A 67,280-nucleotide genomic window follows, 5' to 3' on the forward strand; every position below is an offset into this window, starting at 1 on the left:
AAAATTGAATATTAAAATAAATTTCTCATTTACTATAACTATCTAAATAAAACTTTATTTTATTTTCTCATAATTTATTATATATAGAGCATTTAAGTGCTCTATATAATTGAAATATAAAATGTATATTAAAATAAATAAATAAAAACAAATAACATTAAAGTAAATTATAAATATATAAAAAGGAGAGAGGGATAATTTTTAAGTACTCCATGTGACTACTTTTTATAATATAATTATAAATTATTGTATTAATTTTAAGATATATAATTATTAAATTTTTACAATTAAATGGAATATTAACAAATTGAGAAAAATAAATAAGAAATTTAATTAAATAAATATTAATTAATATAACTAATATTTCAATTATTTAGTCATAAAAGTTGAGTTAAAGATACTTAAAAAAAAATAAAAAAGGAAATTAAATGAAAACAAGAGTAAAGTACTTAGAATAAAATATAACAATTACCATATTTATAAAATATAATAATTTTTATATAGCAATGTCACACGATAACACTATAAAAAAATTTATTAACACAAAAACATTAAAAAAAAACCTCACCTACTTTATATAGATAGATAGATAAATATATTAATATTTATATTCTTTAAAATAGTAAATTTAATATTCCATTTATCGCATAAAAGATAGACTTTTTTTTAATCTTTTACATTATATGTCATTTTCCTTTTTAAAATAATAGTTTATTTATTAGCTTACTAAAATATCTCTATTTAATATATACTGGTAAGTAAAATCTATTAATTCTAAAATAAAATATGAGGGGAAAGTATATTAAGAAAAAAAATTAAATATAATTTATTATTTTAACTACATTAACACACAATTTATCTCACTCTATATATATATATATATATATATATATATATATATATATATATATATATATATATGCTAATTGATGTAAAACTAAAAACATGTCTATGTTTGGTGAATGTAATCATAAAAGAGAATAAATGTTAAATTTGAATAATTTCTGAAAGTTCATACTATATTTAGACGGGAGAAAAAATAAAAATAAAAAAGAAAAGCAGTTAATGTTACCGTGGATTTCATAAATATTGGATCTGATTGAATTGAGGATCTACTGAAAATTAAAGAATAAGTAAGAGTCGGTGGCGGTTAACAACCACCTTAATATAATTGAATATTTAATATAATGGAAATGAGTGTGTTCTAAGTATGTTTTGTTTGCATATTTATTTTTAAAGATTTAACTTATTTATATAATAATTTAGACGATAACTGTATGCAATATTGGCTAGATCTTTGTCAATTCTCTATTTAAGTTATAACAATGATCATTCTAAAATTATGCCAAAAATTAAATAAGATTAGTGGTGTGATCTTTATTTGATCCGAACGTAATGAGTGCCAATCTCTTTGATTTGTCGATTTAGCAAAATAGGTCAAAACACTTTCAAAGATCGCCTTTAAGCTCAGATCCTTTAAGTGTCCGGACCAGAGTTTGTATAGGCAAATTCTATCTAAATCAGTTTTATTGGTCTTTCCTATTAGTATTAGAAAAGAAAATATATATTTTTTTATGTTCGGATATAGGAAAAATATTAAAAAGAAAGTTATTTTTAATAATAAAATTACTATTTTATCCTTAAATATTGATAAAAATTTAAAAAACATTGAAATATTTCTTTAACGTTTTGAAAGTTATAATTGTATTTATTTTGATTATATTATTATTCATATTTTATGTTTAAATATTTATTTATTTTTTTGTTTATGTGAATTAAAAATATAAGTGGTGAAGGAAAAAAAATAAAAATTACAATAATAATTATAAAGTTTATTAAAATTAATGAAAATATTAAAATTATAATTAAAAAATAAAAAAAAAAATAGTTAACATTAATAATAAATAAAAAAATAAATTATTTATGAATTTAATTATAAAATAATTAAATTTATTATTAAAATTGAAAATATTGAAAATATTTATTATCAAATGATAAAATTAAAAGTTTTGGAAAGAAAGACGCATCATTGACCATCACCATATACATCACTACCCTACATCGGCCTTCTCTCTAACCAACGAACGGTCACGATCTCACCTGAAGGGTACACTTTCAACCACCGAAAGACCCAAAGAAAAACTCTCTTGATGGCGGCGTATTCCTCGCGTGCACAAAAGCAAGCCGATAGAGAACTTAACCCAAGTCGCAACTCACACCCACACTTACGCACCCCTGGCGCACTTTAGCACCATTGGCGCCCGAATCTTTCTCGTCCTCCTCTTCCCATCCCCCGTCTCTCTCTCTTCGGCTCTTCCGCTGCGTAACGCCGCCCCCTTCCACGCAGAGAAAACAAAGTAAAACACCTTTACACGCATATATATCTATAAATCCAACCATTTTGCTCTGAATTTCTTCTCCGGAGATTATGGGCAGTACCTTCCTCTCTCCTCCATCGAAACGCCCTATACAGTACACTACTATGCCCGACCCCTCTTTCGTCCATGGATCTTCCAATAAGCGATCCAAACCCCCTCCACCTCCCTTGCCGGTCCCTCCGGGTCACGTCTCCTTCCGCCTCCTCTGCCACGCCTCGCGCATCGGCGGTGTTATTGGGAAGTCTGGCAACATAATCAAGCAGCTTCAGCAGTTGACTGGGGCTAAGATACGTATTGAGGATGCCCCTGCTGATTCACCTGACCGGGTTATTACCATTATTGCCCAGAATGCGATTGTTTTGAAACTGTCGGTGTCTAGCGAGAATGGTGGGAGTGGTGGTAGGGCTAGTGATGGGACTTTTGGTGAGCAGGAGGAGCTTGATGTGTCCAAGGCGCAGGAGGCTTTGGTTAGGGTTTTTGAGAGGATTTTGGAGGTGGCGGCGGAGAGTGATGGGATTCGTGTGGCGGGTGGGGTGGTTTCGTGTAGACTGTTGGCTGAGGCTAAACAGATGGGGTCGGTTATTGGGAAAGGAGGGAAGGTTGTTGAGAAGATAAGGAAAGATTATGGGGTCAAAATTAGGGTTTTGATCGATAAGTTGCCTGTCTGTGCTGGGCCAACGGAGGAGATGGTAGAGGTAAGAAAATGTTGAATTGAAGTCTCTATTTGGTGGAGTAAAGTTTGACTTTGGAATAATGGCTTCGATTTGTGTGCGTGTGTGTGTCAATGGACCTACATTGTTGGCTGGATTACAGAGTTTTGGTCTTGTAGACCAAGTATTGGACTGTTGAATTTGGTTTTTCTCAAATAAAATAGTCAATTGGTAAAATTCAGGTTTTACTTCTGTAGGGCAAATTTTGAGCTATAAATTGTGTTAAAGATCAGCATTGTTGATTGAAGTTTATGGGTTGTCGAATTAGATTTTTGGTTCTGTTGCATAAGTTTCTTTTACGATCCTAGTAAATTTGATGTTTAATTATTGGTATTATGTTGTGAATCACTAACTTGAATTGTTGAATTGAACGTTTGTTTCTGTGAATATCGTTGGTCTCTAAATGGTAGGACTTTTGCATGCGTAATGACTGCATTTTTTGTGTACGACCATTTGGTTATTGGATTCAGGTTTGACTGATGTAGAGTAGATATAGGTGTTTGGACCTTAGGTTCAACTATTGAAGAGTTGCTATTGGTGTTTGAACCTTTCATTTGAAACATAATTGCATGTGTTACCACTGATTGTACCTGTTGTAATTTAAATGTCATGTGCTAACTGCTTCAGCTTATGCCACAATTCCATATCAATTTGTGGTTTTTAGTTTTCGGATTCCTGGGATTGTTTAGATTCTGTATTGCTGTTGTAGAGCAAGTTTTTTGAATTTTTTGTTGAATTTTAGAGTTTGATTATTTCCCCCAGTGTAAGTTGCAAAAATTAAACATTGCATCGTGCACTGCAAAGCAATGCCAATTTAAATCACTCTTTGTTTGGCAAAAAAAATGCTTATTTTATAATACTAAAGCTTGAAAGTTAATTTAAGGGAAACATGGTAATGGTTTTCACAATTTAATTTTCTGATGGGGTTCCAAAAACCAATTATAAGAAAGGAACTAAAAGAGTGGTTCACATCTTCAAAATATGGTGTTGCAATGGCTTATCAATCACTTGGCAGTTATTTTCTTTACTCATCAGTTGGGCTATCTACTGGAGGTAGATCTTTTGACAATATTTGTTTCTTTAGCTTTGGATGGCGGAGATAATTATTCAGTCATTTTTTTCTCAAGTGTTTTTAAGGTGTTCTCTGGATTTCAGTCACATATTATGTTGTCAAGTGTCTTAGGGGGTTCTCAGTGTTCAAAATCATTTTCCAAAATTTTGAATCCATTGTGACATTAGTTGATGGAAAATTAATTCTTTGGTCCCTTTTTTTTTTTGGGGGGGGTTGGGGTGGGGGGGAGAGAGGAATTAATGCATTTACTGAAAAGGTTTATACGTGGAAAGTAGTTTTACAACCATTGATTTTGCCTTGCATTCTCATTCAGTGTTCATGCTTCATGATATTGTATTTATATTTCATTGGGAAAACAATTTTATTTTTATTTTTCTTGTGACATGTTTTGATATTTTCAGATTGAGGGAGATGTTTTGGCTGTAAAGAAAGCACTTGTAGTGGTTTCTCGCTGCCTTCAAGATTGTCAACCAGTTGATAAAACAAGGATGAGCGGCAGTAAACCTGCTGAGGCAGTTCCTGAAGAACCTGCACCTGGAGTACATGTGAATTTTATTTCACAGCGTAATTTGAGGTTACCTACCATGCCAAGTAGCACTACTTCTTATGCTTCAGGGGCTCATTCTTTGTCATTAGAGTCTGACCTAGTGCCCTCCCTGGATGCAAACTCACTACAAGAGGAAGTGGTTTTTAGAATTCTTTGTTCCAATGATAGGGTTGGAGGAGTTATTGGAAAGGGAGGCACCATTATCAAGGCCCTCCACAATGAAACAGGTGCTTCTATTACTATTGGGGCCACTGTAGCCGAGTGTGATGAACGGCTGATCACTGTTTCTGCATCAGAGGTTGGGCTTGCTATTTACTTTTTTTCCGTATTTCTATTTGTGCTTAGGTTATGGTGTATGGGTGTTAATATGTATTGCTGTTTCTTTTGTGTCTTCTCCTGCAGAATCCAGAGTCTCGGTACTCAGCAGCACAAAAGACTGTTGTTCTTGTTTTCTCAAGGTCTGTGGAGGCTGGTATTGAGAAGGGCCTAGATTCAAGCTCTGGTAAGGGGTGCCCTGTTACTGCAAGACTTGTAGTGCCATCAAACCATGTTGGTTGTTTGTTGGGAAAAGGAGGCACGATAATATCTGAAATGCGTAAGACAACCGGTACTGGCATAAAAGTTTTAGGAGTAGATCAGGTCCCTAAGTGTGTGGCAGAGAATGATCAAGTGGTGCAGGTATGATAGTGTCTCATTGATTTATTTTTCAATAGTTAATTGCTAACATATTGAGGATATCCTTTTACATGTGGTGAATGAAAAAGTAAATTGATTTGAATTTGAAGCTATTTTTTATTACTGATTACATTTACTGTTTCGTAAACAAGTACAATTGTCAGTTGAGCTCGGGAGGGTGTTGGTGTGATTTTGGGAATGTATTTAATTATATCATTGAATAGTTAGGAATCATCGTAATTGAGTTCTCCTTCTCTCCTTCCTTTAATGGAAGTGAGTCCATCACAATTGCTGGACATGGATGTACCTCAACTAGTGTGCTGGACACCAATTTTTCCCAACAGAGATTGTAGGATATGGTTTTCTGATATTGATATCTTTTTGGAGCCAAAAAAACTGACAACTGATCTCAAGATTTGATCTAGGTGTTGCATTCATATGATTTTACGTATCAGTTGCTATTGGTATCATTGCATAGATAGATTCTTTGGCATACTATTGTTGGAATTGATGAGATTTTCCTTAGTTCATAGATATGATTATTAGAAAATCATATGCTTGATTAGCAGAATCATTGGCTTGATTAATGCTTGTATTAAGGAGTGATTTATCGGATGTCATACTCATATCTTTTATTTTCCATTATAAATATGGATTCTTATGTATTATGCTAATGCACAAGTGAATAAAATGTAACCCGTCGAGGTTTTGTGTCCGTGGATGTAGCTCTTAGTAGCTGAACCATGTAAATCTTTCTCTTGTTATTTTCTCCAATCTTTTCTACTATTCTAAACTGCTACAACTCTAAAGGTCTGATAGTACTTGTTTTGTGAAGTATGCAACATTTCATGGCATATGCTGTTAGGAATCTTAGGATATCATTATTCCTTGTGGCTTTTTTTCCCTAATTTATTTGTCGATTTGTATGTTTAACAGATTTCAGGAGAGTTTATGAATGTGAAGGATGCTATATACCATATAACTGGCAGACTCCGAGATAACCTTTTCTCTAGTACATTGAGTACTCCTGGCATGAAGAGCACTTCTGTAATAACTGAGGCTAGTCCCCATGGAAGACTGAGGGAGCCGCTGAGAGATACAGTAAGGGATGGATTGAGGGATCCATTTAGGGATGTGTTAAGGGATCCAATTAGAGATACCTTTGGGGATACCTTGAGGGATCCATCAAGGGATATGTTGAGGGATCCATTAAGGGACACTTTGAGGGACACGTTGAGGGATCCGTTAAGGGATATGTTGAGGGATCCGTTAAGGGATACATCGAGTGATCCATTAAGGGATCCGTTGAGGGATACATTGCAGGAGAAGCTGAGGCATCCTGCCCCCGTTAATTTGCATTCGTCCGTTGGTCTTTCTCATACTCTAAGTCGACACACTAACCTTGCACAGAGTATGGATCATCTTGGACGTTCCCATAGTTTTGATCGTCCTCCTTCACCTAGGCTATGGCCATCACAGGTAAGAAAATCTCTCTCTCTCTCTCTCTCTCTCTCTCTCTCCCCTCCTAACAAAAATAATTGAGCTTCTAATGCTTATCTGTTTCTGATGGCTTTGGTTGATTTCAGACAATAGCTGGAGTAAATTCAAGGGCCATCACAGATGCCAATAGAGGATCGGCTTCTTTTAAAGGTGGCTTAGAACTTGGCAGGTCAGTGACATGCACCAGTTAAAAATATGAGAATGGGCTCTGATATTAGTGGGATCTACACTAGAACTTCATTAAGTGCTGAAATTATGACCAGGTGGTATGAGAACCATCAAAATTAAGTGTATCATAATTGAGTATTAGAATTTGTTGCTATTGTTGTTTAATCAGTGAAGCATGGAAAATGGGGCTATGGCTGGGGGTCAAAGTGGGTTGGATTTTCCTTAATCTGTTCGTCCCTCATTTATTGGTTCTGATATCCATTCAATAAAGGTTAATGCTAATCCTAAACATTGGCACATTTGACATTGTATTTATTAATCAAATAACTAACTGAACCCAGCTGTACCCAACTAAACTTGTCTTGATATATTCATTTAACTACTAATTTAGATTAATGGGGATCAATTGGCTGAAGGAATATTGAAATAATTAACAAAAGAATGTCATGCATGGGTGCACTTGGATGATGTTGAGCGCTGCAGGTAGACGCAAGAAAAATTTTACGCATCTTTTGATGACCCCCTATCTGCTAGAACAGATAATTCCAAATTTAAGAGGTAACTTTTATGTTGTAAATAGAGTTTTACAACAATATGTTCCCTCCTTCATGAGGCATCAGGCAGGACCAACTCTCTTGCATATTCTCCTACCCACTTTTCATGTTTGCTCTCTCCCTCCCTTATTCTCTCTCCCCCTATGTCCAAATCTATGCCAATTTCTCTAGCAATTGTTTAGCAGTTACGAATTTCTCCATAGTTTGAGGTAATTTTAAAAAAGCGTAAGGACAATCATTACCAATTTTAAAATTCTGTTTCTGATTTTTTATGTTTGATCATAAGTTTGTGTGGTTCCGTCTTTTCAGATTTTGTGTGAAGCTGCTTTATAGTTCTCAATTTTTTGTATGATTTTAGAAACTTAAATACATCAAAGATGGGATTGGTGAACATATTGATGTCTCTCTTTTGGTACAAATAGAAATAGTAATTTTCTTTGCTGTTAAACATTGTTGAGTGTAATAAGTGCTCAAAAGGAGAAAGAAATCTTGGTTCCTAAAATTTAAGACTGCCACCCAAATTTTACAGTAAAAGCAAGCTGCAAAGTCATTTCTAGCATTTTGAGTGTACTTAAAATATTCTCTCCTAGTGTCATTTGAAACAGCTGGTCACTTGAATTGTATAATGCGATGACTTACTCTCTTGTCTGTCTGTGTAGTGGAACCAAGTCTGCTTTTGTGACAAATACAACTATGGAGATTGTAGTTCCTGAAAATGTTATTGGTGCTGTATATGGGGAGAATGGTAGCAATCTGGCTCGTTTACGGCAGGTACCTACTTGCTTCTGATTTTGTCGTGTAGTTTTGCTTCTATTTTAATTGTGCTGACCAAAATAGTTCGACAAGTTAATCAATATGAACTCATGCAATTATTTGACATCCCATAGCTACTGATAATTCTGCGGTTAGTATCTGACACTTTTTTTTGCTTAACCTATATTTGCTTAATCTGATACAAACAATTTCACAAATGAATCATTGATAGTTTGTAAAAGTTGTGGTGCTTATTCTTTTAAAGGCGAATAAAGCATTTTGGTCAATTGAGGCTCGAGTCATTCAAATGTAAAATAAATTGAGAAACAGCTGAAAATTTTTGTTGTCACTTATCAGACTGTTTCTCATTCATTTTGGCCTTACTTTTCTGGTCAAGGAAACAAAAACTTATCTCTAGCAAGCTTGCATGCTTGAAGTCCGAGTTTCCTTTATCAGAATTCCTCTTTCTTTTTTTCTCCTTTAAATGCTAACCCTTTATGTTTTGGTATTTGGTTGTAAGTTACATTTTACACGCGAGCACACACACACACACACACACACACACACACACACACACAAAATAAAAGAGTTGTTTCTCAAATTTTAGAACTTTGCAATTCTTGTGAATTTAGACTTTGTAGTTTCGTCTATGATTATAGCATGAATTGTGAAAAGAAATCTTTGAGATTTTTTTTTTTTTTCCTTTGATAGCATGAATAACTGGATATGTGTACTATTTTAACAGTTAAATCAGAAAACAAAGACATGGTCAATGTAATAACTTGGGAGGAAAATCATTCACAGCCCTTATCAATTTTGATATATAAAGATTTCCACATTTAAAATAAATGAAAAATGCAACTTCGAAAAAAACTTGAATCATATTTACTGTCAAGAAAATACAAATCATTTTTCCATTACTTATGGCCATATTGTGAAGCGAGAAGAGAAACAATAATACAATCCATCTGACAGCCTTTCTAAATCCAAATCCATTAGAACTTATTAACTTCATGGCCAACTACAAGTGTAGAACAGCTGCAATTCAACTGTATGTATATCAAACAAACCTCATACCTAGAAATCAATTGAAAATCCTTCAAAAACAGGCCCAGTGAAACTGTTAAGCACGTTATGTGTCTGCATATATAATTGGAAATATATAAAGTAAAAATAGAAATATTAGTGGAAGACTTGCAATTCTATTTGAAAATTGTCATATAAAAAGCAAAATTGAACCACACGTTAGGAACTTTTATCCTAATGTTATTTATAGTAGTCTCATCAAGAAACATGAAATTAAAATATTCTGCAACTGATTAGCCTATATGGGAAATATTTGAGCACTAGAAATAAGTTTTGTCCTCCTGATGGCAAGATGTGCATATGTTTTATTTAATTTATTCCGGAATCTTCTTTTCAATAATAATTAAGGCTAATTTATTCAGAACTGTTTCACACCTTAAGCCATTTTAACAATATATATTTTAAAGTCAACTTCAGCTTATCATCTGGTATTCCTTAATCAGATCTCAGGTGCCAAGGTTATATTGCATGAACCTCGTCTAGGAACAAGTGACAGGATTGTTGTTATATCTGGGACACCTGATGAAACCCAAGCTGCTCAAAGTCTCCTTCAAGCGTTTATCCTCACTGGACAATAAAACGCATGCTTGGTTATGACTTGTTTAGTTTCACAAACGAGAAGAAAATTTCCATTTAGTGTTTCAGTTGGTTTTGTTTTCACAAAATAGTGTACGCTAATTATTTATCCTAATCCTGTCCTTTCCAACATAACATCTCTGGTTTCTGCTACTTGATGGAACTTTTCATAACCATTTACTGTATCCTACCATGGTTCTGGCCAACTATAATTTCCCTGGTTTGACAAATGCTGCAGTGCTAAGAATGTGCTTCTGTCCATGATCTTTCTGCACATTTCATTGAGAATACATTAAATTCAAGTAGATTTACACATGAAATGGAAGGTGAAGCACTGACTTACTTGAGACAAAATGAACAAATACTACAATTCTACAGACTGTCAATAATATCAACACACCACTTTGTTTCATCGATAGTGGAAATGTTCTGAGTCCCACACAGGTAATATAATCCATTGTTTCTTCAATAGCGGAAATACTACAATTCTTGTTCCTGCTTCTTGCTAGTGATGTCTTGAGAGTGATTTCTTGGAGCATTAGCTTGTCACTGCTCTTAGTGCTCCTACCGGAGCTTCAAATAGGTTCTACTTCTACATCTTAGGTTGCAAGCCAAATGCTTGTGACTGAGAGATACAAAACAAAACCTTTTGTTCTATATATATATATAACTGTTTCACATGAAGAAATCTTGTCAGCATTGGGGATTCAACAGAAACAAATAGGCAGACAAGGTAGATCACCTCAGAGTTTCCCGAACACATTTTCCTATCTCGAGTTTCATTTGGTCATAGCAGTGAAGTTCCTCAAAGTATTGTTAGGAATTTCCTAGTGCAACAAATGTATAGAACGCTCAACTGTTTTAGTAGTGGTCAAACGTGTAATCCTGTGGAACTTTCAAATATCCAAAGAAGTGCTAGATTAGAAGACATTTAGTTGGATTACCATATAATTTATCTGGTTCGAGTTAAGCATCTTTTAGTGTTGATAAGGCATATGGAGCAAAAGACTAAAGAAGCAATCTCCATTAAATTTAAAATGTCTTTATCCATCTCTGAAGCAATCTCTATTTTGTTAATGATGGACAAGGAACTATGTATCAAGTGAGCATAATTTGCTGGACACATCAAATATGTTTATTGCCTTCACTTCTTGATTAAACAATTGAAGTTTAAAACTACACGAGGATTTGAAGATCCAAAGGGGTCACCAAGCATTATAGGTACAAGAGATGTCAAGCAAAGAGGGATTCTGAGACAACTGTCTTTTACAATATAAACATTTTCTTCAATTGACTGCTAACTGATGAATTATAGAAAGCTCATTTTATGGCAAAACCAAATAAGCGCAAATATAATGGGCAAGAAATAATGACACACTAGAAAGCACAGCAAGTGAAATAAATGTCAACCCACTTTTAATAGGGAATTCTGAAACTTAATGATGAATGAACAAGTCATCACCTTTATCCTAAAGAAACATCTTGAAGGCTTGAATGATAAATTATGAAATCTACATGATCTGTATACAGAAAATTTCCTCTTCATAAAAATAGAAACAAAAGTAGCGTTGGCAATGAAAGAAAGGATCACTATCATTAAATGGCTTTTAGATGGCATTATTCTTACGCTTACAGCATGTTTGATTTGTCTTGAAAATGGGTGTCTAGTTTTCAAGAATTAAATTCCATATTTAATTTTTAAATAATTAAATAAAATTTAATGTCAAGTGTTAAAAATCATAATTGAAAGTGGATATTATTGCAACTTATAATTCAAATTATACAAATAAAAAAATATCATAATGAAAAAGAATTAGATTTCAAGAATTTTATTCAATTCCTAATTCCCTAATCAACCAAAAATTATTGTTATTGGGATTCCCAACAATATTTGTTTTAATTTTTAAAATGATCATAATGTCCTTTCTCAGTAACGCCTTCCTCTCAGAAGAATCTATTCCTTGAATATTTTGCAACTTCTGCTTTCATTCGATAGAGCCTGCTACTCTTTCCCTTCCTTGCATTACTTTTATTGTTTCTCTTATGCCCTTTCGTTTTTTAGGAAGGTCCCATAGGGAAAGTAGGAAAGAGAGAAACAAGTGATCTTTGGAGTTTTTAATGGATTGATGGTGAGGATTTTCATGGGAATCGGGTTTCAATGAAGGACAATCGGATAGGGAGAATATGATAAGAGTTTTATTTTGGCATTTTCAATTCAGAGAAAACAAATTGAGAAAGGAGATTAAGGCACTTAGTTTTTCACTACTATTTAAGATCAGAGTATTCATGAGATTGTTCCTGTTTATATTGAAAATGTTGAGAAGGGGAGCCAAAGACGAAAGAGAATAGTCTTCCTACCATATCTCGCAAACATTTGAGGTATTTCAGAATGCCATCTATCTGTTATGGAGAGACGAGGAAAGAGAACTCCAATGTTAGCTTTTGTGTATAAATGGTATTGGGTATTAAAGAATGTGAATTTTTTTCATATAAAATGAGATTTTTTTTTTCCTGCAGTTTTATCTTGAAGGGTTTTCCCATTAGGTGGTGACTTGTGAGGATGTAGAACGGTTAAAAGGATCATTTCAAACATAAAAGGCGTGTTATGTTGTGACATCTATCGCTTAATTAATGAAGCTTAGGCAGCTCAATCTTCTTGGGGCGTGACATTTTGATGCATCAAGTTTCTTTGGTGATTGAATATGTACCTAGAATTGCCTTTGATGTCAAAATACTGAAAACTCAAAAAGAAGAGAGGCAAAAAATTTGAAGAAAGAAGCAAACATGTATATGTAGGTGCTATTCACCAAGATCTCTCTCGTCTTTATCATGTAGAAACTCAACAGAGACAAACCAAGATACAAAAGTAAGAAAGTTTCTTGTCACAAAGAACATTAATTATATATTATCATTAACTGCATCTGATGGCAGAACAAGCATTGCTGGCAGGAAATCCAGATTTCATTAATTCTTCACAACCGCCGGCTGAGGTGATGGCCTGAGTGTGATTTCCACATTGTCATGAGTTCCCTGTAGCAATAGCTCACCATCATATGAAACAACTTTATGCTTCTTTGCAGCCCTTAGTGCTCCAACCATTGCTTCAAATATGTTTGCGCATCTGTCATAATTAAATAGCACACCAAAAGTGACCTGTAAAACAGAAGACAAAACTTCAATTCCTTTACTATAGGAACAGAAAATATCAATCTCAATAAAGTTTCAGTCAATAAGCAATGGCTGAAACAAGACTTGGACATTGTTAACATCATCAAATTCAACAGAACTTTCTCTGATTTTCCAAAGACTGTTAAGCAAACATGACATGCTACCTTGTTTTCTAGTTGATTTGCTTTGTCTGGTCAAAGTGCATTATGCTTATGCAGATTTTCACTCTCTTAAACTTCTTAGTTCTAGTTACTTTCCATTGGTTAGAACTTGAAGTGTAAACTTAAAAGATCTCAAAGTGCTCAAATTCAACACCCGCTAAAATTGTGGCAAGACAGCAGGTGGAAGGATATCCTCCCGAAGGTGCCAACAAAGCCTTCAAGAATCCATAAGAAGGCGCAAAATCACAAAATATGAATTGTTCTCTGATTTTTCACGTCTCAAATTCTTGGAGGATTATGGTAGAGAGAGATTTATTGACCTTGTTTGGGCTAAATATGGCTCAGATGACTTTGGGAGGATGACTGAGAAGTGAGAAGAATAGTGAAGCAAATTGCTCAAAGGAAGAATAGTGAAGCAAATTGCTCAAAGGTTATGGATATTTAGTAGAAATGAGTGGAAGGTTTCTTCTTTTCATGTGTGTGAGGGTAATGGTGATTCTCTTCTTCTTTTGTTGTGACTTGAGTGGTCTTTCCTCTAAGACTGCCTTCCTAGCCTGTTTGTACCAGCAACCAGGGAAGCTCTGATGAGTCCTTGTTTGCAGTGATCTTTGAGAAGGTTGATTTGTGATCATACCACATGTGAAGGAATCCCAATATGGGCAGGTGGATGTCTTTTTCTTCTTTTCTTGATCTTTTGAAGAGATAATGAGGGTCAGGTTAAGCGGAGAAATTTTAGGTCAATTTAACATGAATTGCCAATCTAGATTATTGTTAGAGACTAATTGTGAAGGGGGCTAGAGAGAAGTAAAGGAGGATGCTTGTACCTTCCGAACATATATTTTGCCAATGGCCTACCCAGAAAGGATTTTGATAATCAACAAGTTTCAAAAAGGAGGAGAAAACCCTTGAAAAAAGTGATGCTGAAACAGATATCGCTTTCTGCTACAATGTGGCTTTTTTAGTTATAGAAAGCTTCCCAAGCAGTAACAGGCTCAATACAGGTAGAGATTTGTGGTTGGAGGAGAACAGCAGGCTCAGTACTTTTGAAGTCTCTATACTCTTACTGATAGCTAGTTTAAGAACAAAGTTTTTGCTACAATGGACATTTTTCCATTGATACTACTGATGTAAATTTTTTTTATTCATCCTGTAAATAATGTGCGTTTGTGTACAACCATTGGACCCTTTTTGTGATATATATATATATATATATATATATATATATATATATATATATATATTTTCTGGATGTATGTTCTTGGCCAAATCAAATATGAAATGGGATATGAAGCAACATAGAAGTGACAATTAAGTACCTTTTCAAGTCAGAATTACTTATGGTTTGATGATAAAAAGTATTTAAAATTCTGTCATCATCTTTCTAGGGAAAGGAAAAGGTAATTGGGGTTTAGACTTTTTACTCTTGCATGATAAAACTCGACTTCATTGCCTGAGGCACTGCTTGATCAGTTAATATATGAAGTTCTATTTTAATTCGTCCATGAAATGCGAAAGAATTAGGGAAGTTGTTCCCTTCTACACATAGGGGCTTAGCTCTTACCCTGTTGGCTGGGTATAGGTCGTGTGCTTAAGTGTCTGAGGCTAGTTGATTTGATAGGTGAGTTGTTACACGCTCATTAGTGGATTTTGATACCTTGCCCAGTGTATTTGCATGTCTGCCATCGCGTCGGCACAGGCACAGCTTCACGAATGACATTAATCCACTTGTGATGCCACCAGCAAAGAATGGTATCCTATGCGGTGGTTTATTTGAAGACGAGCTGAACTAACCTGGATTCTGAAAAGCATCCATTGGAAGCAGGAATCATCAATTATAGTTTCATTGATTGGTTGTGTAAAGAAGACCATGGAGCTCTGTTTGGTAACTTCATTACCACAAAAAGGCAATTAATCTTTTATATAAGGTATGTGACTTACAAGGAAGTTGTAGGTGTGGCCGGGATGAAAATGGAAAGATTACAAGACTAACAAAATTAGCAAGTCCCACTAATGGCAGAAAACCCACAAGGGAAGTATGTTGGGGTTTTCCATTGTGGCCTTCCTCAATTTAAGTTCAACTTCCAATTTATGGCAATTCTTGCTTACCCAAATTCAATTCCTAATCCAGAATTGCCATTTGAATCAAACATTACCTAAAGCAGACACAGAAAATGGATAAATGGGACAAGTGCCCATATGGTAAATGAGAAATACTTGTCCCATGTCCTATTCGATTATAGTGAGCGATTGATTCACCTTTTGATGCGTTTAATAGCCGATAAATACTCAAATAAATAAATTAAAATATTTGATAAATTTTTTAAAAAATAAGTAATAGCTAATAAGTAATTGATTTTATAGTTGTTTCTTATTAACTAGCTGATTATTAATTATAAAATTTATGTTTTTAAATAATTTTTATGTATTCAATGATTAGACTAAATAACCAACTATAGTACATATCCTTTATTTACGAGACATTATGGTTTTGACGTCAGCACACATTCTTACATAAAAATTCCAAGAACACTCCAAAAGTCCATGCTTGCCCAAATCAGCATTGACCTTTATCTTAGAACTCTGAAACTCCCAGACAAAAACAATTAAACATGGGCCAAAGAATCCTCAATTAAAGGAAAAAAGCAACATATAATTAATCTAGATCCCATTTTCTCAAATATCCCAAAATCAAGATCCACCATTAATGGATTTGGCAGTAAATCAAGACCCAGATGAGATCAACCCAGATATAGTAATCCCTTCAAATTCTTTTTGTTTTTAAATGAAAAAAATAAGGATTCTCCAGATATGACGATTATAGCTCCCTTAAGGGGTTACTGATTGACGTTCTCGATTTAACTCAACTCCAAATAAAAGGACCTATCATCAAACTCAAACTCGAGGTGGTAACCTGCAGTCAACTCTCATTGCATTCTTAGACAGACACAATATTTAATCATCATGCTCAATACTACTATGAGAAGTTAAAATTAGGATTGGATAAGACCATCTTACCAGATTAACCACTAGACTACCACATTCAATGGTGCCCTTCAAATTATGTCTATATCACATAGATATATACATATTTTGTTAATCGAAATGAAAATTTTACCTTATAGGAACCATCAGGTTGGATCTTGCAAAGTCTGTGGATCTCTTCTGAGTCGCTTGAACTTTTCTTCTACATTCATGGTTGCCTTCTCAAACAATATCTTTCTCCCTGCGATTTCTTATCATTTGGCTTTCTCTGTCACACTTTCCATGTTAATCAAACTTTTTTGTATTTTCCAGTGGTCCTCTTTATGTAAGAAAAATTTTAGTAAACAGTACCCTATTTTTAATACAATCTCTAATTTTAGTTGATTTTAAATTATTTTTTAATATTCTTTAGTTAATATATTTTTAAAATTTATTTTTTTATAAAAATTTTAATAATAATAATACTAAATAGATTCATAATTACTTAATATAAATATAGTTGCATTAATGATAACATATAAGTTGAACATGATATTAACAAATATTAAGCAATGACTATCAGAAAAATATGAATATTTGGAACTTAGTAACCTGTGTGGTATTATTGTTATAATTATTGTTGAGAAAATTTATTTTTTAAATATATTAATTAAAAAATATTAAAAATAATTTAAAATTAAATTTAATAAATTTTAATTATAAAAATATTAAAATAATTTTTTAAATTACTGCTGCAATAATTTTGATCTTAAATCAGATAATAAGAAATTTCCTGCTGCAATAAGCATTTATAAAAATAAATAAATAAATACAGATATTATTTTAGCAATATTTGGAGTATGACCAATCATATCTTGCCACGCGTCACAGGAGATCCAATGAAACCTCAAAGAAGGAAGGTCCCAATGGTAATTTTAAGAAATTCTACCTTTGTCGCCTGAAATTACACCACTCGTGAATCGCGTCCCTTGTTGCAGTGGCGTGGCAATAGGAAGTGGCAGCCAATCCCGTGGCACAATCCGTAATTAATACACATTTCCAGGGCCCATTTCCCAACCCTCTTCGTTCTTCTTTTCACCGCCGCTTCCTTCCTATTTCCTCTCTTTTGACCCATCATAGACATCCCTTTCTCTTCCCAAATTTAGGTCTCTCTCTCCCTTTTAATCTCTTCATGTTTCACACTGAAGAAACAGGAAAAATTAAATTGTCATCTTCTGTTTGACATTTGTTATTATTAATTTAATTGTAATTAATCATCTTCTGTTGATCTTTTTTATTGGGTTGTAATTTTTTTTTTAGGTTTTCGCTTTCTTTCCCTCTTTTCTTTTCTGGGATTTTTGTTTTCTGTTTCCTAAGCTGAAAAAGTTTTGAGCTTTTGATTTTGAGGGCATTTTAAAGGTTTTTTCTTTGTTAATGCTGTTATAAGATTTTAGTTTCTTTGTTTTTGGATATTTTTGGGGTAGTTTTAGCGTTTTTTTTTTTTTGTTATTGGGATTTTGTTATACTATGTCAATAGAGCTGTTAGTATAATGAAAAATGCCCAATTCAAATACACAACTACCAATATACACTGCAGAACCAATGAACACGCAGACCCAGTTGGAAGGAGAAGATGAAGATATAGCTGGAGGTGGTGAGGAATCCATAGACAACCCTAACATCCACTATGAAAACGTCACTGGAAACGGAGGTGGTGTAGATGATGTCCCCCCTAGTGTTATTCGCGTTACTGGTGGACCAGATTATCCCTTGGTCCCTGTAAATGGTGGCGATGCTGACCAGCTCACCCTGTCTTTTCAGGGTGAGGTATATGTGTTTGATGCTGTTTCCCCAGATAAGGTAAGTGTGGTGTTGGTTGAATTGTGCTTTTTTTTTATTATTATTATTATGTTTATGCTGCTGAATTTTGCTTCTGGGTTTTGGTTAATTAATTGTATGAATTCTGCCGCGTTTTTGTTCTTAATTACTGGTTGAGCCTAAATATGTTTCATTTTTTCATTCATGCTTAGTGAAAGAAAGTTGGCTTTTGAATTTAGGATTGGATTGAGTTGCCTTACTAAACAATGTTTTGTCCAATTGTTTTATTTTTGGTGGTAGACAGTTTTGGTTAGCATTTTGAATCATACCTGTACTTGTTCACCTGAAACTGAACGTGTTTGACTTTTCCTTCTTCTTTGTGAGTTGTATTCTCAACGGGTGTTTGTAATTCGATGACATTTCTGAAGAGTTCTAGTATTCCCACCTGGGTTTTGGTTCAAGATCTGAGGTGGGCATTGTTCTTAATTTGTCATATTTCAGTAATTTTTTGTGAGACAAATTTTAGTACTTGATGCTGTTTAACCATATGACTTTCGGTTGCTTATTCAAATTATTAATGTTTCCTCGGTTTCATGCATAACTACCAGACAGTTGAGTTTTCACCATTTTCTTTCATTCTGGCTAATTGTTTCAACTAAAAATGATTTTTTTTTCTCAATTTCTAATAATTTTATGTGTAATTTAGCATTTCTCTTCTTCAAGAACCTCCTATTAGTTGTAAAAATTCATGTTCATGTTAGTGACTAGTGAGTTTTGAAGGAGTTGTACGAATGTTGGATAATCATGAGTATGAAGGTGTTGGTTTTATGTTTTCAATAAGTGTGTTTTAGTGTTTAAATTTGTTATGTTGCATTTCAATCTTGTGATTGCAGAATGAGAGTAGTTTTTGTTTCCAAAATCTCTGTTCTTTTTATTTCAAGTGGGTTTGTTATTCTAATTAAATTTGAGTTTTTTGTATTATGGTTTTGGCAGGTGCAGGCAGTGCTGTTACTTCTAGGTGGATATGAAATCCCTTCTGGCATTCCCACCACTGGGACAGCCCCTCACAACTTTAGGGTATTTGATCATTCTAGTAATGCAAACTTTCTTACAATGATATCTTTTAGGCATTATTCCTATCTTAGTACATTTACTTGCTATGATTAATTTCTCCTAGGGTCCAAGTGACTTGTGTGAAAGGTCATTTCAGCCTCAGAGGGCAGCTTCTTTACGTCGGTTCAGGGAGAAGAGAAAGGAGCGTTGTTTTGATAAGAAAATCCGTTACACTGTCCGGAAAGAAGTTGCACTTAGGTATTCTAAAAATTCATTTACTTTTGTATTTCCTTTTGCATGGATGTGAGAGGATTGCTTGTTCTAAACAGAATTTATGGTTGCTGGAAGTTGAAATTACATGGTTCGATAAAATATGTTATGCCTCAACTTTCTGTTACTATCCTTTTTTGCAAAGTTAAATATCATTGCACTTTTTCTTTTCTCTTTTCCTTTCTTCTCCTAAAGGCAAATTTTAGATTAGAGAAGTTAATATTCTAGTTTGATAGGTGATTAGAATTCTAGTGCTTCAATCATCCTTTTCTTAAGTATTTTATAATTTGAGATCAATGTGGTGTGTCTTCTGGGAAGCATCATTTGATAGTTGCAGAAAAGAAGTTTGGACGGGATGGTTTAATTAATGATTAGTCCTTCTCAAAAGCTATCCTGTCAAATGTACTCCATTATGGTTAAATTAAATACTCACTATAGCTGTTGTAAAATTAGCAACTTTCTTAATCCTTGTTGCTTTTTCCTTTAATAGTTGCATATGTTATAAGCAAAAATTGCCATATATCCTTTTGAACACAGAAAGAGCAAATGGTGTGAGTTTAGGATGATAATAGTACTCTTTCCCATGATTTTCTTCAATTTCTGACAAATATAACCACATTTGGGTTACTTTAGCCATTTATTAAGGGTCCTAGCCGTGTTAATTTTGAGATTTTTAAACTGTGGATGAGTTGGGCATTTTTTCATGAATATCTTTAATTAATTGTTTAGGTAGAAAGAAAGTTTTCAACTCATGAAGAGAAATTGCTAACCTTTTTTTTTTCTTCTTTCTAGAGATGATTTATATCTAGTACGTGTGGATTGGTGTACAAGTTATTGATCAGACAGCATATTAGCTTGAAGATACCAATAAAAGCTGCCATATTTTTTTCTTAATTTCTATTCCTTCATTTACTAACCTAGTGTGCTTTTCCCAACTGCCTGTCAATATGTTTATATTTTGACATATCCTTTGCTACTATTTTCAGGATGCAGCGTAAGAAGGGACAATTTACTTCATCCAAGGCTAGTTCTGACGAAGCAGGCTCAGCTTCTTCTGGCTGGAGTGCAACTCAGGGTTCTGGACAAGATGACAACATGCTAGAAACTTCGTGAGTGTTAATTTGTTCCTTCAAATTCCAATCTCCATCTATTTCTGTTTCATAACGGTGATATGATAGTAGTTTATGCTTGCCTTTTGAGCAGCTACTATATCTCGGTTGAAAACATTAATTGCAAGCCTGTATCACAGAACTACCTATTTTGTCTTTTCAACAGGGAGTGGGGCTATTTGCAACCCATATGTCAAATGCCACAGCCTCATAAATGTTGTTACACTGAGTCGTCAAAATTGCTCTCATCAAATATCACTTTTTTTTTCCCATTGTTTGAATTGTTTGCCCCATCCTCTCTCTCTCTCTCTCTCTCTCTCTCTCTCTCTGAGTCTTACTGTTGCTGCCTTGTTTTGAACAAAAAAATCTTTATCTATTTGCTTTTTTATTTTACAAAAAAAAAAAAAAAAATCATACATCAGCCTGCAATAAGCAATGTAAAACTAGTGGATGCAAAAGAAAACTAAATTTGAAATCAAGTGATTCTTAGGAGAAAAAAAAAAAACACTAAAATAGCCACATCCTTGAACTGGAATGGTGAATATCCTTCCTTATAAGACTTCTGGTGGTTTGTGCAGATGCACTCATTGTGGAACCAGTTCAAAGTCAACTCCATTGATGCGTCGTGGGCCAGCAGGTCCAAGAACCCTTTGTAATGCGTGTGGGCTCAAGTGGGCTAACAAGGTTGGTAGAATTATGAATTTGGTAGTAACTTCTGTTCTAATCTAATGAAATAATTGGTTGAACTTATTTAAGTCATCTCATTAGGAATGATTGCATGTTGCAGGGAATCTTGAGAGACCTTTCCAAGGTGTCAAGCTTAGCTATTCAAGGTCCTCCTGCAAAGCCAACTGAACAGGTACATACCTTGTGAGAATAACAATTTTATTCTTTTTTTATTGAATTATATTGTGCTCCCTTAATGTTCACAAATGTAATTAGTAGATATTCAGGCTTTGGAGTTTTATTTGCATTAAAATATTAGGCCGTTTTTAATTGCGGATTAGGAAGTTAGGTGGAAGACTCAAATGTGACAGGTGCACATTTGCAGTTGAACAACAAAGTATCCCACTTGCCCTAAATCTGATAATGTTAGTGGATCTCTCACTTTACCCACAAAGCAACCTATCCATCTGAACAGATTCACTGTCAAGCTCTTGCCTTTTCTCTCTTATCTTCTTTTCCTGTGTCATTTCGTTTCACTCTCTTCATTGTCTTTTGCAATTTTCTTTAAATATAAATGTTAATATTTAAATCAGACAGTGATCTTCCTTCATATGGCTGTGAATCCAACTGTCTTAGAATCTTTCAAACAGACAAAATGACAGAAGCAGAGCAATTTGTACATAGTCTAAATCAAATAAAATCCTAATCACTATCCTGTTAACATTTGCTGTCATCCATGGCCCCTTGCTAACATTTACAGCTTTTATCCCAATTTTGGGGAATTTAAGTTTTCATTAAATAAATAACTTAGATGAAGATAGATGGAGTTTGAGAGAAAATTTGTAGTTAGAAGTTTTGACCATGGTGGACTCACCATGGACCTAAAGAGTTGTAATGGGCATGTATTTGTCGGGTAGTTCATTGAGAGAGATCCGTATGCAAGGATTTTGTTGGTATAGGAGGGGATGGTGGCTTGAGTGGATGGTTATGGATAAGCAGGTAGGCCATCAACTGATTTTCCATCAGGTAATGATGCTTATCTGAGGGGTATTGGATTTGAGCGATCATATTCTCCTAAGTTGCAGGTTTTAATTGTAATTAGAAAGTTGGGATTGTTGTCATATCATGTGTTACAAGGTTGAAACTTCAGAGACCTCTAATGTTTTTCCCCGTGGGGAAGATGCATACCATTTTTTTCACTTTTTTATTCACCCTTTACTATTTTTCTTTGTGTATCACTCCTTTATGGCAGTTAAATTGTATTCTTTCTTCTCCGCAGAGCGGAGGTGAAGCTAATGGCCTGGAAGTTGTAACCATGGCAGCAGATATAGTCACATCTTCTAACGGCAATAATTCAACTTTGACTGCTGAAACATGATTTGATAATTGCATCCATTGCAGCAAATGCGATTTCATGAGTCCCAGATTTGAACGTGCAAGCGGATAAGATGATTACCTTGCAGCAAGTGACATTCAGACATTTGAAAACAGATTCACAGCCTGTGTAATAACTTTCTGCTTTGCTTCAACCAACTGTACATATAATTAGGAGCCTCTTGTCATAATATACAATATGTAAACTGTTTCGAAGCATTTGTGCACATAAGCTTCGAATAGAAGATAAAATGTAACCTTTTGGTTTCTCTTACAAAGTTATTCAAGCTGAAAACAGGCAGCAAGGTTCTTGGTATTCTTTCCTCCTCCTTGCAGAAGTTGTTTGGTGGGTAATATTTATCTCTACTTTATAAGCATCCTGAAACTATGATTGAATAAACATAGGATTGTATTGTGAAATTTAATAATTTCGTACTCTAATAAAGCTCAAACGCATTAAACTGACCAAGCCTGTGGCCAATGATCAAGAATAGACCTGGCCAGCGGACTGTCTCCGGTTTGGTTACTAAATTCGTTTTAATTATTTTATCAATTTAAAAAAAAAATGGAATTGAATTTTTAGGAAACCTTTTTTTTTTCGGGGTCTAGTCCACTAGTCCAAATTCAGAGCTCAGTATCTGATTCATATTCGGTCCAAACCAAACAAGTTCATACTCAAAATCAAACCAAATTAAATTTCAATTCGATTTGATTTTATCTCATTATTGAGTTCAATTGAATTAATCATAATAAGTTATTCGGTTATTTGATTTTAACTGTTCACTTCAATTCAAACCGATCAAATGCTCAACCTTTGCAGAATAACTCACTTTTTATTTTACCGAGTGCTGAAAAAAACTGAAGAATGTTCACAGCCAACAGTGTATGGACATTGTTACTTCAATTACATCGTGAATCAGATAGTGGAAAAAAAAGGATAACACCACCACTCTCTTAAGGTTAATACTAAATGATGGTGATGACGAGGAGCACAATAACCAATGATCCCAACAGGAATTAGGAAAACGCCGTACAGTAAAACAAATCTAAAAAGAGAACTTAATTTCCTCAAACACGTATATTTTAGAGCTCTTACTGCTTCTAATCGCCCAAAAAAACGGTGGATTATTGGCTCGCTATTATTCTTGCTGAAGCCTCGTAAAAAAAATATGCAATTATAACCTATGCTATATCACAAAAACTAAAAGACATGGAGTAATGCACAACTTCTGGTCCGCACATGTCAATCACATCCCTGGGCCAACCAAATTTCAACATTCTGAGAAGAGTAGCTTCAGAATCAAATGAATATAGTATGTCTGGACGCCGATATGCTCATTCAAATGGCTTAGAAATCTATTGTTGGATTGAGACCAGGTATGTGAAGTCGTCCACTTCCGTTAGAATCTGCATTAGCATAAAAATGGGACTGTAGCTCCCCTGAGTGCGATGACTTGCGGGACTTGGGGTTCTTAGGGGAAGCTGAGTAGTCACTGGAACCACTACTCATAGAATACATTGATGAAGTTGGCAGTCCATGAATCTTTGGCAAGCCAGTTGGATCAGAGCCCAAACTGTATCCCCCCCTTTCAACTGTTTCAGCTTCCAATGGCAATTCATCCAATGTCTATTAAGAAAAGAATCAAAAAAATATGTTAAGCATTCTTCGGCTTATTACCTTTGCAATTCCAGAAGCAGCTACAGAACCTGAAAACAATAGTAAAAAAATCCAAGAGCATATCTACATCCAACGAACAGAACTCAAGAGTCATGCTCGGTACTATGGTTAATAAATGAATGTCCAAAAAGGATTCAGAATGGGATGCCAAGAATAAAAGGAAGCCTCCATCATTCACACATAGCAGGATGCTGAGTTCAAAAAAGGATAAGGTGAGGATCCTAATATTACCTTTATATGACCAAACTTGATTTCTTTGCCTACCAGTCATTCGTATTAAGGTGGTTACATTTGCGTGCATAGCGCATGCATATGAGCATGTGAAAGCACATAACTAGGTTATTATATATTCCAAGTCCCAAAACAACAAAACCTTATACCCAAAAGTTGAGCACAACTAAAGAAATCAAAATAGAGATTGACAATCTAAATCTGAATAATCTATGCTAATTAAAGAAGGAGAAACCCACCCTAAAAGCCTGTTGAAGAACTCGAAGTGTTTCTCGAGTCCGCTTTCTTCTCATGGATATCTCCTCAGGTTCCTGCAGCATCTCTTCAAACAGATTTTCTCTGTTCGGATGAGAGAGATTGCACAATCCAGAGTCAACATACAGCATAAACTATAAGTGCAGATATAATGAGACTGAATAAATCAGTACATGTAATCCCAGGTCACCTGTAAAGCTTTTTGATGAAGACGTTGTGCAGTTCACGCTTTGTATGGTTTACCTATAGAATTATAGAATGGCAACATCAGAACTATGACCAACAGGATGCTACCACGGACCACTATAAGGCCTACCATAAAAACATCAACAACAAATGCTTTTGGTGACAGTGACCTTATTGAAACAAAAGTGAGACCGAGTAATTCTATTGATATAAATTGAAGTTTAGTCACCATAATCAAATTTACCAGTAAGTTTAGAGAGAATGAGTTAAATTAAGCCTAAAAACTTGCAACATCAAGAGGGAGAAGCAATTTGGCATGTATAAAACATCAAAATTTCTGCATGTCAGAAACTCAACAGGAGAGAATCAAACAACAAAGAGATAAAAAAAAATAAAAATAAAAATAAAAAAGTACTAAGCATGTCTAAATGGCTTAATTATTACCAGAAAGTGCATAATTGCTTTCGGTACAGAGTCCTCAATGTTCTTCCGAACAATGTCATAGTATGATCTCAATAACAATTTAGTGACAGCAATTTCAATATTCTCTTGCTCTGAATGACTTTCTGCAGGTCTCAAGATGGTTGGAGGCTTTGAAAACATAAAAAAAGTCAGTTAGAAATTAGAATATATTTAAAATGATAATAAATAAAACAAAAATTCAAATGGATGCAGCTTGGTTAGTCAGCAATGAATTCCAGATAAGAAAGTCTAATTAACACCTCTCTTAAATGGATCATAGAAAAGCTTTGCTCCAAAGCATCCATGTTATGAACAGGTTCACTATGTAACTTTGTTGTTGAGCTTTCTTTTGCAGACATTCGGGAATTATCACTCCCCCCAAAAATTGATGAAATACCCCAACTTGCATTCCCTGAATGGTCATGAATTTTCAAAAATTTAGAACATCTTATAATATGATAATACTCAGAAGTAATTGCAAGAGCAATAATCAATAGCCACATTGCCAGTTTAACACACCTCAAGAAGGGAAAAGAGGGGGAAGAGGGGGTTTTTTTGTCGTGTGTGTGTGTGTGTGTGTGTGTGTGTGTGTGTTTGTTTAGGGGAGGGAGGGGGGGTGGTGGGGGTGCGGGGCGCCCGGGGGTGGGGTTGTGCATGAAATATTTGCAGGTATATTTCTTGAAAAATTTTCTCAAATAGAAAATTACCAAGGGGTGCAACCTTTTCAAAATCTGCTGTAGGTCGAACTCCCTGCAGATCACACAAATGAAAACGCAAAAAACAATGGTAAATAAACCAGATCAGCTGCAGTAAAGAATAAACTAAAGTTAAGAAAACAAGAATGGCCAGAAAAAAGTACGTAAGCAAAATTTTCATGCCTGGTCAGCCACCACTCCATTTACTTGTCTTGCAAGAATTGCCCGAGACTTAAGGGTCCTCTCTGATGCTGGTGCCTTATCAGTCTCTACACCATCCTACTTAACAAAAGAGTGAAAAGAAGAAACAGACCCAAAAGAAAACATAACAATGATCAAAACAAGAACACTTAAAACCCAAAAGAAAACGTAACAATGATCAAAACAAGAACACTAGAAAAACAAGACAATGGTAATAATTTTATCTTATAGAGTCAGACAAATACCCTTTGTCTCATTGGAAGAGGAAAAGCCCTAGAAGACTTGACCTGTTGCAAAGCAATTTCCACAGCCTTACTCCCACCAATAAAATTGGGGTGTGAGGTGTTTATATAATCCATCTGCAAAAGAATTTAAAATTCCCATATGAACAGTTCAGAACAGTTACGTAGTACACAATCCAGAGAAAACAACTAAAAGGAAAAGGAAAAGGACAAGGAAAAACATCTGGAAGTACAAGGGGATATCAATAACTATGTTCTAGAAAAAAAAAAACTAAATATTCTTCTGAAACTAGTTTTCTTAAAATGATAATCATCTTGTGGTTGCAACGAAGTTGGTTGTAGCTTCAAGGCCTGAAAGCAGTAACAAGTAAAATAAAAAAGGGAAAGAAAGCTTAGAGGTAGGATCATGCCTACACCTTCGTTCCAAACATCATGTTTTGACATGACTCTAACTTGATAATGGCCTCTTTGGTAGTTTGCTAAAAAATGGCAATTTCAAACTTTCAGCTGTAACAATAGTCAAGAGTATCGGTTTGACATTAAACATTGACATGACTGATGATGATGGAAGGATGGCAGACAAGACATAGAAACAGCCGCTAAAGCCCATATCAATTTACAATCGTAAGTAATAACCAGAGGTCTGAAACAATGTTCAACAGGCATTGATCTCACCACAAAAAGAACTTTATAAGAAAAAACAAAAAAAGCCAATCTATCATTCTGTATTATAACTATTAACTATTCAATATTTAAGAAAATTTGATAGTATAAAAGAACCAGTTGTGGAAGAAAACAAGTTAATATAGCAAGTGAATCTTAAGGGAAGAAGAGGAAATATAGCATTACCAATATATTTTTGGATATAATATTACCTCCATTTCAACAATGTGGCCAATCATTGTCTCTGATGGTTCAAGACCATCTCGCAAAAAGTTTCCAATAACTTCATCCATACGCTTTCTCAGAACAGGAAATCTTTGCAGTTCATTTACTAGACAGCGATGGCTAATCTGGAGTAAAAGAGATTTTATATTTTTTTATTTGAGATGCAAATATGCAAATGATAGTGCTGATCGACCACAAATACAAACATACCTTTATTAGTTCATCATATATGAACCTAGCACACTGGAGGCTTGGATCTAATAATCGTGCTATCTGCCTTCGAACGAGAACTTCAAATGGCACCTATATAAATTTAAATCAGAAAAAAAAATAATAAAAATTACACTCCTTAAGAGAAGAGAAGTGTAAACCAAATGTAACAATAACGGGTTAAAAAAGGCGGGACGAAAAAAATCAAAACCTACTTCTGGTACAAATAGTGCAGATCTAGGACCAGTTGCATTCTGAATGGCAGTTCGAATGTCATCATCAGTCAAGTCCTCACATGGATCAACCTCCTGCCATAAGTAAATTATCCCATATCAGATTTCAAAATATCACAAGTCATGTACCAACAAAGTCCATCCCATAATTAACAAAGGGTTTTTGCCCAGCTGCACATGCAGGACACAACTAAATTTCATCTACTACGCTAATGCCAGTCACACAAACTTCGCATTGCTCAAAACAAAAGAAAAAACATTTAGAGAAAAAATATATATATATCCAATTCAAGGGTTTAATAAAGGGGAGAAATAAAAAGCCACATGAAAGACTTTAAATTTCTTCCTCACTATCACTTTGAATTCTACTCTCTCTCTCCCCCTCTCTCACACACACAATTGTTGATGTACTGTAAGATCCATGCATGCTGCTTTTACACATGATAAATACCACAAAAAAAAAAAAAACACCAAAACAATGAAATAGTAAGACCATTACCAAAGGAGTTATTCATGTGCAATTTTTTGAAAGATTAAATTTCATTTACATTCTGGCCTACTTCACACATTATACTTGGTGCTTTCCATGTGACACTGCCCTTCCTTTGCTTTTCTCACTTTTAACAAAGATAACAGAAACTGCAAATATAAAACCAACATCCAACAATGAACTTGCATATTTACACCTAAAAGACATCATTAATCTTTGGTAATCTTGCAGCAAAGAGAGAAGGGAGAAAATATAGGAAAAATGTGACTGCAAAAAAGTGTAAATGAAACCTAAGTATGCAATAAATCAATCTTAAACCATTCAGTCACAAATCTAGGCAATTTCAAAGTAATCCAATAGATTTTAAGGCAAAAAAGTTGAAAAGGACAGAATATAAACTTATAAGACATATATTTACATTCTCAAACAAAATTATAAATAGCCATGTCCCTGTCAACAAAATTTTTTTACATTTTAGGCACCCATGTTCATAAATCTAAAATGTCATTTGGTTGCTAAGAAATTAGTGAAGAATAGAACTGCCAAACCTAAAACCTGTAAGATTAAGAGTGATTTATAATCTGCCTATTCAACCTTTCATGAAGCAACCAAATGGACCATTGCCTCAACAATCAGGGGATTTTAAGCACATATGTGCACTTAATGCAACAAAGCTGATAAAATAAACAGCAATCACCAAGTGCTTGTAAAATGTCAATATTCTCACCTCCAAACTCTTCACAAAGATAGATTGAAATATATAGTGAATACGTGCTCCACCAGACAGCTCAGATGTTGACATTTGTTCATTTTTGCCCTCTACCATTGAAGAAAATGCTGTATTCAACAAGAAAATTGTACAATTAGAGATCGCTGTATTCAACAAGAAAATTGTACAATTAGAGATCTAACTGCATATCAAGATGACAAAATATATTTCCTGAAGATGTAATTCAATTTAGCCAAACAGAACAGGGTAGGAATGGTGAGACTTACCCTCGGAATATTTTGAAAGAATGTTTAGGAGAAGGGCTCCCTGACCAGCCTATCATTTACAAAAGGTTATATGAGAAGCAATTAGCAAAAGCATGAAGACAACATCAGCAAGGAAGCAAACCCTTCCTTAAATAAGTAGAATAAGCACAATATAAGTAATGAAATGCAAATTAATTATGGACATCAACGACAGTCAACATAGAAAATTATGTTGAATTTGAATCACCATTTATCCAGATTGAATGATCATATAGTTACTATAGCAAGAGAACAGATCACAACTTGATGATCGATGGGTTGATTGTTATGCCAATTGCCAAGTACAAACCTATCCTTATGTCTAAAAATTATATACCACATTAAAATTGAATTTGGCTTAACTTGAGGTACAATTATCAAATCCAGAAGACGTCCAGGGCCAGACATGCATTTTGCAAAATGATTACTAGGTTGACTGTTATGCCAAATACAAACCTATCTCATATGAACCTGCCTAACTCCACCTCAAAAGCTAACTCACAAGGAAAGGTTCGCAAACCTATATATATAATATCTAAGACCTCCCTGCGGAACCGATGTTGGACACATCAGTCCCGACCCCTGTAGATTGAACATCCTCGTGAAGCAACCGGAGTCATGACTCGTTCACCCGACCTCTCCCGAAGAATGTTAAGGAACCTTTACACATGGCCTTGGCCTATTAATCGGTGCAAAGTGATGCTCTGATACTAAATGATCTGAACCTGCCTAACTTCACCTCAAAAGCTAACTCCCAAAGGGGGGTTTGCAAACCCATATATATAACACCCAAGACCTCCCTGCAGAACCAATGTGGGACACATCACTCTCCTCATGTCTATCACTCATATACCATTTAAAATTGAATTTGACTTAAATTAAGGTACAATTATCAAATCCATGAGACGTCCAGGGCCAGATGTACATTTTGAAAATTTCCATAGATTTCCTACTTATTTGAAGTGCCAAAGTGTCATATTCATGACCAAGTAACCTTATTAGATACAGATACTTTGATAAATACATACCTTTGATTCTGTGATTTCCCCATAGCTCGCGTGTTCCTTTGCAACAGAAACCAGTGCAGAACTTATGCGTGCCTTCAGCCCTGGCAGTATAGCTTTGATATGCTGCACCAGAACCTGAGGGGGAAAAGGTAACAAAATAAGGCTCAAAACAGTAGCCAGTACAGATTACCAAGAACATGTCAGATAATCATGTCACTCCATAAACAAGACTTAGTAGCAGGGAAATAAAAAAGTGCTCATAGCAATCGGATAGAGGCAGTAAATGAGGCAAGGAGAAGCACACAACAGTACCAGTAGCCAGTAGATGCAGAACAAGATGCATTTACTTTAAAAAAATTGATCATGTTCCTTAAAGTACTCGGGGTAATCCACTCTCCAAATGTCCTACCTGGTTCAACTTCTTTGCCAACTGAGGAATGCCACAACGATCAGCTAGGCCATTATACACCTACTCAGCAGTGTGCATTAAAAAAAATTAAAAACTTCCCCAACTGAAGTTTTACCTAATTAGGAATGACAATTATAAGATAGGACAGACATACTGGACGACTGCGGAAGAACTTCTCCTCAGCTGCAAGTGCATCCTTGATACTCCGATTTAGCATAATATCCTGCATTGAGTACAGCAATGAGAAATAATCAAAAGAGAGTTCTTCACCAATGATACCAGAAATCACTACATCCCTGGCAATTTGAAATGCACATTATGGAAAGTTAGCAATTTTGACCATCAAAATTAGCACTCCAACAAGCAAACAACCATGGGCAGAAAATCAAACAATCTCAAATCACAAAAATTTTAGATAATTTTGTTATTACTATAATACAAATTCTAGGATTTGCATTTATTTTATACTATTGAAGCAGTTAGATAACAGCTGAAATTAAGGTATCAACTTATAGGACACTAGAGAACCTGTGGTCACTTTCATTTTATTTTAGTCTGATCTTGCATATATTTAAACAAATAACCAATCACAAAAGGCGTTCATATTTTGAATAATTATATTTTTTCTCACGTTTCAATCTGTAAGCCCTATACACATTACCAAATTTCTAGACAAGGATGCTTTATGATGATCTGACATCTTTGAAACACATCCAAAGACAGGCATGCCACAAGAATACAATGTAGAACTAGTAATCAAAAGAAATTTAACCAAGATGAAATTCAAAATGGAAAGTCTGGTCTAGAGTAGCATCGCAAACTGTTATTCCGAATGATTATCGGCATTAGATACTACTTACAGCACTCAATCAACAAAATGCCAAAAATAAATGATCAACAAAGCAAAATTAAATGTTAGAAACACTTGTGCAAAACAAGAAAAGTATGTTGAGAAATAGAATCAAAAAGCGACAACAATAAATATTTTTGACCTTGACAAAGTATCATCTGAGTAATAATCTAAGAGGTGGTAGAAGTAAAAAGAAAATGAATGTCATCCTAAACCACTAAACAAGCAGAGTAAAAGAAGTAGCATTGTTCTTATAAATTTACACTGTTACCTCTTGACTTCGATTAACAACACCAACATAACCAAGTCGAAGGGGAATCACTTTTCCAAGCAACAGATTACGAGCATCAGTACCTCTGTCCATAATATCCAACTGAAATCAAAGATGGAAAATATTAAATCTCGCAAAAGAATTGCCAAGATAATGGAAATGTTAAGCCAATTAGAAAAAAGATACTTGAGTTGCCGCCTCACCTTTGTAATCACTCCAATGGTTCTATAACCTATCAACAGAAAGTTAGCGAGTGAGAGTTGGAAAGAAAAACCTTGGCATTGGATATCCAAAGTAAAACTTACCATCAGGATCAGCATTTCCAGCAATCTGAAGTGCATCTGAGTTTGCTAAATCTGAATTTGCTGGTGTAACAGCTAAAATCAGACAGCTTGGCTTCTTGATGTATGACATGATCATAGTTCTAATTCGTGCTTCAATATCAGTGGGTTGATCACCCACAGGAACCTTTGTGATACCAGGTAGATCAACAAGTGTGATATCAAGAACATTTGGTGAAAAAATCTTCAAGCGAATCTGCCTGTCTGAGACACCTTTGTTGTCCCCAGCTTCCTTAGCTGTCTCAGACTATAATGAATTCAACATTTTTGAACACTTAGAAGGACAAATCATTGATACTTAATTAAAAACTATTCAAACGTCCAATCTCTCCTCTTCTAAGACCTTCGCAGGACATTGTACAAATGAGTCCAATTTCAATTCAAACACAAAACAAATTATACATTCAATAAAAAAATTAGAAAAAAATAAAACCAAACCACGCAATAATTTGCAGCCCAAATTCATTGACTAAAATTTCAACTAACTTAGCCAGATAAGCAATGAAGCAAAACTTCAACTCACGGAAACCTAGTCAATTAGAATTTTTTTAGCAAACCCTCTCCAAAAGCCAAAATCTGTACTCCAAATACCTCTTCTAACAACATCACTTGAATCGCAATAGTAATAAGCTAGTCAGCTAGAATTCATACTACTGAATATTCCGAAAATAAAAGCAACAAAAACTACTCCTGTACGATAACACATACTTGAATTTCTCTGCGGATCTCGGAGAAATCATAGAAGCGTTTTCCAGGATGATGCAGGAACTCCCCCCACTCCTCCTCGGTGCCATCTGCCTTCCTCTTAGTCTGCAGCAGCTGCAAAACCAGCGGCCGTCGCGTGCAAATATCATTTCCCCGAGGCAAGAAATCCCTCCCGACAAGAGCTTCCAGCACGCTGGATTTCCCACTGCTCTGGCTCCCGACCACCGCCACCTGCGGCAGCTCAATCGTCGACTGGCTCCCGAGCTGCGCGAATATGTCCTGCAACTTGTTCACTATCGGGATCACTGAGGAGCCAAGGGGCGCAGCCTGTGATTGCTGCTGCGATTGTGCTGCCAAAGACGGCGATGCAGGTTCCTCTGCCATTGACGGATCCGATGGAAACCCTAGGGTTTTGGAACGATTTTAGAGAGAGAAATAGTAAAATAGCAAGGTTTATGTTTTTGAACTCTGTTTTAGAGAGAGAGAACGCTTGCGGAGGGATCTTGAACGGGTGATTAGAGACGGACTGAGGTCTGAACTCTGCACCTTTGAATTTTCATCATTGGTGTTTATATATTTTTTTAAATATATATTTTTTTAATTTTTTGGCCCACAGGATAGCTCGTTTGCTGCCGTGTTGGAAAAGGCTTGGCTTGCTGGACAAGGTGATTTTGTAGAGAAATTTTTGCATGCATTCGATCGTAAATTAATTTAATATATACATTATATATATAATATATATATAAATAAATTCACTATTATATATATATATATATATATATATTAATTAATAATAAATTATAATTTTAAATATATTTTATCATAGTTTATTATATTTAAATTAAATTTTGTAACTAACGGTAAAGTTTATTAAAATTCAGTTGCACAGTACATAAGCAAGTTAGTATTAGACCGTAATACTTTTTAGGCTCATTATTTAAATTAATTATGATTGTATTTTTTTATTTAAATTAATTTTAATAATTAAATAAATTTAAATTTTTTTAATTTTAGAAATTATATAAATTAAAAAATTTTACTTTAACAACTAATTTTTTACATATAAATCACATTAATTAATTAATTAAAATATAAATTTAACTAAATATGACGATTAAAAGCAGAAGTCTTCTCCACAAAATTTTAAAAACTAAGTAATTAATTTTAAAAAATAAATTAATGAATAAAAACTATGTACCAATCGATTTTTATTTAAAAAAAAATGTGCAATGCATTTCAATAGAAATTTTAATTTAATATTTCTTTTTAAAAAATAATTATAATGTTAAAACGAAATTTTAATTCTAATCTTATAAACATTCTTAAATTATGATATAATTATAATTAATATTATAAAAATATATATTGAAATATAACATTTGAAAAAAAATTGACTATAATAATAATATGTATTAAAATATAAAACCATTTGACAAAACATACATTATTAAATTATTTATTTTCAAAATTTTTGAATTATAAACATTTAAATTTAACATTAATTATAATTTATTTATTGTATAGAAAGTTTTAAAAAAATTTACTATACGAAGAAAATATATATCATTCAATTTATATATTTATATTATTTCAATTATTTTAATTAAATGACTAATAAAATAAAAATATTTTTTAAGTTTTTAATTTTTTTTTTTTTTGTCTTTTCTATAAAATTGTAATTCTATAAAGGACTTGATCAATATATGGACGCTCAGACATTTTAGGATGGGCACAGTCCAATCCAAGCTTCGTAATTGCAACTGCAGCTGATTTGGAGCATCCAGTGGATATTAATTTTTGATGAACTGTATGTTTTTTGGCAAAGTGGATTCTCCTTGCCTAGTGAGTAATATGGCAGGGCATGCTAGAACCTGGAAATGAGATGACCTTTTCCTTCACAATTAGCTCCAATATCATCACTTCCAAGCTGTATATGTCATTTGGTTTGGTTCCAGGTCCTGCATGTAGCTTAACTTAGTCAAATCCAGCAGCACTTCATCAAACGAATCAATCTCAAGATTCCCAGCAGCAAAAAATAAAATCTACAATTAATACATCAAACAAATCAATCACAGGACTCCTGATGTTGTAATCCGCAAGTGCACGGATCACAGTAGTATAGTTTTAAAAAAATGATATCGATTCCACAGGGAATTGTGCTTAAATTGGAAATAAAATGATAAGCTAATTAGAATGACAAAATTTAAAGATATTAAAAATAAAATTTGAAATTAAAATTTGTATTTGAGGAATTTAAACTAAATCAAACAATTAACTAGATTAATTAAACTAGATTACCAAAATTTAATTTGAAATTTCTATTTATGAAATTTGGAGGAGTTAAATCTAAATTCAATAAAAATTAAAGTGATTCTAGAGATTGGATTTTCTATATTGTTTGCATGTGGTTTATCCCTAATTTAGCCAAACACATGAGAATTGCAATTTTGAGGGAAATCAATTCTTAAATTTTTGAAACCTTTTTCAAGCATTTCAAAGTTGGTTTTCATTAAATCAAACCCTGTTTTCACAGTATTTCAAACCTAACAAAAACCCAATTAAAGCTCTAATTGATTTTGGAAAGTTTCCCTTAATCCTCTTAGCTTATCTCTAACACCAAGAAAATAAAGTTTATTGCAAGATTATCTATCCCTAATATTCACTTTTCAGTCCATCTATTAAGGATTAAAGCTTAACTTAATGAGGGCCCATTCATCAAGCAAGGCAACAAGCTCACAAGCAATAAATCAAAATGTAACAAACCTCATTTAAATGGCTAAATCAGTTCAAAACCACAATACAAAGCAATATTTACAAACCCATCTCTAGAATCTCAAACAACTACTCACTAATCATAGTTTCAAGACAAACCCAAATGTATAAATGAAGAAATAATGGAAATTTAAGTTAAGGAATAGAAAAACCCATAAGAATGGTGATGAATCTGCTGCTGGATGAGTGCAGAACGCCTCTGCTGCTGCTGCAGAAAATGGCTTCACGTGCTCCCTCTTTCTCTCTTTCTTTTCTTGCCAAAAATGCCTCTCTTCCTCCTTATGGAAAGAAAATGATAAAGGAGACTTTATATGGGTTAGGGTATGCCCTAGAATGGGTAAAAAGGTGAAAGATTCCAGAGAAAGTGAGGTATAAAATCAGAGTAACGAAAATGCCACGTCAGCCATTTCCAGTAAAAACGACATAAGCTGAGTCGGTTGTGTCGCCGGTTGTGTAACTCTCGGCCTGAATATCTGACGATCGACACAACTTGCGACATAAGCTAAATCGGTTGTGCTACAGGTTGTGTAACTCTCGGCCAATTTTTACTCAACTTCAAAAATTTTTGCAATTCAACTCTAATCTCCTCCAAATGGCTACTCTGATCAAAATACACCAAATTTCTCCAAATTTAACCTACAAAACAAATAAATTTCAAAAATTAGACTAAGAAGTATGAAAATTATAAAATTGACTAAATATATGCTAATATCTATAATAATAACTATGAATAAGGGTAAATTATGTGCAAAAATTATACCTAAATGATGATATAAAATGCATGCATCAAATTCCCCCATACTCAAACTCTTGCTTGTGCCCAAGCAAAATTTCATTAAAACTCATTTGGAGGAGAATAGAATCAGTCTTTGGAAACTTAAAAATCATTAATCCAAACCACCAACTTACCTCTAGCCACCAACATTCCAAGTTCCCACCAGCGAAGCACAAAGAATGAAGCAATCACTCTCAACAATTACAGAATAGCTAAGAATTAACCAATCAACCCAAGCAACAAATACTAACCAGCTACAAGAGTCAATTGTGCCAAAACAAACCTAAATGAAATAGATAGCCAATGTGTCTCAAATAGATGGTGAGTAATGTATGGAAGATTATATTGCCAAACCCATATGCAAGCATAAAAGATCTAACTCCACTAATGTAACAAGCATTTTTCAAAGAATCATTAGGTCTTTTTAAGGGTTGTAATGGGGTCAAATAGGGTAAAATTGTGGTTAACAAAGAAAGGGAATAAGGTAAACAAAATATGAGAATAATATTAATAATGAAACTCAAAGTGCATCTCTTTCTTTTTTTTTCTTTTTTTTTTTTTTCCATCAAGATGAAAGAAATTCACAATGAATCTCAAGTGCTATCACAATGATTATATAAAGGGACTACTTTTTACACTTTTTTTTCTCTTTTTTTTTTTATTTTGTATGTGTCCCTATTTCATGTCACACCCAAAATTACCTTTGGGATATTTTGGTGACCTCTTTTTTTTTTATCAACTTTTCACAATTACTCTAGCACTTTTCAAGATGTTTCAATCCTCCATGTTTTTTTTTATTATTATTATATTTTTTTATGCACTTAATTGCTAAAATATTATTCTCATAAATAGGTGGTAGTGTTTAGGTTTAATGGCTAGGTAAATGATTTGGGTTACAAAAAAATTAGGGAATTAAGGTTCAAGGGGTTTGCAAGGGTTGAAATGAAATTAAGGTAGGTTAAGGCTAAATGTGAGGTTTAAAATATGAAGGAATGCCTAAATCATATTCTTATCAAATGCAAGTTAAAAATTTCACTTTGAAAGATCTAAGATGCTTGTTCTAGGAATGGTGAGACGATAAGGACCATTTTCTTCCTTAAAGGCTTATTCAGACACTCAAAACTCAAAATAACTAAACAGAATCTGCATACCTAGATAAATATATTAATTTTCAGCTATTAAGTAAGAGAAAGAATAATGCTTAAGACTTTGTACCCAGCTGGAACTTTCATTCCACTAACCATCTAAAGGTAAGTTGGATTGCTTGAATAAGTGGTTTATGGAATTCAAAGACTGGTTTAAAAATTCAAAAATTTTAAATGAATTAATGAAATGCATGAATGTATAAATGTATAATCATCCTATATGTAACCTAGTATGCATAACTAAGTATATGAAGCTATATGCAGGTGTATATATGTGAATATGTACAAGTATGAAGTAATGAATGTATCGCTACATGCAAGTGAAAAGGAAAAATAATTTTTGCAAAAAATTTACCCTCTCCCCCATACTCAGAATGAACATTGTCCTCAATGTTAAAAGATTGCAAGGAATGGGATAATTTGGCTATATGTGCATAAAGAATTATTACCCTGTTGCATAAGTGATAGCACAACTTGTATTGAAAGTGACACAAGTTGAGATGAGAATTATTACCTCATTGAAGTGCAGCCAATTTAATTAGATAAAATTTGGACAGCTGCTGCACTCATTGCAAAAGAAACAGTGCAATGGAATCCATTAAATCAATTAAACTCAAAAAGTTGAAATAGGGAAGTTAAGCTCAAAAATATAACCATCAAGTGTAAATCCAAAGTAGCAAATCAAAGCAAGTGAGCAATGTACTAAAGATATAAAAGAAAAATGTATTTTATGAGGAACTAAAAAAAAAAAAAAAACTGAATAAGTAAATGGTTCAAGTAAAAGAAAAATAACACAAGCAAAATATTAACTAAATAAGTTCAAAATACTAATTAATTAAGCAACGAAATTAAAGACATGAAATGTAAATGGAGAATAAAAGCTGGTCAGTCAGGTATGAGAACTCCTTTGCCCTTGCCATCTTGTGGAGGTGGTGGTGCTTTTGGTGGTTGCTGCGGAGAGATGATGCTCAAAATCAGTGCTTGGTTTGTTTCGATCTGCTCTAGCTTAGCTCGCATGACTTTCAACTCGTCTTGCATTTCAGCACTTCTATCCAAATATATATCAGGTAAAACCCTTAATGTTTGAAAAGAGACATCTGTCATTTGCCGAAAAAAATAGATCTCATCACTGAGATTCTCCATGAATGTCAGAAGGGTTGCCATGGATGGTCCAGAAGCTGTTGATGAAGCAGGTTGGGCAGCTGGTGGAGCCTGGCGTGGAGGTTGTGTAAAAGGCTGCTCGGATGGTTTCTCATATGCGGAGGAGGAGCTAATTGCAGTGGGAGAGCCAGGTGGTGGTGCGGTTGGTGCAGGAATCTCATACAGCTGGGTAGCTTCATTTTTGATACAAAATTTTTGGTTGGCCAAATGAGGTCCATCCAAAAATAGCAAACCAGTTGGAACAGCAGCACACTTGTGAACTTGAGGATTAAAGCCAAAATAATGTGCAATGGGTGTGACTAAACCTCCAAATACAATGTTACTAGTACCCCTAGTAGTTTGGCGGATCGCATGATGGCAAAAATAATAACCAGGTGAAGCTCTTTTACCAGTTTTTGCACACCACAAAAAGAATAAATCATACTGAGACATTGTGCCAACACTAGTTCCTCTTCCCAAAATTGTATTTGCAATTAATCTCTGAAGCAATCTCAAGGAATGACTCTCAATCTTAGAGGCCTTACTGTGCCCCGGTTTGAAAGTACCAGCTGAAGGTGCAATTTACTGCCAAAATTCATACCCATTATAGTCCCTTTGGCTAGTGGGTATTTTGAACAAACCATCAGGTGGAAAGCCGAATATATGGTGAAAATTATCCATAGACAGCACCCTATTTTGACCAAGGCATCTAAAATTGATTGTCAAGTCATTATCCAAGGCATTCTTATGCTTATTAGTGGACAGGAAGGCCATAAATTCTTACACTAGAATGGGGTAAACCAGTTCCTGCTTATGTGCAAATCGCACCCAACCTAAAGCATCTAACAGAGTATGCATTTCATCGTATATCTTCAAAGATTTAAGTGTAAACACATCCAAATACCGAGTTTGAACCATTTTTCGAGCTTCAACTCTTACTTTATTTCTTTTCATTTCGGCAGTAGGTAACACCCAATGTCTAGCAGTAGGCGAAGAGGAGGGAATTGCGAAGTTACCTTTGGATGTTCCTGGGCATTTGACCGCTGATTTTGGGATTCCACGGCGGACAGCAGGTGCAGCAGGAATTGGGGGCGGGACTGGAAGGGGTTGTGTGGCCGGTTCGGGTCGCTTCCTCTTGACGCCGCTTGTTGATTTGTGCGGCTTAATGCTTTTCGCCTTTTTCTTCTTGTATGTAGCGATGGGGGCGTCACCAGAAAGGGCTGCCAGTGAGTCGGCATTCATGGGTGGAGTGGTTTGGGGCTGCGGCGGCTGTGAGGAATGGGGAGGGGAGTTTTCGAAAGAGAGTGGGGAGTCGGGCATGGCGAAATGGAGGGGCCTGATCGAAAAAGAAGAAGAATGCGGAGAAGTAGAAAAGAAAAGAAGGAAAATAGTGGTTTAGATGGGGGTTTTGGAGGTGACGGTGAAGATGAAGGTTACGACGAAGAGGAGGGCTGTCTCGGGGCGATGCCGAGAGGAAGAAGGAGGGTTATGGGTTTATGGGTTTTAGGGTTGGGCTATGGGTTTGGGTTTTAGGCTTGGGCTATGGGTTTTAGGCTTTAGTTAGTTTTTTTTTTTTTTTTTATATCTAAATGGGTTAATGGACTTTTGGGCTTGGGCTTGGGGTAACTGCTAGCCCATTCAGGTGAAGTGAGTTCTTATCCTGCAAAACAAACAGGCGACACAAGTTAGAACATAAGGATAGGGGGGTTATGTCGCAGGTTGTGTAACAATCTGCCCAAAATGTGCCCAGCGAACACAAGCGACGATACAAGCAAAACCGGTTATGTCGCAGGTTGTGTAACAATCTGCCCAAATTTGACAGAATTAGAGAGTACCTAAAAAAGTAAAACAAATTAGATTTCAAATGATTAAACCTTCATAATATGAATTCTAATTGTTCAACTTGTTATGTTCATCAAATACTCATAAAAAAAAATAATTTTTTTTTCAAAGCACCTATTCACACATCCACATTCAAATAATTTTCTTGTTAAACCAAGATCACAAAATTTGGAAAAATTTTCTCTTAAAATTAACAAAAAGGGCAATGAGTCCAGCAATATGCACTAGCAAATATTCAACAATAGAAAGATGAAAATGGTAAGTGAACAAATTTAAAACTAAAATTTAAAGCTAAAATTTAAAGCTAAAACTAAAATAAATATTTTTTTTTATGCTCATTTGCTTGTAATGCATTGCATCCCATCTGCACAAGGAAAGTAGAACAATGTTAAACTCTGAATAAGGAGTATGGAAAAACTTAAAACAAATATATATATGAAAGAAATAAAGAATCAATGAAAAATTGAGAATTATGCACAAAAATGCTAAGTTTAGGTCTTTAGCTTGACCATACTCACTCAAAATTTCATGGAGAATGAGAGAGATAGCAAGTTGCTATCTTCTCAATTGGCTCACCCACTGAATAATGCCTCAACTTTTGCCCATTTACCTTGAAATTACCAGATTTTTCATCAAAAATTTCCACAGCACCATGAGGAAAAACTTCTACAACTTTAAATGGACTGGACCACCTTGATTTTAATTTTCCTGGAAAAAATTTCAACCTTGAATTGAATAAGAGAACCAAATCTCCTTCTTTAAAGTCATTTTTCTTGATATGCTTATCATGCCATTTTTTAGTTCTTTCTTTACGGATCCTAGCATTTTCATAAGCATCAAGTCTCAATTCTTCTAACTCATCAAGTTGCAAAAATCTTTTGTGTCCAGCAGCTTGTAAATCAAAATTGATTGCTCTAATGGGCCAATAAGCTTTATGTTCTAACTCTACGGGCAAATGGTATGATTTCCCAAAAACTAACCTATAAGGTGTAGTTCCTATGGGGGTTTTAAATGCTGTTCTATATGCCCAAAGAGTGTCATCTAATTTAAGGGACCAATCTTTTCTGGACTTGTTGACAGTTTTCTCCAAGATTTGCTTAATTTCTCTATTTGTGATTTCTACTTGGCCATTTGTTTGAGGGTGATATGGTGTGGCAATCCTATGCTTTACCCCATACTTTCTCATCAATTTTTCAAATTGGTGGTTGCAAAAATGGCTACCACCATCACTGATTATGGCACGTGGAGCACCAAATCTGGTCAAAACAAATTTTTTCAGAAATTTCACCACAACTTTTGCATCATTGGTAGGTGTAGCAATGGCTTCTACCCATTTAGATACATAGTCCACTCCTACCAAGATATATTTATTCCCATAAGAAGATGGAAATGGCCCCATGAAATCAATTCCCCATACATCAAATAATTCAACTTCTAATATGGATTGTTGGGGCATCTCATCTCTCTTGGAAATGTTGCCTACCCTTTGACACCTATCATACTTGCTTACAAAGTCTCTCACATGTTTAAACATATTAGGCCAATAGAAACCTGATGTCAAGACTTTTTCAACAGTTTTTGAGACACTAAAATGACCACCATATTCAGAGGAATGACAATGGTAAATAACATCATTTATTTCTTCCTCTGGTATACATCTCCTAATTATTCCATCATTACATCTCCTAAACAAAAGAGGTTTTTCCCAAGAATAAAATTTAACATCATGCAAGAATCTTTTCTTTTGCTGCCAAGACAAATCAGGTGGCAAAACACCACAAGACAAGAAATTCACAATATCAGCAAACCATGGAAGTGAAGATTTCAACACATACAACTGCTCATTCATAAAAAACTCATCAATTGGCACAATTTCATCATCTTTATTTTCAGTTTTTATCCTAGAAAGGTGATCAGCCACCACATTCTCAACACCTTTTTTGTCTCTTATTTCTAAATCAAATTCTTGAAGTAACAAAATCCATCTAATCAACCTATATTTAGCTTCTTTCTTGCTCATTAAATACCTTATTGCTGCATGATCAGTGAAAACTATTACCTTTGAGTTGACCAAATAAGAACGAAATTTATTGAGTGCAAATACTACCGCAAGGAACTCCTTTTCAGTTGTAGCATAATTGACTTGAGCTTCATCAAGGGTTCGGCTTGCATAGTAAATGGCATAAGGTTTTCTATCTTTTCGCTAGCCAAAGACAGCTCCAACAGCAAACTCGCTTACATCACACATGATTTCGAATGGCAAAGTCCAATCCAGGGGTTGTATGATAGGAGCCGTTGTTAAGGCCGTCTTCAACCTGCAAAAAGCAACCATACAATCTTGATTAAAATCAAATTTAACATCATGATTCAAAAGATTTGTTAAAGGTTTAGCAAGTTTAGAAAAATCCTGAATAAATCGCCGGTAAAACCCGGCATGTCCAAGAAAACTCTGCACTCCTTTGACAGTGGTTGGAGGGGGCATTTTTTCAATAATTTCTATTTTGGCTCTATCCACTTCAATTCCCCTGTTTGAGATCAAATGCCCTAAAACGATTCCCTCTTGGACCATAAAGTGGCATTTCTCCCAATTCAACACCAGATCATTATCAGCACATCTCTGCAAGATTTTAGACAAATTAGTCAAGCATGAATCAAAATTAGTGCCATATACTGAAAAGTCATCCATGAAGACCTCCATAATTTCTTCAATAAAATCAGAAAAAATGGCCATCATGCACCTTTGAAAGGTTCCAGGCGCATTACACAATCCGAATGGCATCCTTCGATAGGCAAAGGTGCCATAGGGACAGGTAAAGGTAGTTTTTTCTTGGTCATTAGGATGGATTGGAATTTGAAAGAAACCAGAATATCCATCTAAGTAACTAAAGAAAGAATGCTTGGCTAATCTCTCTAACATTTGATCCATAAAAGGAAGGGGAAAATGGTCTTTTCTTATAGCATTGTTCAACTTCCTATAGTCTATGCACATTCTCCAACCTGTAACAGTTCTAGTGGGTATCAATTCATTATTCTCATTTTTAACAACTGTCACCCCACCTTTTTTTGGTACAACATGCACAGGACTAACCCACTCACTGTCAGAAATAGGGTAAATAATTCCAGCAGCTAGTAATTTTAGGATTTTCTTTTTCACAACATCCTTCATTGTAGGATTCAATCTTCTTTGGTGTTCAATGTAAGGTTTACTATTTGGCTCTAGGAAAATCCTATGCATACAAACTGTTGGACTAATTCCCTTTATATCATCAATTGCATAACCCAAAACTCTTCTATATTCTCTCAAAACTCTCAACAATTTTTCATTCTCAATATCAGTCAAAGATGCATTAATTATAACAGGATATATTCCATTGGGTCCAAGAAAAGCATACCTGATGTTGGAAGGAAGAGGTTTAAGATCTACCTTTAGGGCATCCTCTACCTTTAATGATGGTGGTTTAATCTCCAAATTTTGTACTCCTTCAAGTTGAAAAATTGTGGCTTCAGGATGTGGTGGAGAGCTCTCCAAGTGTTGTGCAAAAGCAGCTATGTTGTGATTGTCATCATCAATGCTCCCACCATGGACTAAGCAATTTTCAAGTGGGTCTTGTGGATAGCTTTTTCTGAAATGCTCTTGAACAATCTCATCAATAATGTCTACCCGCAAACAAGACTCAACTTCTTCATGTTTCCTTTTCATGGCTGGATTGATGTTGAATATCATTTGATCATCTCCCACTCTAAGTGTTAATTTCTCACCCTTTACATCAATTAATGCACCAGCTGTTGCCAAAAAGGGTCTTCCCAATAAGATAGGAACTTTTGTGTCTTCTTCCATATCTAAAATGACAAAGTCTACCGGAATGTAGAATTTCCCAACCTTGATAGGCACATTTTCTATAATGCCTTCTGGATACTTAATTGAACGGTCAGCCAATGAAAGATACATGTTTGTGGGCTTCAACTCTCTCATATTCAACTTCTCATAAATTGAAAGAGGCATTAGGCTGACACTAGCTCCAAGGTCACATAAGGCATTTGCCACACAATTATCACCAATATGACAAGGAATGGAAAACACACCCGGATCTTTGAGTTTGGGAGGTAACTTCTTCTGAATTATAGCACTGCATTGCTCTCCCAAGTTAATGGTGTCATAATCTTCTAGCCTTCTCTTGTTGGTAAGAATCTCCTTCAAAAACTTGGCATAACTTGACATTTGGGATAGTGCCTCAGTGAATGGCACATTGATATACAACTTCTTTAGCACTTCAAGGAATTTGCCAAATTGTTTGTCTAGCTTATGCTTAATGAATCTTTGAGGGTAGGGAAGGGTGGGCTTGTAAGGTTTAGGTGGGATGTATGGTTTCTCTCCCTCATCTTGCTCACTTTTGCTTTCTTCTTCTTTTTCATTTTTCTTGCTCTCAACTGAATTTTCTTCTTTTGTGCTCTCTTTTTCTTCTCTCTTGTTTTCACTCTCTTGACCAACTTTCTTACCACTTCTCAAGGTCACAACCTTACATTGTTCATGAGGGTTTTGTGGTTGGCTAGGTAGTTTCCCATAGGATTTGCTTCCCGATGAGCTTGCTTGTTGAGCCAATTGAGTTTCCAACATGCGGTTGTGGACTTGTAATTGGTCCATGGTTTGTCTCATGTGTTGCATTTCTTCCTCCAATTTGCTATTCATCTTGCTTTGTTCAGCAAAAAATTTCTACATCATGATTTCCAAGGTTGGCTTCGGTTCATGAGGTGGGAGGGATTGTTGTGCTCTTGCTTGATATCCAAATTGTGGCTGCCTTGTGGGCTGAAATTGAGGCTGAAATTGAGGCTTATTCTACTGCACATACTGCTAGTTATGAGGATAATTTGAGCTTTGACCTTGTTGAGCAAAAGTTGCTTGTGGTCTCCATGTTGAGTTGTTCACATTAGAGTAAGTATTTCCCACAGGTTTCTGTTGATAACCTCCTGCACAAGCAGCTTGTTCTTGCAAATAATCATCACCATAAGAAGAGTAATCAACTCCACAACTTTGGGTTCCATCTGTGAAGGCAACTTGTTGCATAGTTGTAGGAGTTGAGGTTGTTGCCTTTGTGGAAAAATCACTAAGAAGTTGAGTCAACTGGTCAAATCTTGCATTCATGTAGCTAACTGAGTCAAGTTCATAAATCCTAGCCTTCTTTGGCTCAAGTGCTCTAGGATTTCCCCACAAATGGGTATTATGAGCAATCTTCTCTAATAGATCATAGCATTCTTCACTTGTCATTCTCATGAAATCTCCTCCTGCTTGTGAATCAATTGTGTTTCTTATGGCTGGAGTAACTCTGGTGTAGAAATTCTGAACAATCATCCATTTGGGTATTTCATTATGAGGACATTGCCTTTCAAGCTCCTTAAATCTCATCCAAGATTCATACAAAGTTTCATCATCCATTGGCTTAAAAGCTACCATCAAATTCCTCAAATGAGTAGTCTTCCCAGGTGGGAAAAATTGAGATAGAAAAGCTTGAGATAGCTGCTCCCAAGTAGCTATAGTAGCTTGTGGAAGTGAGTCATACCACTCCAATGCTGAATCCCGAATAGAGAATGGAAATAGGGTGAGTCGAATCACTTCATCTGAAACTCCAGGCTGCCTTTGTGTACCACATATCATCAAAAATTTCTTCAAATGAGAATGAGGATTTTCAAGTGGACTACCTCCAAATTGTGAATTCTGAACCATTTGAATGAGACCAGTCTTTAACTCAAATTGATTAGCTCCAATAATAGGTCTGTTATCTCTCACATCAGCACATCTAGGAAAAGCATAATCCAACATGGATCTTCTCTGAGGATCAATTTGATTAACAACTTCATTTTGTCTATTTTGTTCATTTCCTCCATTGTTTCCACCAATAGCTCTATTTTGATTCTCCATATTTTCTATTGTCTCCTCTTGCTCAAATCTTTGTTGTTCTTCTTTTTCTGCTTCATTTCTTCTCTTGTATTCCTTTTTGTTGGCTCGACAGAATTTTTCAATTTCAGGATTGAACAACAATTCAGTATCACTTGTGCTTTTCGATCATCTCATAAACAAGAAAAGTACCTGAAAAACACAAGAAACAGTAGTGAAAATAAAAGAAAATAAAAATTCTAATTAGCTTAAAACAATTAAAATCCAACTTAAAAACAAACAATTCCCCGGCAACGGCGCCAAAAACTTGATGTTGTAATCCGCAAGTGCACGGGTCACAGTAGTATAGTTTTAAAAAAATGATATCGATCCTACAGGGAATTGTGCTTAAATTGGAAATAAAAGGATAAGCTAATTAGAATGACAAAATTTAAAGATATTAAAAATGAAATTTGAAATTAAAATTTGTATTTGAGGAATTTAAACTAAATCAAACAATTAACTAGATTAATTAAACTAGATTACCAAAATTTAATTTGAAATTTCTATTTATGAAATTTGGAGGAGTTAAATCTAAATTCAATGAAAATTAAAGTGATTCTAGAGATTGGATTTTCCATATTGTTTGCATGTGGTTTATCCCTAATTTAGCCAAACACATGAGAATTGCAATTTTGAGAGAAATCAATTCTTAAATTTTTGAAACCTTTTTCAAGCATTTCAAAGTTGGTTTTCATTAAATCAAACCCTGTTTTCACGGTATTTCAAACCTAACAAAAACCCAATTAAAGCTCTAATTGATTTTGGAAAGTTCCCCTTAATCCTCTTAGCTTATCTCCAACACCAAGAAAATAAAGTTTATTGCAAGATTATCTATCCCTAATATTCACTTTTCAGTCCATCTATTAAGGATTAAAGCTTAAATTAATGAGGGCCCATTCATCAAGCAAGGCAACAAGCTCACAAGTAATAAATCAAAATGTAACAAACCTCATTTAAATGGCTAAATCAGTTCAAAACCATAATACAAAGCAATATTTACAAACCCATCTCTAGAATCTCAAACAACTACTCACTAATCATAGTTTCAAGACAAACCCAAATGTATAAATGAAGAAATAATGGAAATCTAAGTTAAGGAATAGAAAAACCCAGAAGAATGGTGATGAATCTGCTGCTGGATGAGTGCAGAACGCCTCTGCTGCTGCTGCAGAAAATGGCTTCACGTGCTCCCTCTTTCTCTCTTTCTTTCCTTGCCAAAAATGCCTCTCTTCCTCCTTATGGAAAGAAAATGATAAAGGAGACTTTATATGGGTTAGGGGTCTGCCCTAGAATGGGTAAAAAGGTAGAAGATTCCAGAGAAAGTGAGGTATAAAATCAGAATAACGAAAATGCCACGTCAGCCATTTCCAGTAAAAACGACATAAGCTGAGTCGGTTGTGTCGCGGGTTGTGTCGCCGGTTGTGTAACTCTCGGCCTGAATATCTGACGATCGACACAACCTGCGACATAAGCTAAATCGGTTGTGCTGCAGGTTGTGTAACTCTCGGCCAATTTTTACTCAACTTCAAAAATTTTTGCAATTCAACTCTAATCTCCTCCAAATGGCTACTCTGATCAAAATACATCAAATTTCTCCAAATTTAACCTACAAAATAAATAAATTCCAAAAATTAGACTAAGAAGTGTGAAAATTATAAAATTGACTAAATATATGCTAATATCTATAATAATAACTATGAATAAGGGTAAATTATGTGCAAAAATTATACCTAAATGATGATATAAAATGCATGCATCAACTCCCAACAGCCAGAAATAAAATCTACAATTAATCAATATTTTTATGGCTAAATTACGAAAATTATAATAAATTGACTGCTAACTTAAAAAAAATTAGGAAATCAAAATAATCCTACAGAACCACAGCCAGCAGCAAACAGAGAAATAAAAGAAAGAAACAAATACTCGGGTCTTTCCAGATTGAAAGCACCAGTGGAAGAATTATATTCAAAACGACAGAAAAAATCCTCGTTTCCAACAACTTCAAGCTTAGCGCAACTCTTGAAACTGTCAGTAACGTCAAGCTTCACCACCATTCTTGAAAGGCCCAAGGCAACAGCCAAAGCTCAATTCTAAGGAAGAAGAAACTTGAAGCTCAAGATTGAGGAAGAAGAATATGGAGGCTCAAGGCTGGGCTCGAAAGAGACAGAGAGGAAGATAGGGAATCGGTTTCGCAAAGGTGAGGAAGTGAGGGTCCTGAGGGACAGAGGGGATAACTGGGGTTTAGGGTCCTATAAGGAATGAGTCGGTTCTGTTCTAGTGTTCGGTTAGTTGACTTCTTGACCAAACTAACTAATCAACCAAAAAGAGAAATGCTAACAGTCGCTTATCTTTCTTTGTCTTAGTAGTTAACGGTAAATAAGCATGTGAATAAGTGATGGAGAGAGAAAAGTTGAAAAACCTGCAAATTGCCTTTGTTTTAGTAATTAAATTTTGCTTTTCCTATAAATTTGCAATTGCAAGTCTTTGAAGGACTTGTGCATTGGCTGGTCGTTCTGGTTCTGGTGCAATTGCAGCTCATTTGAAGCATCCTACATGTAACACCCTAGGCAAATCCCACATCAACAAAACACGGGAGAGATGCTGGGTTCATAAGTTGACAGTTCGTAACTCATAGTGACGCGTTTTAAAACCGTGAGGGCATCTGCCCAGAGCGGACAATATCACTAGTGGGTCGGGCCGTTATTGTAACACCCTAGGCAAATCCCATATCGGCAAAACACGAGAGAGATGTTTGGTTTATAAGTTGGTGGTTCGTAACCCCTAGTGACGCGTTTTAAAACCGTGAGGACTTCGGCCCAGAGCGGACAATATCACTAGTGGGCCGGGCCATTACATTTGTGGTATCAGAGCCGCTCCGCGTGCAACCTTGAACGATGGTGGGGCAAACCTCAGCGAGGACGCTGAGTCCCATAAGGGGGGTGGATTGTAACACCCTAGGCAAATCCCACATCGACAAAACACGGGAGAGATGCTAGGTTCATAAGTTGATGGTTTGTAACCCCTATTGACGCATTTTAAAACCGTGAGGGCTTCGGTCTAGAGCGGACAATATCACTAGTGGGCCGAGGAACTACACTTAAACTATAGTGAGGAGGCATAAATTAATGAAATAAATATAAAAAAAAATGTAGGAAAAATTTTGAGAAAATAAAATAAAATTTAGAGAATTTATTTATTTGGTATCAGAGCTGGACTCCCTCTAGTACGGTGTGTGGTGCGAGGACGCACCAGGCGGAAGCTGGTGGGCTTGTCACGACCCAGGGATGGGGTTGGGACGTGCTTGTTCAACCAGCTACGCACTGGGGTGGAAACTTCGTGTCCCGCATCGGAAATGGGAAGGAAAGATTTGGGCCATATATGTGGGAGCCTTCCTCACCTGGTCAGCGCGCTTTTGGGAATGAAACCTCCCAAGGGACAAATCCGTGAGGCCCATGGGCCAAAGCGGACAATACTAACTGGAGAAGGATCGGGCTGTTACACTACATCTTGTTTTTAATATTTCATGCTCTACATAAGGTTAGCTAGTAGCTAGATTGATGATAGTGTGGTGTGGGCTTCTGTTGAAATACAGCCTCATCTTTCTATACTAATCCAGGTTTTACTGTAATCAAAATCTTTAGGACAGAAATTAATAACCTTTCCACATCCAATTCCAGTGAAATTTTGAAATTTTAAATTTTTATTAAAATTTATTGTGATCGATGATATCATTGCTAAACCTTAGCAATATAATCGATCCTAACTAGTTTGGGATTAAAATATAGTTGTTGTTGTTGTCGTCATAGCCAGGCTTAATAATTGCTAAAATTCAGCATTAACAATCCCCTTGAGCCCAAATACATGGAAGAAATCATCTTCTAAAAGACTTAGGAATGGCCTACTAGTGAAATGCTGTTACATTCTTCCTTTTTATAGGAATACAGCCTTTGCTGCTAGCTTCCTCATTCAATAAACTTTCCCAACATAAAACTTTCCAATGAAAATTTCACATCTTTAGGACAGAATCCCAATTTTAAATATTGTCTCCAGAGGGAACAACAACTAATTGCAAGGTCATTATATCTTTCCAACTTGGTGCATTCATTCCTGGTTATGGAAGATAACCAGTGATTATTTGCTATTGCTGTGTTCAATTTGACCAATTGTGGTAACTTCCTTATTGCCTAGCACCTTCAATCTTTCCCATCAACTTCTCTGGTAATTCCCTTCAATTTTCTCCATATTCTTTTGTTTGCTTTGGGTATTTATTGGAATTTGCATTCTAATTCATACTTGAAATCAAAGCCTGATTGCAATATTTTGATTCTGACTTTAATGGGATGCATATGTTTTTTTGGTGGTTTAATAGGGCTTTGTATTATTAAGTTATTTTAGTTGTATATGAGAGGAACATGAATGTATTAATTTTTGTGCGACATGATTGTGGTAGACACAAGAGCTTGTATTATGTAGTTGTGAAGTTTTTGATTTTATATGTTTTAAATACTCTACCCAGGAAGTAGAGCTGGGATTCTTCCATGTTTTGCATTCTACTATATTTATCAATCAAGAACATAAATAACTATTATAATATAAGCTTACCAAACTCTGATGGGAAATGATAGTCGTTGTCCCTAGGGGTGTGCAAACAGTCAGTTCGGTTTTGAACCGAACTGAACCGATAAAATCGAAAATCGAAAATAAAAAATTTTAAAAACCGAACCAAATCGATTAATAAGAGAAAACCAAACCGAATCGAACCGATAAATATCGGTTCGGTTCGGTTTTAAACCGATTAAACCGAAATTTATAAAATTTCATATTTTTAACATTAAATATAAATAATAAAACATAAAAACAAAAAAAAATTAGAAATCAAAACTCAAAAATCTTAAGGTTCGGTTCGGTTTTCTTTGATTTTGGTTCGGTTCGATTCGGTTTGATTCAATTTTTTTATTTCCTATATATATTAATAATTTCGGTTCAGTTTGATTTTTTTTTTATTTTTTATGAAAATAACCGAACCGAACCGATTAACCGAAATTATCAAAATTATAAACTGAACCGATTGAATTTTAAAACCAAACCGATTGAACCGAATTGAATTGGTTCGGTTTGGTTTTTCGATTTAAACCGAAAACTGCTCTCCCCTAGTTGTCCCCTATTGATTTGGGATAAGGTGTTTGTACTATATATAATACTTAGGCAAACCTCTTCTCCTTGAGCTAATTTTTTGGGTAGATGTAAGCCCAATTCATTTTCTCTACATGGGATAAAGTATTTGTGCTATATATATGATTTAGGCAAAATCTTCTCCCTTTGAGTTTATTTTTGAGGTGGAGTTAGGTCCGATTCATTTTTTCTACAATAGCATATTAAAACTTAAGAGTTTGTTAATCTTTTCACTACAACAATTCAAAGTTGCATTAATTAATTTTTTTTAACTGATAGTTACTTTGTAATTTAGGATTAAAAAAAAAACTCTGATATTCTTCTTTGATGTAGTTTGGATGAAAATTATTTGGATAGTCTACCAGGGATTTTGTCAAGAGAATGAAAATAGTAAGTTCCAAAGCATCACATTTCTTCAAATAATTGCCCATCATCTACAGGTGTGAGCTCATTTCTAGTTGTAATATTAAAGGTTACCTGAGATTATATGTTCTCCCTCTGATGTGAGAAAAAGGGATGAGGAGAGAGTATATGTATTTGTGAGTAATATACGAGCATTATTGTCATAAAAATTTTGTTTTCTGCATCAAATTCTATAAAATTCAATTCTAAAAATTAAGAGATGAAAATATGTATTAAAATTCAATTCTTAAAGACGATTTTATTATGTTTCTCAAAATTTTTAATTAGCTACTATTGAAAATGGTCTCTAATTAAATTCTACAAAATTTTATAGAATTCTATTTGCATTTTTTTTTTCATTTATGCATACAAACCCAAAGACTCATGTGATACTCAAACAGAAAATTTCTACAAAATTTAGACAATGACAATGACATCTCCTATAATCGTACATATAAATTACACCGAGTATTTCTTACAGAAAAAAATAAAAAATTCAAATAATCTCATTCTATACATTATCATTTTATAAATACTAAGCTCATTCTAAATTTATGATTCTACGAAGGACTTCACTAATATTGGGACGCTCAGACATATTAGGACGAGTACAATCCAGTCCAAGCTTTGTAATTGCAATTGCAGCAGCTTTGGAGCACCCAGTTGTTGTTAGTTTTTGATGAACTGCATGTCCTTTGGCAGAGTGAATTGTGCTCGCCCAGTGAGTAATATGCCAGGGAACGCTAGATCCTGGAAATGAAACGACCTTTTCCTTCATAATTAGCTGCAATATCATCACTCCCAAGCTGTATATGTCATTTGGCTTGGTTCCAGGCCCTGCATACAGCTTAACTTAGTTAAAGCTAATAAATATGAAAATAATATTTAATCAAACCTAAATGAATTGAAATATTTTTACTTACTCAAGTTAATAAAAAAAATTTTATATAATTCCATAGAACTTCTTATTTATTTATTTATTTATTTTTAAATAGGAGAATTGAGAAAGTAGGGACTTAAACTTGATTCTATTAGATTGAGTGATATGCTTTCAGCCACTTAATTAAGTCAGGCTAGACAAATCATTCATAAAACATTATACTTCATGTATTAGTAAAAAATTAGTTATCAAAGTTTTGTATTACCATTGTTCATAACTATTGGATCAGTGTATCCAGAGGTACCAAGTCTCAAAGCTTCTCCCTCAGGTGTAACTGCCCCAAAATCAGCTAGTATGGGAGTAAAATCCTGTGGCCATTAATTATGCAGAATCAATTAGAGAAGTGTGCATGGAAATTAAAATCAAACTAAGCATAGATTAATTGATTTTGATTATATTAAATTCATGGGGTTTTCCAATCTAACCTTATCCAACAAAAGATTGTCAAGCTTTAAATCGCGATAGACAAGTGGAGGTGAATGGCAATGCAGCTCTCGTATTGCACGTGCTGCTCCCGTGATAATTTTCATGGTTCTATTCCAGTCTAGTCCTGTAGCAGATCATGACAACAAAGGTTAATAAATTAATCATTCCTTATAAACAAATTAAATGTAAGAGCTAGAATTACATTGGTTAATTTGTTCTCTAATAAAATAAAAATTATTTCACGTTCTATTTTAACAAGAGATATTCTCAGGCTCAGGCATGAGGGCTTGAGTTCAAGTCATGGAGAGCTGGTTGAATTCCGTGAGTTTTGTTTTGAGTGATTTTAAGGGTTAAAAAATTAATTATTAGTTGACATTAAATTTTGTATTCTTTAATTTGTGTGAGACACAATACAATGCAACAAACATAATAATGGATAAATTTTAACAACCGTCCTTAAACCTATATAGTTATAACACTCCAGTCCTTCAATTTAAAAGTGTAATATAAAACCCTATCAACTTTAAAATTTTGCACAGTAAAATTCTTCTAACTTCTAATTACTAGTTTTCCAGTTAGACGTTTTAGTGTAACGCTTAGTCATCATTTCTCTTTTCTCTCTTAAGCCATGTGTAAATTGAATATTTCTACTCTCTGTACAGAAAATAAATTTTCATGTGTCGAGAAAACAATTTACACTTTGCATATGAAAAGAAAGAAACGTTAGCATCTAACTGGAAAATCAATAATTAGAAGACATAGGGATTTTACTGTGTAAAAATTTGAAAGTTGAGAGAGTTTTATGCTAAATTTTAAAGTTGAAGGACTATAGTATTACAGTAATATAAGTTCAGGGACAGTTATTAAAATTACAGTCGTTAAAATTTATCCCATAATAATATATTAATGAGTTTAGAAGATTACCCGATAATTTGCTCTTGACAGTTCCATGTTGCATAAATGGGTAGACAAGATACAATTTCTCTGGAGTATTACAATAGCCAACCAACTTGATGATATTACTATGCATCATGTTGGATAAGTACTTAATCTCAGCCTGAAAATAAACAAATATATAAATAAAGAATGTAAACAACAATGCAATTATAAGAGGATATTGGAGTCTAGGGTTTATTTGACATAAATAAATTCCATAAAATTAAAGAATTGAAGTATTATGCGTGGCAATTATTGTTGTAGTTGAAAAGTGAAGAATGGTGTTCAATTATGAAGAAAATTCTCGCAATCAGCTCATACACTTCTGATCGAAAGAGGAAGAAGACAGAGTTGAAAGATAGCACAGAACACAGCATGCGAAGCAAAGAAACTCAGTCAAGAAATTGCAAGTGAATCAGTGGGCAATGCTGCAGAATTCTCTTTAATTGCAAGAAAAACAGGATCGAAGTGTTTGTGAGCTGTAAGTGTCTGCATTTTCTGCATTTGCTTATCTTTAATTTCTACCTTGAAATGAGTTCCTTGCAGTCCAAGAAATTACTCAATACTACTCTCTGGCTTTCAATGAACATAAAATGCATGATTTTGAGTGAGATTTAGTTGCTAATGATCAAACAAATACATCTCACCTGCCATTGAAGCCTGGTTTTTGTATCTAATTGGCGAGAGACCTTGACAGCTACTAGTTTACCATTATAGTTTCCAAGATAAACACTGCCAAATCCTCCATGCCCAAGCAAATTTTTCGCACTAAACCCATCAGTGTATGCACTTAACTCGGACGAGCTAAACGATATCACAGCAGCTGAATCTGTAAAAACATGAATTATTCAAGTATTTTAAATTTTAAAAAATCCCATAGCCAGTTAGAAAGAAAAAATTGGTTGTATTCATCTCAAACATCTACAACGCCCTCTATTTAATGGAGAAGGATAAATATAGTAAATGAAAAAAAAACAATTAATCAATACCATCTTCAATAGTGATCCGATCTGCATGTTGAAGGCAACAACACAAGGAATTACCCATTTCGAGCAAACAAGTGGCAGAGGAGGGTCATGAAGTAGAAGTATAAGAGCTAAGAAATGGGAGGTTTCTAGAAGAAAATTTTGACTAATAACTTGGACAAAACGGTGCCGTTTGATAAGATTCCAGTTCCAGAATTTGTTGTTACGTGAGCAAGAAGTTTTGACGGCGCCAATTTTTAGCAGGGATATCTATGCATGATTTCATTGTACCAGTAGGGCATTGGATTTTACTGGTCAGAACAAGAAAAAACTGGGCCCACAAGAAAGATGTTGGTTCCATTGGTGGACGGTTCTCTCTTAGCGGATGGGGTAAAAGAAAAGTGGAAGTGGAGAATGTAGGGCCCAAAAATGGGGAAGGAAATAATTTTTAAAGAAAACAGAGGGCTGAATTTTTAAAGTTTCGTCTCCACAGAGTGATAAGGTCATGGCTGGATAGTACTAGCGAGTTGACTTCTAATTGCAAGTCATTGTTATTCATTTTCCTTTACAAGAAATAGCAGAAACCTCAGAATGAGATGTGCATTTTCTGATCTATCTGATCCCATTCTTGGATTCCAAAGAACGAGGAGAAAAATCTGTAAGTTGGGTCTCTATAGCTGTAAAAGGATATAAATTTTATGTTGAATTTGTTCCTAGCTAGTTTAATTTGGTTTCTTGATGATTTTATTTTCAGCTGTGTGCATATGCATATCTGAAGAATTGTTTCAGTTATATGAAGGCATATATATCAGATGATAGACAAGATAACAAGATGCATACAGCTTAGCTAGGTTCAAATCTTACCAACGGAAAAATACAGGATATAGATATTTACTTTTGGGTTAGAACACTTGAAGAACCTACAAGTTGCCTTTATTTTGGTAATTAAATTTTGCTTCTATAAATTTGCAATTTCAAGTCTCTGAAGGACTTTTGCATTGGCTGGGCGTTCTGGTGCTGTGGGTTTGACATAGTCCAATTCCATGCTCTGTTATTGCTTAGCAGCTCATTTGAAGTACCCTACATCTTGTTGTTAATATTTCATGCTCTGCATTAAGTTAGCTGGTAGCTAGATTGACAGTGTGGTGTGGGCTTCTGTTGAAATACAGCCTCATTTTTGTTAAGTACTCCATTTCGGACTGAACGTAGATAAACATGTATATCTTCAATTTCACTAGCCAGTGTTGCATACTTTAACATCAAAAAGGATAGAGGATTTTTTTTTTTTTTTTTTTACGGGAAGAGAGTTAATTTTAATTAATTTGGATGTTAAGGATATATCATTGGGGCCAAGGGCGCATTGGCACCTAAAATTTCGATTTTTTAAAAATTTTTTAGGGTTTATAAAAAAAATTTCAAATTCTTTATTAAAAAATCAATTGAATACATATACATAAGAGAGAGAGAGAGAGAGAGAGAGAGAGATAGGGGAGAGGGGAGAAAAGAGAGAGGGGTACTGGGGTAGGGATGAATTACACCTAGTATTTCTTAAAAAAAAAAAAAAAAATTACTGAGCTGGAGCTAGAGAGAGAGAGAGAGGGGTAGGTAGGGGAGAGGGGAGAAAAGAGAGAGGGGTAGGGGATGAATTACACCAAGTATTTCTTAAAAAAAAAAAATCAAATAATTTCATTCTATACAATATTATTTTATAAATATTGAGTTCGAATTCGAGATTAAATTAATTTTTTTTTTTGTCTTTTTTGATAGCTTTCTAAATTTATAATTCTATGAAGGACTTCATCAATATTTGGACGCTCAGACATTGTAGGATGGAGACAGTCCAATCCAAGTTTTGTAATTGCAATTGCAGCCAATTTGGAGCACCCAGTGGTTGTTAATTTTTGATGAACTGCATGTCCTTTGGCAGAGTGAATTGTGCTCGCCCAGTGAGTAATATGCCAGGGAACGCTAGATCCTGGAAATGAGACGACCTTCTCCTTCATAATTAGCTGCAATATCATCACTCCCAAGCTGTATATGTCATTTGGCTTGGTTCCAGGTACTGCAAATAGCTTAACTTAGTTAGAGCTAATAAATATGAATGTCATATATAATCAAACCTAAATGAATTGAAATATTTTTACTTAGGTTAATAAAAAAAATTATATAATTCATAGAACTTTTTATTTATTTATTTTTTTTCTAAATAGGAGGATTAAAAAAGTAGAAACTCGAACTTGATTCTATCATATGAGTGATATGCTTTAGTGACTTAGTTAAGTCAAGCTAAACATATCATTCATAAAACATTATACTTTATATATTAGCAAAAAATCAGTTATCAAAGTTTGGTGTTACCATTGTTCATAACTATTGGATCAGTGTATCCAGAGGTACCAAGTCTCAATGCTTCTCCCTCAGGTGTAACTGCCCCAAAATCAGCTAGTATGGGAGTAAAATCCTGTGGCCATTAATTATGCAGAACCAATTAGAGAAGTGTGCATGGAAATTAAAATCAAACTAAAGCATAAATTAATGGATTTTAATTATATTAAATTCATGGGGTTTTCTATTTTCTAATCTAACCTTATCCAACAAAAGATTGTCAAGCTTTAAATCGCGATAGACGAGTGGAGGTGAATGGCAATGAAGCTCTTGTATTGCACGTGCTGCTCCTCTGATAATTTTTAGGGTTTTATTCCAGTCTAGTTCTGCAGCAGATCATCGCACTTAATCAGATAACTGCAACTAACCAAGTTCTACTTAAATAAGTTACTCTATTCTATAAGAGAAATAGAATGCACTGCTCCTCAGGAAGTTGGTTTGATAATGTAAACCAAAAAAGATCCTTTGCTGCACTTCCTGAGAAGTTATACTTCCTTTGTTTACTTACCCTAATCAAACAAGTTAGAGGTGAGAATTTTTTACTTGATTTATTAATCAACATGAATCTGTACTACTTAAAACAATTCATAATTTATTTTAATCAGTATAAAATCTTCAATGGCTTAAATCTAAATAATCTGTAAAATTGAGAGTTGACTCAATATGATTTGATCTAAAATTAATACATTTGAATTTATCTTATTAATTCAAATTTTAATCTAAAAATTAAATTGAAAAAAATAAATTTTCTGAATATTTAATATTTTAACACAATAAATTACAATTACAAATTGACCTGATATTCTTTCTGTATAATGACTTAATGGATAATTCAAATCAATCCACAACCTAAAATGATCTGATTCAAATTCATAAAAAAAGACTTGAAATGACTAACAATTCAGCTCTATCACTATTTTTTTTAAAGGAGAGAAAAAAAATAAATAAAGGTGCATTGAAAGGGGAATTTACAGTTTAGTTTATGAGTTTTGCTCAATATTATACTTTAATATCTAGATTTTACAAATTAATTATTTAGTCTTTTTAATTTTAATGTATAATAATTTAGTCATCCATTAACAGAAGGACTAAAAAATAAAAAATTTTCTAAAATCTAACGACAAAATTCAGGGATCAAATTGTAAATTTCCCAAAATGAAAAGTAAGATTAGCTCAGACTCAGTACATTGATTGAGTGACTGAATATCAAATGCAACAAACATAATATATTATTGAGTTTGGAAGATTACCTGATAATTTCCTCTTGACACTTCCGTTTTGCATAAATGGATAGACAAGATACAATTTTTCTGGAGTATTACAATAGCCAACCAACTTGATGATATTTCGATGAATCACATTGGGTAAGTACTTCATCTCAGCCTGAAAATAAATGAATATATCATCTTAATTAAATAAACTATATATTAGTAATAAAGAAACGTAAGCAACGATGCAATTAATGAAGGAAATTGGACTCTAGAGTTTATTTGGTATGAATAAATTCCATAAAATTAAGGATTGAAATATTATATTTGGCAGTTATTGTAACTGAAAAGAGAAGAAATGCAATTAAAGAGTTGATGGTGTTCAATTATGAAGAAAATTCTTACAATCAGCTGGCAGGCAGAAGGCAGAGTTGAAAAATAGCACACAACACAGCATGAAACAAAGAAAATCAGTCAAGAAATTGCAAGAAAAACAAGATCAAAGTGTTTGTGAGCGGTAAGTGTCTGCATTTGGTTATCTTTAATTTCTATCTTCAAATGAATTCTTTGCAGTCAAAGAAATTACTCAGAGACTATTCTCTGTTTTTCAATGGAATAAATGCATGATTTTGAATGAGGTTTAATTGCAAATGATCAAACAGAAATGTCTCACCTGCCATTGAAGCCTGGTTTTTGTATCTATTTGGCGAGAGACCTTGACAGCTACTAGCATACCATTATAGTTTCCAAGATAAACACTGCCAAATCCTCCATGCCCAAGCAAATTTTTTGCACTAAACCCATTAGTGTATGCACTTAACTCGGACGAGCTAAACGATATCACAGCAGCTGAATCTGTAAAAACATGAATTATTCAACTATTTTATATTTTAAGAAAATCCCATAGCTAGTTAGCGAGGAAAAATTGTTTGTATTCATTTCAAACATCTGCAACGCCCTTGATGTAATGGAGAAGGAGAGAGATAGAGAAAGAAGAAAAAATAAGAACAATTAATCATTACCACCTTCAGTACTGATACGATCTGCATATCGACTACAACAACTCAAGGAATTACCCATTTCTAGCAAAAAGTTCTCCTGTTACACTGCTTCAGAATTGCTTACAGTGGCAGAGGAAGGCATTGAAGTAGAAGAGTAAGAAATGGAAAATTTTTTTAAGCAAATTATTTTGATTAAGAACTTAGTGTAAGACAAAATGGTGCCATTTCATAACATTCCAGTCCCTGAAATTTGTTGTTACGTGCACAAGAAGCTTGGAATATGGCGCCAATTTTTATCAGGGGATATCTATGTGTGTTTAGTATATCAGTAGGCTTTGGATTTTACTAGTCAGAACAAGAGAGGACTGGGATTGATGTTGGTTCCATTGGTGGACGGCTCTTTCTATGTGGATGGGAGAAGAAAAATGTAAGTGGAGAACGTAGGGCCCAAGAATTGGAAGGAAAGAATAATTTTGAAAGAAAGCGCAGGGTGGAATTGCGAGGAAGGACCTTTTGGAGAGAGTGACAAGTTTCGTCTCCATATAGGGATAAGGTCATGGCTAGATAGTGCTAGCGAGTTGACTACAAATTCGAAGTCAATATTATACGTTTTCCTTTGCAGGAAATAACAGAAACCTTAGAATCAGATATGCATTTTCTGATCTATCTGATCCCAACAATGGATTCCAAAGAAAGAGGAGAAAAATCTGTAAGTTGGGTCTTTCTAGCTGTAAAAGGATATAAATTTTATGTTGAAATTGTTCCTAGCTAGTTCAATTTGATTTCTTGATTTTATTTTCAGCTCTGTGTATATGCATATCTGAAGAATTGTTTCAGTTATATGAAGGCATATATATCAGATGATAGACAAGATCACAAGAACATATAGCTTAGCTAGGTTCAAATCTTACCAAAGGAAACATGCAGGACATAGATATTTACTTTTGGGGTAGAACACTTGAAGAACCTGCAAGTTGCCTTTGTTTTGGTAATTAAATTTTGCTTCTCCTATAAATTTGCAATTTCAAGTCTCTGAAGGACTTTTGCATTGGCTGGGCGTTCTGGTGCTGTGGGCTTGACATAGTCCAATTCCATGCTCTGTTTATTGCTTAGCGGGTCATTTGAAGTACCCTACATCTTCCTGTTAATATTTCATGCTCTGCATTAAGTTAGCTGGTAGCTAGATTGATGATAGTGTGGTGTGGGCTTATGCTGAAATACAGCCTCATCTTTCTATACTAATCCAGGTTTTATTGTAATCAAAATCTCTATGACAGCAATTAATAACCTTTCCACGCCCAATTCCAGTGAAATTTTGAAATTTTAAACCTTTATGAAAATTATTTGTGATCGATGATATCATTGCTAAAACTTAGCATTAACAATCCCCTTGAGCCCAAATACACGGAAGAAATCATCTTCTAAAAGACTTAGGAATGGCCTACTGGTGAAATGCTGCTAGATTCTTCCTTTTTATAGGAATACAGCCTTTGCTGCTAGCTTCCTCATTCAATAAACTTTCCCAACATAAAACTTTCCAACGAAAATTTCAAATCTTTAGGACAGAATCCCAGTTTTTAATTATTGTTGGGAGAGTTGAAGTTGGAGACATCTAGCCAGGATAGAGGATTTTTAGTTTTTTGAGAGGGAAGAGAGCTAATGTTAATTAATTTCGATGCCAGGATATATTCAGAAACGGACCCACAACAACATTTTTTACTACTATCAAATTTTGATGGAGCTGGGAAGGAATGGAAAGGTAGGAGAGAGAAGGGAAGGGAGGGGGGAGAGGGACAGAGAGGGAGCCAATATGGAGCATCCAGTCGTTGTTAAATTTTGGTGAACTACATGTCCACTGGCAGAGTGGATTCCCCTTGCCCGGTGAGTAATATGCCAGGGAATGCTAGATCCTGGAAATGAGACGACCTTTTCCTTCATAATTAGCTGCCATATCATCATTCCTAAGCTGTATATGTCATTTGATTTGCTTCCAGCTCCTGCAAATAACAAATATGAATATAAAGTAGTATGCATTTTATTAAGCAAATCTGAATTTTCAATCGATTTTTACTGAATTCTCTTTAAATACTAATAAAATTTAACCAAATTATTTAAATAATCAAACCTAAATGAATTGAAATATTTTTAGTTACTCAGGTTAATAAAAAAAAATTACATAATTCATAAAACATTGATTTAGTTACTCAAGGCTATAAGAGGAGCCAGAGAATCGGTTTTGCAGACGTGAGGTGAGGTAAGGGACAGAGGGACAGGTCAGGCAATGCAGCGCTTGTATTGCACAGGCTGCTCCCCCGATAATTTCTAGGGTTTTATTCCAGACTAGTTCTGTAGCAGATCATCACAAAATGGTTAATAAACTAATCGTTCCTCATAAACAAATTAAATATGCATTGGCCCATCACCCGTTAAGAGTCTCTGTGTTGTGTGCTTTGGGCCTATCTTTTTGTGTTTGGGTGATTGGAGCTTAGCTAGTTAGGTTCCTGCTTGTGTTATGGGTCATGGACCGTGTATTGTGTTATTATCATTGTTTGATTCAAAATACTTTATTTCCTAATAATACACTTTTAGAGAATTTGTTTCTTAGAAAATATAATATAAATATATTTTATCTGTAAAATAACTTATAAAAAATAGTTTATTTCTAAATTGTAAAAAAAAATTCTGTCATTGGCCTAAGTGTGGGTGTGTTTTTGTCTCATGAAAAAAAAAACCCATAAAATAATTTAAAGTATAATAAATTAAAGAATAAATTGACAAATTACAATGCACTTAATTAGAAAAGTGTAACTTATCAAATCTCACCTAGATAAGTTACTTGCAAAAAGTTCTATTTTCTTAGTTTACTTATCCGGGTAACTGAAAATAATATTTTTTTTCTATATTTCATAGGAAATTCTATTTTCTTAATTTATTTGTCCCAATTAAAGAAGTCTTTCTCTGATTCCAATGTGCGTGCGTCTTTGCCTCATGAAAGAAAAAAAAATACTCATAAAATAATTTAAAGTATAATAAATTAAAGAATAAATTGACAAATTACAATGCACTTAATTAGGGAAGTGCAACTTATCAAATCCCACCTAGATAAGTTACTTGCAGAAAGTTTTATTTTCTTAGTTTACTTATCGAGTAATTAAAAATAATATTTTTTTTCTATATTTCATAGGAAATTTTACTTTTTTGATTTATTGCCCTAATTAAAGAAGTGCCCCTGACCCAAGTGTACGTGTGTCTTTGCCTTATGAAAGAAAAAAAAATAATACCCATAAAATAATTTAAAGTATAATAAATTAAAGAATCAATTGACAAATTACAATGCACTTAATTAGGGAAGTGCAACTTATCAAATCCCACCTAGATAAGTTACTTATAGAAAGTTCTATTTTCTTAATTTATTTACCCGGTAACTAAAATTAATATTTTTCTATATTTCATAAAAAATTCTACATTCTTAATTTATTTACCCCCAATTAGAGAAGGCCTAAATTTATCAGTGGGATTATCTCCCCTTCTCTACTAAAATGAAAATTATTTCACAATCTATTCTAATAAGAGATATTCTTAGGTATGAGGAGCCTTGAGTTAAAGTCATATAGGGGAAATGGCTTGTTAATCGATATGAATCCGTAAGACTTAAAACAATTTATAAATTATTTTAATCAGTATAAAATCATAAATGACTCAATTATATGATTTGATCTAAAATTAATCTGTTTGAATTGATACTATCAATTCAAAATTTATCTAAAAATTAAATTAATAAAAAATAAAATTTCTGAATAATTAATATTTTAACACATAAAATTACAATCCATTAATTGACTCAAAATCTTTCTGTAATTCGAATCAATCCACAACCTAATTGCCTTGGCAACCTAATTGCAACAATTTTTGTGTAGGGTAAGTTCTGCTTGCCCAGTCCCCAATTCGCCAAGGCACGTCAGCTTCAATATCGGTAATCATTTCCTTTGTTATTAGTTGTAATATTATTTCCCCAAAACTGTAAATATCATCTGCTCTGCTTCCTGATGAAAAGAAAGGAAAAAAAAAAAGTCTATTACTCAACATGCAATTGGCCTTTTATATTTTTAATCTGAAGGAAAAAAGTTACCTGAGATTATATTTTCTCCCTCTGGTGCAACCTTCCCGAAATCAGCTAGTTTGGGAGTAAATTTCTGTACTCATAGGGACCAATCAGAATTCAGTAGTTAACCAAAAAAATAAAAGCTTCTTTGTTCATTTTGTTATATTAAAATATTATAAAACATGAATAATTGATTGACCTTATCGAGCAAAATATTTTGCAGCTTTAAATACCTATGGACAAATGCAGGCGTAAACTCATGTAGCTTCTGTATGGCACTTGCAACTCCTTTGATTATTCTAAGGTTTTGCTCCAATCCAGGCCTATAACCAAAAACTTTACATAATTTTTGAAACTCATCGAGATCTATATATTTTAAACTAGGTATAACATGGAGAGCACAAGGGATCAAGAACAAATTATCTAAGAACAATCTGTAAATTTCTTGATCAAGAAATAAGATCAAGAAATAAAACTTTCTCATGTTATAATTAACTATGCATGTAGGTAATTGATATGGATGTATGCATGCATCCTAATCTTGTCTCACCCTACTTCAAATATCGGCTTGGACAAGGATTTCTAATACCAGAAGCAATATTAAGAGATAGATAATTACCTGATAATTTACTCAAGACAGTCCCATTTTGCATGAATGGATAGACAAGGTAGAATCTTTCCTGAGTTTCACCGTAGCCAAATAGCTTGATGATATTTTGATGCCTCACTTTTGGTAAGTACTCCATTTCAGCCTGAATATCGATAAACAACTTCAATTTCACTAGCTAGTATTAATTTCATACTTAAACATCAAAAAGAAGATTGGTATTTTGCTTACCAGCCACTGGGTACGTGCTTCTTCAACTTTGTTGCTAGAGAACTTAACAACTCCATGTTTGCCATAAACGTATCTCTCTTGCCTCCCCTTGATGATTCCACGATAAACCCGACCAAATCCTCCCAGGCCGATGAATTTTCTTTCACTAAACGTATCCATGTAAGCATTTAACTCCTCAAGAGTAAACTTTATTATGTCTCCTGAATCTTTCAAGAATATTAATTTAGACGTTATTCACCTTTTCTATAATGACCAAAAATGAAGAAATATCAACAATTTCACATGTGATTTGACTGAAAACTAATTCGGTAATAGAACGAAAAAAATATATTGAAAGTTAAAAAAGGCAATTGCTAAAATTAATTAAAACTTCCTGATAGAATTCAAAAATATTTTAAGTTATCTATGAGATTTAATTTATTAGCATTAGAATTATCAAGAGTTGTGAAGTTTTAATTTATATAAATTCGAATAATAAAAATAATAATAAAAAACTTAAGTTTGGATTCTTTATTCAATTAGGCCTAATTTATAATTTATATATTTATACATTAATTGATATAAATTGGTGATGTCAACTACCAATTTATACCTTATAATGAAAGTTAAGGATTAGAACTTTCAAAATAATAAGAGAGAGAGAGAGAGAGAGAGAGAGAGAGAGAGAGAGAGAAATAATTAGCTCACCACCCTTTGTAATGTTCTGATCTCTCTGTAGACAGAAAGAAGATATAAAATTTGCCATCCCTATGATCACTTTAGCGATCACTTCACCCCGTTCATGACAAGTAGAAAAGGAAATGATATGTATATATAGTTGATAAAGCAAAAATCAGTGGTTTTGTTCGAATATGCTCTTTGATGTGTCCCATATTTTAGTTTATAGTATCTTTCAAGAAAAATTACCATTTAATATTCTATTTTTTGTAGCCAAATCAATGATTTGGTCCCATATTTTAAAAAACATATTAATTAATTTACAAATTTTGATTTCCTAATGTACTTTCATCTCTCCATCTATTTTTCTCAACTTTTACCGTTAATAATAGACATATTTGTCTTTGAATTTTTACTATTGTTAAAACCTTTATCCGATCACCTAATTTTAGTCCCTTATCTAAGGATTAAATGGATAAAAATAAATAGAATGATCAAATAGTTTATGAAATCAAATATGAGAGATTATATCATATATTTTTAAAAACATAAGAATCAAAATATTATTTTTAATAATATCAGAGACTAAATAATAATTTTTAAAATTACAATATTGACAAGGGAAATTAATTAAAAAAGAACTTGGTTAGCCATTAAGAAACATCATCTCATCTCTACAATAAGTTGTAGCTTTGTGTAACATGTGTTGGTATCTTTTATAATAATATTATAATCAGAATAATTGTTCCCTGTAGGTTTTACTGTAATTAAAATCTGTAGGTTTCTATACTCATCTTTCCATGTAAATGTCAAATCACACATAATGCAACTTCATTTTCTGCATTCCTTTTCATGTAAGACCTGTAACTATATTATTTGTGCATTTCAAACATGTCTTCAAACTTAACTTTAGCCACGAAACTAGAAAAATTTTCTCGACCTAATTTTTTACATAAATAAATAGCTGATGGCTTTTTGATCAATTTTTTGAATATCGTTTTAAATTGGATATTCATAATAATTGAAACCTGAGTATCTATTTTCGCACATTTGATTGTTGCTTTACACTTTTGTATCTTTCATTTCAGGGATTTTCTTCACGGTAAATTATTAGATGTATCTGGTACACATGCATCATCTTTCATAATCACGTGAGATCTACTCTCTATATTATAGAGAGTAGATCTCACGTGACTATATTATAGAGAGAGCTCATTTTTCCTAATTTCTCAATGAGTCGTCTTCTTGTCACGAACTCGGAAATTTCAAATGCAAATAATCCTCTCAGCAGATTTCTTATCTAAACTTGGAGTAACACTTTCAATAGAAATATTTTCTTCATGAGCGCATTTTTCTTTCTTTTCTTTCTCTTCACTTTCACCTCTGATTTCCAAAACTAAATCGTCAAGCTCTGATGCCATGCTTTGTAGCAAACTCTGATGCCACTTTGTTAGAAGCGTTTAGGATTCAATACTACTTAATTGGGAAAGAGATGAATAACATATAAGATAATTGAAAAAAAATCCTCAAAACAATAATATTATAGATAGCTCCATGTTATATGGCACACTATTTTAGATGAGTATATATGGCAGTCACCATACAGTATCAACACTCCTCATTAAATGCCCGACACTTATTTATAAGCCACACACATTTCTAGGCATCAAAC

General features: G+C 34.1%; 4 protein-coding genes, 1 long non-coding RNA gene and 2 pseudogenes across 12 annotated transcripts; 3 read left to right on the plus strand and 4 right to left on the minus strand.

Annotated features, from left to right (window-relative positions):
* Window positions 1–2,171: 2,171 nt before the first annotated feature.
* Window positions 2,172–13,424, plus strand: LOC110641486 (KH domain-containing protein HEN4). 2 transcript variants are annotated; one of them, XM_058133223.1, is made up of 7 exons: window positions 2,172–3,073; window positions 4,562–5,005; window positions 5,110–5,385; window positions 6,319–6,861; window positions 6,969–7,051; window positions 8,264–8,375; window positions 12,537–13,424. In XM_058133223.1, the coding sequence occupies exons 1-7, from the start codon at window positions 2,429–2,431 to the stop codon at window positions 12,561–12,563; spliced, it is 2,130 nt and encodes a 709-aa protein (XP_057989206.1). In that variant the 5' UTR covers window positions 2,172–2,428; the 3' UTR covers window positions 12,564–13,424. The 2 variants fall into 2 exon arrangements, with proteins under 2 accessions (XP_057989206.1, XP_057989205.1); XM_058133222.1 differs by lacking the exon at window positions 12,537–13,424 and adding an exon at window positions 9,887–10,249 and having other exon boundaries at window positions 2,173–3,073.
* Window positions 12,984–16,542, minus strand: LOC131172807 (costars family protein-like; annotated as a pseudogene).
* Window positions 16,543–17,317: 775 nt separating this feature from the next.
* Window positions 17,318–22,915, plus strand: LOC110641487 (GATA transcription factor 28). 2 transcript variants are annotated; one of them, XM_021793221.2, is made up of 8 exons: window positions 17,318–17,475; window positions 17,907–18,169; window positions 19,121–19,204; window positions 19,305–19,438; window positions 20,437–20,559; window positions 21,138–21,243; window positions 21,347–21,418; window positions 22,505–22,915. In XM_021793221.2, the coding sequence occupies exons 2-8, from the start codon at window positions 17,912–17,914 to the stop codon at window positions 22,601–22,603; spliced, it is 876 nt and encodes a 291-aa protein (XP_021648913.2). In that variant the 5' UTR covers window positions 17,318–17,475; window positions 17,907–17,911; the 3' UTR covers window positions 22,604–22,915. The 2 variants fall into 2 exon arrangements, with proteins under 2 accessions (XP_021648913.2, XP_021648912.2); XM_021793220.2 differs by having other exon boundaries at window positions 17,457–18,169.
* A 497-nt stretch (window positions 22,916–23,412) lies between these two features.
* On the minus strand, window positions 23,413–33,522 carry LOC110641488 (dynamin-related protein 3A). Its single transcript, XM_058133224.1, has 20 exons — window positions 32,971–33,522; window positions 32,227–32,509; window positions 32,125–32,153; window positions 31,922–32,023; window positions 30,955–31,023; window positions 30,801–30,860; window positions 30,413–30,526; window positions 29,367–29,415; window positions 29,098–29,207; window positions 27,863–27,955; window positions 27,648–27,740; window positions 27,425–27,562; window positions 26,553–26,666; window positions 26,290–26,385; window positions 26,119–26,161; window positions 25,672–25,823; window positions 25,394–25,540; window positions 24,954–25,006; window positions 24,748–24,847; window positions 23,413–24,226 (listed from the first exon to the last, which is right to left on the minus strand). Exons 1-20 carry the CDS (start codon window positions 33,349–33,351, stop codon window positions 23,948–23,950), a joined length of 2,505 nt encoding a protein of 834 aa, XP_057989207.1. The 5' UTR covers window positions 33,352–33,522; the 3' UTR covers window positions 23,413–23,947.
* A 19,169-nt stretch (window positions 33,523–52,691) lies between these two features.
* On the minus strand, window positions 52,692–55,499 carry LOC110641477 (probable LRR receptor-like serine/threonine-protein kinase At5g45780). The gene is made up of 6 exons (XM_021793202.2): window positions 55,442–55,499; window positions 55,100–55,281; window positions 54,441–54,573; window positions 53,516–53,640; window positions 53,296–53,398; window positions 52,692–52,987 (listed from the first exon to the last, which is right to left on the minus strand). Exons 1-6 carry the CDS (start codon window positions 55,497–55,499, stop codon window positions 52,692–52,694), a joined length of 897 nt encoding a protein of 298 aa, XP_021648894.2.
* Window positions 55,500–55,867: 368 nt separating this feature from the next.
* LOC110641470 (uncharacterized) lies at window positions 55,868–60,809 on the plus strand. 6 transcript variants are annotated; one of them, XR_009143561.1, is made up of 6 exons: window positions 55,868–56,075; window positions 56,172–56,358; window positions 57,185–57,476; window positions 59,097–59,166; window positions 59,345–59,527; window positions 59,673–60,165. It is a non-coding gene; the product is annotated as an uncharacterized LOC110641470 (long non-coding RNA). The 6 variants fall into 6 exon arrangements; XR_009143563.1 differs by lacking the exon at window positions 59,097–59,166 and having other exon boundaries at window positions 55,870–56,075; window positions 59,673–60,809; XR_009143560.1 differs by having other exon boundaries at window positions 55,871–56,075; window positions 59,345–60,165.
* A 2,745-nt stretch (window positions 60,810–63,554) lies between these two features.
* LOC110641478 (serine/threonine-protein kinase RIPK-like) lies at window positions 63,555–67,029 on the minus strand (annotated as a pseudogene).
* Between the last annotated feature and the right edge of the window lie 251 nt (window positions 67,030–67,280).

The sequence above is a fragment of the Hevea brasiliensis genome, chromosome 14, assembly GCF_030052815.1.
Source record: "Hevea brasiliensis isolate MT/VB/25A 57/8 chromosome 14, ASM3005281v1, whole genome shotgun sequence".
NCBI lineage: Eukaryota > Viridiplantae > Streptophyta > Magnoliopsida > Malpighiales > Euphorbiaceae > Hevea > Hevea brasiliensis.

What these genes read in the sequence shown, in the direction of transcription:
- LOC110641486 (XM_058133222.1), top strand. Translation starts at nt 2,429, where the DNA reads ATGGGCAGTACCTTCCTCTCTCCTCCATCGAAACGCCCTATACAGTAC. An exon ending in CAACGGAGGAGATGGTAGAG is followed by an intron (nt 3,074 to 4,561) that starts GTAAGAAAATGT and finishes TGATATTTTCAG; the next exon opens with ATTGAGGGAGATGTTTTGGC. An exon ending in GGTGGCTTAGAACTTGGCAG is followed by an intron (nt 7,052 to 8,263) that starts GTCAGTGACATG and finishes CTGTCTGTGTAG; the next exon opens with TGGAACCAAGTCTGCTTTTG.
- LOC110641487 (XM_021793220.2), top strand. Translation starts at nt 17,867, where the DNA reads ATGCCCAATTCAAATACACAACTACCAATATACACTGCAGAACCAATG. An exon ending in CAGCCCCTCACAACTTTAGG is followed by an intron (nt 19,205 to 19,304) that starts GTATTTGATCAT and finishes AATTTCTCCTAG; the next exon opens with GGTCCAAGTGACTTGTGTGA. An exon ending in GACAACATGCTAGAAACTTC is followed by an intron (nt 20,560 to 21,137) that starts GTGAGTGTTAAT and finishes TGGTTTGTGCAG; the next exon opens with ATGCACTCATTGTGGAACCA.
- LOC110641488 (XM_058133224.1), bottom strand. Translation starts at nt 33,351, where the DNA reads ATGGCAGAGGAACCTGCATCGCCGTCTTTGGCAGCACAATCGCAGCAG. An exon ending in AGTTCTTCCGCAGTCGTCCA is followed by an intron (nt 30,861 to 30,954) that starts GTATGTCTGTCC and finishes ACTGCTGAGTAG; the next exon opens with GTGTATAATGGCCTAGCTGA. An exon ending in TATATGATGAACTAATAAAG is followed by an intron (nt 27,563 to 27,647) that starts GTATGTTTGTAT and finishes CTTTTACTCCAG; the next exon opens with ATTAGCCATCGCTGTCTAGT.
- LOC110641477 (XM_021793202.2), bottom strand. Translation starts at nt 55,499, where the DNA reads ATGGGTAATTCCTTGTGTTGTTGCCTTCAACATGCAGATCGGATCACT. An exon ending in AAACCAGGCTTCAATGGCAG is followed by an intron (nt 54,574 to 55,099) that starts GTGAGATGTATT and finishes GTTTATTTTCAG; the next exon opens with GCTGAGATTAAGTACTTATC. An exon ending in ACAATCTTTTGTTGGATAAG is followed by an intron (nt 53,399 to 53,515) that starts GTTAGATTGGAA and finishes TAATGGCCACAG; the next exon opens with GATTTTACTCCCATACTAGC.